This window comes from Phocoena sinus, chromosome 14, assembly GCF_008692025.1.
Source record: "Phocoena sinus isolate mPhoSin1 chromosome 14, mPhoSin1.pri, whole genome shotgun sequence".
Lineage (NCBI taxonomy): Eukaryota > Metazoa > Chordata > Mammalia > Artiodactyla > Phocoenidae > Phocoena > Phocoena sinus.
The window spans coordinates 22,163,459-22,235,547 of NC_045776.1; the positions used below are offsets into that span (position 1 = coordinate 22,163,459).

Here is a 72,089-nt window from a genome sequence, read left to right on the forward strand (position 1 = left end):
TTTTTAGATGGGCAAAAAAAAGTGCTAAATAGATGGGATGAATTGGGAGATTGGGATTGACATATATACACTAATATGTATAAAATAGATAACTAATAAGAACCTGCTGTATAAAAAAATAAATAAAATTCAAAAAAGTGTCAAATGGATAGTTTAGAAAATGTAATATCAACCAGAGTTAGGTAACATTTATATAGAATAAGGAAGTCATAGAACACAAATAAAGAAATTTATGCCTGAAGTTGAGGATAGTAATTATTTCCTAGAGGTTCTCTAGAAAAGAGTCTATCAAAGAAGAGTCTTTGCCTAAGATAAGGATCTTCAGAAGTCTAGCTCTCTTTCCCCCATATGCTCTGGCACAGTATGAGTATAAAGGACTTTATTCCTGTGCTATCAAGAGGGTGCTAATGATGGTTTTTTATTCCTCCCCTGCTTAGGGAAAACTAGCCAACTATTTATAATACTCAGGTACTTTATATGAATAAATCTATAGTGAAAGAAGATATTACCATGTTATTCAATCATTTGAAAATTATCTTCTCGAAACTTATCAAAGTCCAGAGTGCTATGAGTTATATATTTCAACACTAACACTTAGGAGCGTCTGTCCAGGATGGGGATGTATACTAATTGCCTTTGTTAACAGTTCTGTGTTTATGTGCTGCAGCAGGATGGAAGGAGGCATGAGACAGGGCCTACTCAAGAACACGGGGACCAGAAGAGCTATTCCAGTCACAGCATGGGAGTGCTGACAATCACATGGTGACGTGCAACCAAGATGTCTGATTAGGCTTCCTTGTGAGGAGAAAGACGTTTTAGTATGAAAATGAAGACCCTCTCTCTCTGATCCTCGCGGTCTCCTCCTTCCTATCCAGCCCCCCAAATCCGTAAATATTCCATTTTAAATATAGAGGGACAGAAATTGAGTCTGGTATTAGCTTCAACTCCATTATCTTGCTATAATTAAAGTTATATCTAATCTATCTAGTGATGTCAATTGCTTTCTGTGATCAACAAATGGAACATGGGGTTTCCTTTCTTGGTAGCAATCAAGCAGCCACGTATGGAACCAGTTATGGCTTCCAGCTCATTCTCCATTGGTGAATTCTTCCCTTGCATCTGGTTATGCCATTCTCTTTCTGCCACCTGGAAATAGTGAAGAGAATGGCTCCATCTCTCACTAGTGGATCATTAGTGCCCTTATTTTGTTGGTATAGTACTTTGGGATGCAAGATGCCTCCTTACGTACATTCAAGTTATGACTACTAATTGTCCAATTGATTTGCTATATTGTACATGGATAAAGATAATAGGTTCGCCTTGTTTGTCAAAATACCCCCGTAAGCACAGTTACACTGCAATGTCTGCGCAAAGGTGGTCCACATGCATCCTCAGGTAATTGTCACCAGAGAACGCTCCATATGCTAATGAGTTCTTTCTATCACTGAGAGACAAACATCCCTGCAAGACTTCTCTAAGGCACATTTATATATCAAGCTAACAATAGGCCCGGCCTCATCACAAGATGAGCTGGAATGCTCCAAGTGCTACATCATCATTTGCAGCTCATTTGCGGCATTAACATTTTGCTGTTATCATTTGTTTCCCTGTTTCGCATGCTGTGCGAAATAATAGATGTGCTGTGCCCTCAGGGTGCCTCCCACCCGCACACTCAGAGTATGTATGCCTCCAACACTGAGCCACAGATTACATGAAGGAAGGTACAGATTACAGCTGTAACTTCATTACAAGTATCTGCTGAGGTAGGTGCAGTAACGAGGTGTGAGCAGAGAGGACAGAGTGACCTCATGATGATGTGCTCTCACCTCTTTGGCTCTGGGTCCACAGCAGCGGCTAAGGTGCAGGTAAGAGGCATCTGATTCAGTACATTTCAGCGGGGAACTTCTCGCTGTCTGGTCACACAGGATATAGAATTTTATGTTAAACTGATAACAGTGTATTAGTCTCTCTGTATACCAGCTTATAGCACAATGACGCCAATTGAGTATGCCATTTGTGGTGGCCAGAGAGAACTAATTAGCTAAAAAGTAATATATAAATGATGATAATATCAGTGACAACCCCGTCTGTGTTTTGATAAAGCATTTGAACTGTGCACATCACTTGTATGAGCTGACGTCATCGGGTCTCCTGGCAATGCTGGATGACTGACTAGGCTGGCTTTGCATATGATTGTTTACATCTGTACTGAACTCCCTCTCTGTGTCAGACACTCCCCTAGGCACTCTGAGTATTAAAAATTCCTACCAAGAAGACTAAGCCTGGTAACTCTTCCGCTATGCCATGCTGCAGCAGAAGTTAAAGACCCCCAATCAACTTTGACTGTGATATCTGGGAAATGAATTGGTCACCTCCAGCTTAATGGTCTGTTCCTCTCTCCCTGCCCTGAAACAGACTCAGTAGCACCCAATATAGCCCCAGTAACGTATAGCTTAAGACTGTTGCTGATCACCCGATATGTCTGGATCATGTTCATTTCACCAGACTGTGGGCTTCTAGACAAAAACTAGCCTACAAGTCTTTTCAGCACTTTCCGTGCATGGCATAGTGTTGCATATACATCTTGTGTGCGTATTTTGACCAATGTTTTCCAAACATGGCTGTGAAACCAAATCACTAGGTGAACTGGTTAAAAGATAACAGTTTTCCAGGACACATTCCATATACTCTGAATCAGACTCAGGGATGAGAGCCTGGAATCTCTATTGCTTGTAAACATCACAAGTGATTATTGAGACACTGGGCTATGGCTAGAGAACCACTGATACCTGGATAAACATTTCCCATCTCTCGCATTCCATCATAAAATTCCTGACCCGTGTTCTATTTGTAGCTAATAATTTATTCATCAAAGCTTTGATAAAGTGAAAATGGATCATTATATTAGTCATAATCATAACCACCATCTTTTTACATATGGGTACAGATTTGTATTCATTGGGTTTATCCTGTTCCCTGGTCCTGGGCCCAGATGACAAGGGCTTGGCAAACTGATCTAATTAATTTCTTACAGTCCTTTTGGACTCTGCCCCAGTTGTACAAACACAGCTTTTGCAGGCAGGAACAAACACCAGCTAGTTACACCAAAATCTTGTGCGGTGCTAGTCTGCTCAGAAATTGTGGCAGCAGCTGGCATCTTAATTAACTTGCTTCATTGCTTTGGGAACGTTCCTCACAGGAAATGTTGAGGCAGAAAAAATTGCATGGGCAGAGTCTTCTCAATACTTGGTTTTACTTGGCATCACTGGTGAGTAGTACTGGGTGAAAGCCCATGTCAGGTCCTCCGTGAAGCCTGGCCACTTGAGCCCCCAGTATCTGCCTCCCTCTGTATAATTCTGTAAAGCAGACTCTCAGTACCACCCATTATGGACCCAATAATGCATTGCTTCTTACTGTTGCTGTTTGTTCTATGTGTTTGGAACATGTTCCTTTCATTAGTTTGTGGATTTCTAGACACAAGGACTAGCCTAGAAGTCTTTTAAATTATCTCAGTGCACAGGCAAATTATCATGATTTAAGCATGATTTCATTGCTTATATTTACTACTGCTCATTTATTTTATTAAAAGTGAACTCTTCTTTACCAATAACTTGAAATGTCCAGAAGGCCTCATTTGAAATGTACTCTATCTTTATGTTCAATCAACAGGAATTTCTGGTTATTAAGCAAGAGTTTGGGGGTATAATTGTTAATTTTGCTACCTGATATTCAAGATTTGGGGTGTGAATATTACATATTCCATACCCCTTAGTCTATATGTAAATGTAACCCCAGTTCAAATTTCCTGCCTGAGAAATGTTGATATAATTTATATCTGTTTGATAACGTTAAGCTCAACTAAAATATAGCTTTTTCTTTTTTTCTTTTTCTTGTTTTAAAGAGCAGTGCTGCTCACAGTGTGATCTCTGAACAAGCAGCACCTGGGAACCTGTTAGAAATGCAAATTCTCCAGCCCTACCCATACCTACTGAGTCAGATGTCCAGGTGAGTCTGCTGCACTCAAAGTGGACCATTGGCTCTAGAGAATAACTATTGTATCTTTGTCCATACTGAACACTATACTAAACATTTTGAGGTCAATTCCATTTTTAAATTGTCATATTAGTTGATGCTAAATGGTAATTTCTTTTTGGCCTGAAAATTGAATTCATCATCTAATTCCTGAGAATGGATTGGACCACCAACCTGCCAAGGGCCAATATGTCTGAACATAGAGCCTTCATTCATAAATCATTTAAATCATGAAACAGGAAACTCAACCGGAAGTAAAATTGTTCTCTCTCACAAAATGCATAGGATGGATTTTAAAAGATAATTCCAGCTGGATAACGTACCCACTGAAAAAAAGTTCAACTTACCAATATTCACACATACTTTCTCAAGAGTTCCAGAGATTTTCAGAGCTTTGCAGTGATTCACTCATTCACTCTAAATTCACACCTTTTTTCATTTGTTCTTCTCAGAGATGTATCAACTCAATGAAAAGGTAAAATGAGGTAAGCTCAAAATTGTCAGAAAGATGAGTTTATCTGGGAATAGCAATGGAATTGCAATTCAGGACATGCCAACTGTAGCAAGCTACAGGCAGGTCCGTTGAGGGTTTGGAATAGGCTGTATTTATGGGCAGGGCAGGTAGAGAGTAGAGAGTTTAGTCTGTTAACATCAAAACAAATAGAGACCAGCTTTGAAAATTCCCTGAGCAGACAAAAACAGTCTGCTACATACAATGTTCAATTCAGCTTATTTTCTGGGACCAACCCAACCTGGGTCATTCCTTGTGCATGCCTCTGGAAACCATAAGTGAAATTTCCCAAGGTTGAAATGAGGCAACCCTTGACTAGCTTCCTATTGTCTAAGAAAATTCCAATATTATCAGTTTTCTGTAAGTCAGTCTCTCAGTCCTTGAGTTTTGTTCTCCTGAGGGCACGTGCAAGAAATTTTCTATTCATATCCTCTGGTTCTATTTTAGACTAAAATTCTTTCACAGATGCAATGTGAGGCATAACGATAGCATGAATGAGCTCCTAACAAACATTCTAGAAATTGCACATCCAAAGGAGTGTCCGCACCTTCACCCTTTCAAATGGCTGCTTTGGAAGTCTGTTCCTACGTCCCCAGTGTTAAAATTGCAGCTGTCTGAGACCTAGTTTAGAAGAGGCCCTTCACCACCCCAAACACATTAGTTTAAATGTGTTTAAACTAATGGACCAGTGGACCAGTTCTTATATTTGAGGGGCAACTTACTTTTTTAAAAAATGACCATTTGATTATAATAATCCAAGCACGTTGAATAAGGTTAATGATGAAAGCCAGGTGACAGCACTCCAGCATTAGAGATTTTCTTGTTCTAAATGTGACTGGTTCTGTCTTGTATTTTGAAATCTGGATCTGAAGGTCATTCTGACGTCAGTTGGGCCAGGCCTAACTGTTAATGGTGACCCTTGGGTTTCTAAGTTTGGGTACGCTGGTGAAAATACACATGTATTTATTCTTTTAACAAGTCTTTGCTGAGCTTCTACACTGAACTTGATGCTGAGCTACAAGAGCAATCAGGATAGACACAGTACCTCTCCTGATAGAGCTTCTGTTATTTTAAGTAACACCTTTATCATTCTAATCTTCAGGTAGCCTGAGACTGCTGACATATTTTAGTGATTAATGGTGAAACTGTAATTGTGCAATTGTTGTCATCCCTCTTTAAGTTTCAAAAAAATGGTTATACCGCAGCCCCTTTTGCATCCAGTCATTACATACAGGTAGATTCAAGCAAATTGTCATTCTCAGCCTAGATGTCAAAGTAGTGAACAAGGATAGCAAGGTCCTTGCACACCCAGGTATCGTGCTAAACAATATTATGCTTAGCTTCCTAAATTGAAGCATAATCAAAAGGGATAAATATAAACAACACCAATATTATCTAAATGCATTGGATATTTTAATTAATTTAATCCTCACGATAACCCAAGGAGATGTGTGCTATTATGATCCTATTTTACAGATGGGGAAAGTGAGACATAGAGAGATGGGGAAGCTTGAGCTGAGGTCACATAACTAGACGGGGCAGAGCCAGGCTTCAAAACCAAGAAGTCTGACTCCAAAGTCAGTGCTCCTACCGATTACTCTCTATTTCCTTAATGAAATGACAATTAATGTAGTATGAACATAAATAAAACATTCATAACTAAAAGAGCTTGTATTACTGTATGTGCAATTAAACTAGGAAAAATCCCTCCTCACTCAGGGGACTGGCATCAGCGCTTGACCTTCTATGGGCCAAGGAGACCTAGGTCTGTCTACACCTTTGATTTTATTACCCCCTTCCCACTGATGGGTTCTCTTCAACGGCTTTAAAATGTAACTCCCATGTTCCTGAATCCTTGTTTTCCTGGTAAATTAGCTGTCACACCTTGGAGCCCCCTGTCTCTGTTTGAATTTGTTTTCTTGTTTGGGATCTTTAAAGCAAGTCTTCTGCTTACTCTACTTTCCACTTGATACTACCCACCTCATACACTATCCGGGACTGTGCCCTTTTCTTTCATTCTACTACTTTTTCCATTTGAATTCAGTGTATCAGGAGCTATATTTTCACCTCTCAGATAATCTCAACCTTCTGAAAGAAGAGGCTTGCTCACTGGGAGTCGTATTAGTAAGATCAGCCTCCTAAGAAACAAATTCTCAATGTCTATTGTCTCTGAATCCGGGAAACAGGAAAAGCGGGTTTCTTCACAAATGATCTCAAATTCCTAATCAAGAGCAAACAGAGATAGCACAATAACCTCAACCTTTTCTAGCCTATTAATATTCATGAATTCAATCCAATGCAATATTTTATCATATTATATGTGCAATTGTACAATATCACCATGGGAACTATCTTGCAGAGATCTTCATGGCTCGCTCCTTTATTTTCATCAGCTCTCTGTTCAGATGTTACTTATTCAGAGAAGACTTCCTTGTATAAAAATAAGGCACACCCCTCTCGAGTGACTGTCTAGACTCCCTCATCCTGTTTCTTTTTTTTTTTCATAGAATCTCTCACCGTTTGAATGTTTTTGTTTATTTATCACATGTCTTCAGCTCCTTGCAGACAGGGAATTTGTCCGTTTCATTTAGTTCTCCAGTGTCTAGAAAAATGCTTGGAACAATCGTTGGTCAATAGACATTTATTTTAAAATAAAGAAGATACTGCTCTAATTGTCAAGAAGGTTAAAAATCTCAACAAAATTAAGCTTTAAAACATATTTGCTGAGTGTTTATGTTCCTAACATTCATTTGCTGAGCATTTAAGAGGTAGAAATATGAAAAATTTATTTATACCTTAAGTCAATTTATACTAATTTATTTATCAATTAAACCACTTGAGTAATATATAAGTATTACAGGTGTTCCGAAATGGGATTAACATTGGTCAAGAATCCTTTCTTGTACTTTCTATGTAGCTAGTGAGATGCCCTCTCTTATTCAGAACCATTGGATTAAAAAAAAGAGGCGACTATACTTCTAAGGTCTGTATTCTATGAAATGTGATTCCAAACTTTGTGCTGAATTTCCTGCCCTCCAGTAAAGATAGCTTTAGAGAACATGTACTCTAACATTTAAAAAGTTCTTGAGCCAAAGGGCACTCACTCTTTAAAGCAACTCTGTGATGGGAGTAGCAACTCCTACATAGGGAACATGACACAGTAACAGACGCTGATGTTAAAGGTGAGAGACCTCAGATCTTATTCCAACTCTTTAGATGCTCAGACATACCAAATCCACAGCTCTTTAATAGCCCGTACCTGTGTGTGTGTGTGTGTGTGTGTGTGTCTCTCTGTCTGTCTGCTTCTCCCTCTCTCTTCCTCTCCCCTTTCTCATACACATACACACGATGATTATTAAAATAATTTGAGTTATATACTCAATAGCATGTGACTTATCCAGCCTATTAAAGAGTGGCTAAATTAGGTCCTCTGCAAGAGACAGAGACAATGCAATTTTGGATTAGAATTCTACATGCTGAAAATATATCATCTATTCCTTGTTTTGGTCTACCATCACTCTCTTTCAAGAACAAATTCAAGCTCCACAATTCAGTACTTTGCTGTACTCAGAATTCAGCGCCAAAGTATATAACATTGGCTTCTTCTTGAATTGTTTCTTTGTTAAATCAGAATACCTGTACAACAATTATGTGGATAAAGGGGGATTAATATAGCATCATTGACCTTAGAGTAGATGGTGGACCACAGAAATCACTAGCTCAGCATCCTCATTTTACAGAGAAGTTGAGGAACAAAGAGGTCCAGTGACTTGCTCACAGATCACTAAGCTAGAAAATGACAGACAGGATCATGACCTAAGTCATTAGCTATCTAAGGATGAGGTTTTGGTTTTAACCACAAAAGAATACTCAATCAAATGTGCTTAGGAATAATTTGACAAAGTAATTTCATATAAATTCACAGCATAATCATAACTCAGTTTGTTATAAACTAGATACTGTAGTTAAGCCTTAGAAAATGATTCGAAAGTCAGGAAGAACATTATTCCCACCATAACAAATAGAAAAAACCATTTAATCTGTAAAGTTACAAAAATTTTTTGAGTACGTCAGGGAGCTTGAGTTGTAGCGCAGGCAGTTAGCCAAAATATTATAAAGTCAAGCACTGGTTTATCTGTGGCAGAGCATAAGAGGAAGATGGGGCCACCATACAAGTGGACACAAAGAATTTGGCTCAAATTTTTAATGAATTGCTAGATGCTGAATGTGAAAAAGCATGAAGGTATAGAAACCCTGGTTGCAGGGAGCCACAAACACAACATGAACTGTCCATCTCAGGCTTTTCTTCCCAGGCCTCCATGAAGGCTCATGCAAAAGACTGAAGGCAATGTGGGAAAATCTTAGCCTCACTGTGAGCCTCAAGGAGGGGAAAGTCAGAAAAGCCCTGCTTGTATACTTTTCCCTTCAGAAAAAAGCGCTTTAAGCTGCTGGGGAAAGGCACCAAAGACTATGGCCCCAGGGCACAGTTGAAGATCCCTTGCAGCTGCCTGTGAAGAACAGAATGTATTGGAGACAAGTGAGAAACCATCCTGGGTTCAGATCATGGGTGGCCTACTTCTTGGGGAGAGGCAGGATCACTGAGACAAACATATTCCTAAGACTCGCACACTGGGCCTGATTGAGTCTGAGGCTGCACCAAGATTACCAGGAGGATTCCTTGCCCTAACTACCAGGCTATCAAGTACAAAGTAACAACCAACAGCACTCTGCTGGCAGAGGAAGGTCAGGAGCATAGACAGAGAGATTTTTTTGAGGAAGAAAGTGTATAGGGGAGGCCAAATTTGATGATCAGGAGGAACGCTGAGGAAAAACCTCCAGCAAACCAAACTCTATCCTAAGTAAAAAGTATTAAGAAACTTGAAGTCAATGTGCATGGAGGGTAAGAATAACAACAACAAAATCCAAATCCAGCTCAATTACTGACTAAATTGAGTCAACATCCTACCATAGTAGCGTAGCAGAAAAAGAGATGTGCCCAATAGAGGACATATATATTCTTACCTCCATCTCTATTCTTATACACAATATCTAACATTTGCTCAAAAAAAATAAGACATACAAAAAGCAAGTGCAAACAGCCCACTATCAAAAGGAAATAAAATAAAAAGAATCAGAATCACAAATGATCGTATGTTGAACTATTAAACATGGAATTAAAAAACAATTATTACCATAGTTAAATATAATTAATACGTTAGGGGGAAAAGTGGATATCGTGCATGAGGAAATGGGAAACTTTAACGGAAACAGAAACTATAATAAAGAGCACAATGAGGAAGATGGCGGAAGAGTAAGACGTGGAGATCACCTTCCTCCCCACAGATACACCAGAAATACATCTACACGTGGAACAACTCCTACAGAACACCTACTGAACGCTGGCAGAAGACCTCAGACCTCCCAAAAGGCAAGAAACCCGCCCCCACCCCCGCCACGTACCTGGGTAGGACAAAAGAAAAAAGAATAAACAGAGACAAAAGAATAGGGACGGGTCCTGCACCAGCGGGAGGGAGCCGTGAAGGAGGACATGTTTCCACACACTAGGAAGCCCCTTCACGGGCAGAGACTGTGGGTGGCAGAGGGGGGAAGCTTCGAAGCCATGGAGGAGAGCGCAGCAACAGGGGTGCGGAGGGCAAAGCGGAGAGATTCCCGCACAGAGGATTGGCGCCGACAGGTACTCACCATCCCGAGAGGCTCATCTGCTCGCCCGCCAGGGTGGCGGGGCTGGGAGCTGAGGCTTGGCTTCCGTCAGACCGCAGGGAGAGGACTGGGGTTGGCGGCATGAACACGGCCTGAAGGGGTTAGTGCGCCACAGCTAGCCGGGAGGGAGTCTGGGGAAAAGTCTGGAGCTGCCGAAGAGGCAGGAGACTTTTTCTTCCCTCTTTGTTTCCTGGTGCGCGAGGAGAGGGGATTAAGCGCGCTGCTTAAAGGAGCTCCAGAGACGGGCGCGAGCCGCGGCTAAAAGCGCGGACCCCAGAGATGGGCATGAGATGCTAAGTCCGCTGCTGCCGCCACCAAGAAGCCTGTGTGCGAGCACAGATCACTATCCAAACCTCCCTTCCAGGGAACCTGTGCAGCCCGCCACTGCCAAGGTCCCAGGACCCAGGGACAACTTCCCCGGTAGAACGCACGGCGCGCCTCAGGCTGCTGCGATGTCACGCCGGCCAATGCCGCCACAGGCCCGCCCCGCACTACGTGCCCCTCCCTTCCCGTGGCCTGAGTGAGCCAGAGTCCCTGAAGCAGCTGCGCCTTTAACCCCATCCTGTCTGATTGAAGAACAGACGCCTCCAGCGACCTACACGCAGAGGCAGGGCCAAATCCAAAGCTGAGGCCCTGGGAGCTGTGAGAACAAAGAGAAAGGGAAATCTCTCCCAGCAGCCTCAGGAGCAGCGGCTTAAAGCTCCACAATCAACTTGATGTGCCTGCATCTGTGGAATACCTGAATAGACAACGAATCATCCCACATTGAGGAGCCGTGTGGATGAAAGGCTCTTGGTGCTGCAGCCAGGAGTCAGTGCTGTGCCTCTGAGGTGGGGGAGCCAACTTCAGAACACTGGTCCACAAGAGACCTCCCAGCTCCACGTAATATCAAACGGCGAAAATATCCCAGATATCTCCATCTCAACACCAGCAGCCAGCTTCACTCAACGACCAGCAAGCTACAGTGCTGGACACCCTATGCCAAACAACTAGCAAGACAGGAACACAACCCCACCTAATTAGCAGAGAGGCTGCCTAAAATCATAATAAGTCCACAGACACCCCAAAACACACCAACAGACGTGGACTTGCCCACCAGAAAGACAAGATCCAGCCTCATCCACCAGAACACAGGCACTAGTCCCCTCCACCAGGAAGCCTACACAACCCACTGAACCAACCTTAGCTACCGGGGACAGACACCAAAAACAACAGTAACTACGAACCTGCAGCCTGCCAAAAGGAGACCCCAAGCACAGTAAGATAAGCAAAATGAGAAGACAGAAAAACACACAGCAGTTGAAAGAGCAAGATAAAAACCCACCAGACCTAACAAATGAAGAGGAAATAGGCGTTGTACCTGAAAAAGAATTCAGAGTAATGATAGTAAAGATGATCCAAAATCTTGGAAATAGAATAGACAAAATGCAAGAAACATTTAACAAGGACCTAGAAGAACTAAAGATGAAACAAGCAAAGATGAACAACACAATAAATGAAATTAAAAATACTCCAGATGGGATCAATAGCAGAATAACTGAGGCAGAAGAACAGATAAGTGACCTGGAAGATAAAATAGTAGAAATAAATACTGCAGAGCAGAATAAAGAAAAAAGAATGAAAAGAACTGAGGACAGTCTCAGAGACCGCTGGGACAACATTAAACACACCAATATTCGAATTATAGGGGTTCCAGAAGAAGAAGAGAAAAAGAAAGGGACTGAGAAAATATTTGAAGAGATTATAGTTGAAAACTTCCCTAATATGGGAAAGGAAATAGTTAATCAAGTCCAGGAAGCAAAGAGAGTCCCATACAATAAATCCAAGGAGAAATATGCCAAGACACATATTAATCAAACTGTCAAAAATTAAATACAAAGAAAATATATTAAAACCAGCAAGGGAAAAACAACACACAAGGGAATCCCCATAAGGTTAACAGCTGATCTTTCAGTAGAAACTCTGCAACCCAGAAGGGACTGGCAGAACATATTTAAAGTGATGAAGGAGAAAAACCTGCAACCAAGATTACTCTACCCAGCAAGGATCTCATTCAGATTTGATGGAGAAATTAAAACCTTTAGAGACAAGCAAAAGCTGAGAGAGTTCAGCACCACCAAACCAGCTTTACAACAAATACTAAAGGAACCTCTCTAGGCAAGAAACACAAGAGGAGGAAAAGACCTACAATAACGAACCCAAAACAATTAAGAAAATGGGAATAGGAGCATACATATCGATAATTACCTTAAATGTAAATGGACTAAATGCTCCCACCAAAAGACACAGATTGGCTGAATGGATACAAAAACAAGACCCTTATATATGCTGTCTACAAGAGACCCACTTCAGAACTAGAGACACATACAGACTGAAAGTAAGGGGATGGAAAAAGATATTCCATGCAAATGGAAACCAAAAGAAAGCTGGAGTAGCAATTCTCATATCAGACAAAATAGACTTTAAAATAAGGACTATTAAAAGGGACAAAGACGGACACTACATAATGATCAAGGGATCGATCCAAGAAGAAGATATAACAATTGTAAATATTTATGCACCCAACATAGGAGCACCTCAATACATAAGGCAAATACTAACAACCATAAAAGGGGAGATCAACAGTAACACATTCATAGTAGGGGACTTTAACACCCCACTTTCACCCATGGACAGATCATCCAAAATGAAAATAAATAAGGAAACACAAGCTTTAAATGATACATTAAACAAGATGGACTTAATTGATATTTATAGGACACTCCATCCAAAAACAACAGAATACACATTTTTCTCAAGTGCTCATGGAACATTCTCCAGGATAGATCATATCTTGGGTCACAAATCAAGCCTTGGTAAATTTAAGAAAACTGAAATTGTATCAAGTATCTTTTCCGACCACAACGCCATGAGACTAGATATCAATTACAGGAAAAGATCTGTAAAAAATACAAACACATGGAGGCTAAACAATACACTACTTAATAATGAAGTGATCACTGAAGAAATCAAAGAGGAAATAAAAAAATACCTAGAAACAAATGACAATGGAGACACAACGACCCAAAACCTGTGGGATGCAGCAAAAGCAGTTCTAAGGGGGAAGTTTATAGCAATACAAGCCCACCTTAAGAAGCAGGAAACATCTCGAATAAACAACCTAACCTTGCACCTCAAGCAATTAGAGAAAGAAGAACAAAAAAACCCCAAAGCTAGCAGAAGGAAAGAAATCATAAAAATCAGATCAGAAATAAATGAAAAAGAAATGAAGGAAACAATAGCAAAGATCAATAAAACTAAAAGCTGGTTCTTTGAGAAGATAAAATAGATAAACCACTAGCCAGACTCATCAAGAAAAAAAGGGAGAAGACTCAAATCAATAGAATTAGAAATGAAAAAGGAGAAGTAACAACTGACACTGCCGAAATAAAAAAAATCATGAGAGATTACTACAAGCAACTCTATGCCAATAAAATGGACAATCTGGAAGAAATGGACAAATTCTTAGAAATGCACAACCTGCCAAGACTGAATCAGGAAGAAATAGAAAATATGAACAGACCAATCACAAGCACTGAAATTGAAACTGTGATTAAAAACCTTCCAACAAACAAAAGCCCAAGACCAGATGGCTTCACAGGTGAATTCTATCAAACGTTTAGAGAAGAGCTAACACCCATCCTTCTCAAACTCTTCCAAAATATAGCAGAGGGAGGAACACTCCCAAATTCCTTCTACGAAGCCACCATCACCTTGATACCAAAACCAGACAAGGATGTCACAAAGAAAGAAAACTACAGGCCAATATCACTGATGAACATAGATGCAAAAATCCTCAACAAAATACTAGCAAACAGAATCCAACAGCACATTAAAAGGATCATACACCATGATCAAGTGGGGTTTATTCCAGGAATGCAAGGATTCTTCAATATACGCAAATCTATCAATGTGATAAACCATATTAACAAATTGAAGGAGAAAAACCATATGATCATCTCAATAGATGCAGAGAAAGCTTTCGACAAAATTCAACACCCATTTATGATAAAAACCCTCCAGAAAGTAGGCATAGAGGGAACTTTCCTAAACATAATAAAAGCCATATATGACAAGCCCACAGCAAACATCATCCTCAATGGTGAAAAACTGAAAGCATTTCCACTAAGATCAGGAACAAGACAAGGTTGCCCACTCTCACCACTCTTATTCAACATAGTTTTGGAAGTTTTAGCCACAGCAATCAGAGAAGAAAAGGAAATAAAAGGAATCCAAATCGGAAAAGAAGAAGTAAAGCTGTCACTGTTTGCAGATGACATGATACTATACATAGAGAATCCTAAAGATGCTACCAGAAAACTACTAGAGCTAATCAATGAATTTGGTAAAGTAGCAGGATACAAAATTAATGCACAGAAATCTCTGGCATTCCTATATACTAATGATGAAAAATCTGAAAGTGAAATCAAGAAAACACTCCCATTTACCATTGCAACAAAAAGAATAAAATATCTAGGAATAAACCTACCTAAGGATACGAAAGACCTGTATGCAGAAAATTATAAGACACTGATGAAAGAAATTAAAGATGATACAAATAGATGGAGAGATATACCATGTTCTTGGATGGGAAGAATCAACATTGTGAAAATGACTCTACTACCCAAAGCAATCTACAGATTCAATGCAATCCCTATCAAACTACCACTGGCATTTTTCACAGAACTAGAACAAAAAATTTCGCAATTTGTATGGAAACACAAAAGACCCCGAATAGCCAAAGCAATCTTGAGAACGAAAAAAGGAGCTGGAGGAATCAGGCTCCCTGACTTCAGACTATATTACAAAGCAACAGTAATCAAGACAGTATGGTACTGGCACAAAAACAGAAAGATAGATCAGTGGAACAGGATAGAAAGCCCAGAGATAAACCCACGCACATATGGACACCTTATCTTTGATAAAGGAGGCAGGAATGTACAGTGGAGAAAGGACAGCCTCTTCAATAAATGGTGCTGGGAAAACTGGACAGGTACATGTAAAAGTATGAGATTAGATCACTCCCTAACACCATACACAAAAATAAGCTCAAAATGGATTAAAGACCTAAATGTAAGGCCAGAAACTATCAAACTCTTAGAAGAAAACATAGGAAGAACACTCTATGACATAAATCACAGCAAGATCCTTTCTGACCCACCTCCTAGAGTAATGGAAATAAAAACAAAAATAAACAAATGGGACCTAATGAAACTTCAAAGCTTTTGCACAGCAAAGGAAACCATAACCAAGACCAAAAGACAACCCTCAGAATGGGAGAAAACATTTGCAAATGAAGCAACTGACAAAGGATTAATCTCCAAAATTTACAAGCAGCTCATGCAGCTCAATAACAAAAAAACAAACAACCCCATCCAAAAATGGGCAGAAGACCTAAATAGACATTTCTCCAAAGAAGATATACAGAATGCCAACAAGCACATGAAAGAATGCTCAACATCATTAATCATTAGAGAAATGCAAATCAAAACTACAATGAGATATCATCTCACACCAGTCAGAATGGCCATCATCAAAAAATCTAGAAACAATAAATGCTGGAGAGGGTGTGGAGAAAAGGGGACACTCTTGCACTGCTGGTGGGAATGTGAATTGGTTCAGCCACTGTGGAGAACAGTATGGAGGTTCCTTAAAAAACTACAAATAGAATTACCATATGACCCAGCAATCCCACTACTGGGCATATACCCTGAGAAAACCAAAATTCAAAAAGAGTCATGTACCAAAATGTTCATTGCAGCTCTATTTACAATAGCCAGGACATGGAAACAACCTAAGCGCCCATCATCGGATGAATGGATAAAGAAGATGTGGCACATATACACAATGGAATATTACTCAGCCTTAAAAAGAAATGAAATTGAGCTATTTGTAATGAGATGGATAGACCTAGAGTCTGTCATACAGAGTGAAGTAAGTCAGAGAGAAAAAGACAAATACCGTATGCTAACACATATATATGGAATTTAAGGGAAAAAAATGTCATGAAGAACCTAGGGGTAAGATAGGAATAAAGACGCAGACCTACTGGAGAACGGACTTGAGGGTATGGGGAGGAGGAGGGGTGAGTTTTGACAGGGCGAGAGAGAGTCATGGACATATACACACTAACAAACGTAGTAAGGTAGATAGCTGGGGGGAAGCAGCCGCAAGGCACAGGGATATTAGCTCGGTGCTTTGTGACAGCCTGGAAGGGTGGGATGGGGAGAGTGGGAGGGAGGGAGACGCAAGAGGGAAGACATATGGGAACATATGTATATGTATAGCTGATTCACTTTGTTATAAAGCAGAAACTAACACACCATTGTAAAGCAATTATACCCCAATAAAGATGTTTAATAAAAAAAAAAAAAAAAATAACTAAAAGTTAGGCCAACCATAGAGAAAGGAGTTATTCATTATTTTGTCAAATACTTAACAGAGAGATATGCATAGAATGAGTTAAATTATCCATAGCTACAAAGATATTGCATAGATATTGACTATACTGCTCCAAAACAATATTTCTAGGCTTTATCTAGTCTTCATTGCCTTTAACTATACCTGTTAGTATAAATCAACTATACTCTGATAAAAATTAATTAAAATATTTAAAAAAAAAAAAAAAAAAAAAGAAACAGGAAACATCTCGAATAAACAACCTAGCCTTGCACCTAAAGCAATTAGAGAAAGAAGAACAAAAAAACCCCAAAGGTAGCAGAAGGAAAGAAATCATAAAGATCAGATCAGAAATAAATGAAAAAGAAATGAAGGAAACGATAGCAAAGACCAATAAAACTAAAAGCTGGTTCTTTGAGAAGATAAACAAAACTGATAAACCATTAGCCAGACTCATCAAGAAAAAATGGCAGAAGACTCAAATCAATAGAATTAGAAATGAAAAAGGAGAAGTAACAACTGACACTGCAGAAATAAAAAAAATCATGAGAGATTACTACAAGCAACTCTATGCCAATAAAATGGACAATCTGGAAGAAATGGACAAATTCTTAGAAATGCACAACCTGCCAAGACTGAATCAGGAAGAAATAGAAAATATGAACAGACCAATCACAAGCACTGAAATTGAAACTGTGATTAAAAACCTTCCAACAAACAAAAGCCCAGGACCAGATGGCTTCACAGGTGAATTCTATCAAACGTTTAGAGAAGAGCTAACACCCATCCTTCTCAAACTCTTCCAAAATATAGCAGAGGGAGGAACACTCCCAAATTCCTTCTACGAAGCCACCATCACCTTGATACCAAAACCAGACAAGGATGTCACAAAGAAAGAAAACTACAGGCCAATATCACTGATGAACATAGATGCAAAAATCCTCAACAAAATACTAGCAAACAGCACATTAAACGGATCATACACCATGATCAAGTGGGGTTTATTCCAGGAATGCAAGGATTCTTCAATATACGCAAATCAATCAACGTGATACACCATATTAACAAATTGAAGGAGAAAAACCACATGTTCATCTCAATAGATGCAGAGAAAGCTCTTGACAAAATTCAACACCCATTTACGATAAAAAGCCCTGCAGAAAGTAGGCATAGAGGGAACTTTCCTCAACATAATAAAGGCCATATATGACAAACCCACAGCCAACATTGTCCTGAATGATGAAAAACTGAAAGCATTTCCACTAAGATCAGGAATAAGACAACGTTGCACACTCTCACCACTCTTATTCAACACAGTTTTGGAAGTTTTAGCCACAGCAGTCAGAGAAGAAAAGGAAATAAAGGGAATCCCAATCCCACCTAGAGGGGTGGGATATGGAGGGTGGGAGGGAGGGAGACGCAAGAGGGAAGAGATATGGGAACATATGTATATGTATAACTGATTCACTTTGTTATAAAGCAGAAACTAACACACCATTGTATTGCAATTATACTCCAATAAAGATGTAAAAGAAAGAAGCAAGAAAAGAGTAAAATGAGAATGCTAGGCATAAAAAAACATGGTAATAAATATTAAGAAGATTGCCACAGGCTCATCAGTGAACTCAAAACCAAGGAGAGAATCAGTGAACTTGACGATAGGTGAATAGAAACTGCAAACTCTAAAAGAGCAAACAGAGTAGGGGAAAAATCCAGAACACAGTATCTAAGTGCTGAGGGGCAATACCAAACACAAGTGTAATTCCAAGAGAAGAGAAAGAAAATGAAGAAATACTTGAAGGAATCATAGCTAAACATTTTCTAGAATCTCAGAGAACCACAAATGAGATAAATATCAAACAGGAAAAAGCTTAAAATGCTTCCTATTCCAAGTACTAAAAATCAAAGGTAACATTTTTGGAGGCAGCCAGAATTTCAAGCATGAAAGAAATATAAAAATTATAGCAGACTTGTCAAAAATTACACACTTTACAAGACAATGGCATAACTTCTTTATGGTGAGGAAAGAATTCCAAACTCAGTGAAAATATCTTTAAAAAATGAATAAACTCATTTTAGACAGAAATTTTTTTAAAGAGTTTATTACCTGGAGATCTGCATTACAGAGACAGGGATCTGTTAAAAAATAATAAAATTATTGTAAATATCTCAAAAGCAGGTAAATATAAAGGACCCATTTTTCTCATTTTTAATCATTCTAAAGATAATTAACTATGGCAAAAAATAATAGCAATGTATTTTGGGTATATGGAGTATATAAAAATGAAATGTATGATAAAAAAAGCAAAAATTAAGAAAGTGAGCAATTGGAAGTAAAATAACTTATAATATTATTTGAAGATAGGCTGTAAATAATAAAAACATATGTGGTATAGTTCCTTAGAAAACTAAAAATATAATTACCATATGAACCAGCAATCCCACTACTGGAAATATACCCAGAGAAAACCATAATTCAAAAAGACATAGGCACCCCAGTGTTCACTGCAGCACTATTTACAATAGCCAGGTCATGGAAGCAACCTAAATGCCCATTGACGAATGGGTAAAGAAGATGTGGTACATATATACAATGGAATATTACTCAGCCATAAAAAGGAACGAAATTGGGTCATTTGTAGAGACATGGATAGATCTAGAGACTGTCATACAGAGAGAAGTAAGTCAGAAAGAGAAAAACAAATAACATATATTAACACATATATGTGGAACCTAGAAAAATGGTACAGATGAACCAGTTTGCAGGGCATAAATAGAGACTCTGATGTAGAGAACAAATGTATGGACACCAACGGGGAAAAGTGGCGGGGGGCGGGGCATGGTGGTGGGATGAGTTGGGAGATTGGGATTAACATATATACACTAATATGTATAAAATGGATAACTAATAAGAACCTGCTCTATAAAAAATAAATTAAATTAAATTAAAAAAACATATGCAGTATACTCCAGGAAAATCACTAAAAGTTTTCCAACAGGTTTAATTAATGGGATAGTATCAAAGATAAGAGAATTATAAAAAATAATCAGTTAATCCATAAGCAGGCAGAAAAAGAGAAAAAGGAACAGCAAAGTCAGGTGGAACAAATAGAAAACAAACTGCAAGATGATCTATCATCTATATCAATAAATGCTGAAATATAGTTAAAAGACAGATTTTTTTCAGAATGAATAAAAATGCTGGCCCCAACTACAGACTGTCTACAAATAACATAAAGATATAAGATATAAATACATGTATAGTTTGTTAATAAAAACATAGAAATACATACACATATGTATACACATACATCAGAGTGTACACCATATTAACTCTATGTGAAACACATACAACAAGTAAATTCTATTGTCTGTATTAATTTCAAAGTGGATTTGTGAAACATACCTATGCTTGGAAGCCCAGAACAAATGTAACTTCTGTGACTCCTTCCCTATACTCACTAATTAGATTTTCTCTCTCCCTTGTCTGTCCTCTCACAATACCCAATTTGAAACTTTGTCATAGCTCTCACGACCGCTTTGTGGGAGGATGAGGGTCCAGAACTAAGTCTAGCCAATGAATTGTGAGCTGAAATAAGGCATGTGCCCCTTCTGGCTCTGAGCACTCAATTGCTAAGGCAAGTGAAAAGCCCTTTCCTTTCCCCTGGCACAGAAATAACCAATATTCAAGATGATCACAGCTCCATCCACCTGGATTTCAGAAAGCAATGTGGGGAAGAAACCAGTGACCCAAAATGGGTAAGTGGCATGAAAAAGAAATGTTTTTTTGTTTAAACCAAAAATCAGCAAACTATAACCCATGGGCCAAGTCAGGTCAGTTGCATGCTTTTGTAAATAAAATTTTGTTGGAACACGGCCATGTCCATTTATATGTTGTGTATGAGTGCTTTCGTGCTACATGGGCAGAGTTGAATAGTTCTGATGGGATTGTATGGCCTGCAAAACAGGCAATATTTACTAGCTTTACAGCAGAGCAAGGATTAGGGTGAGGCACGTAGGGTGCAAAATTTAAGGAGGCGCTCACTATCAGGGTCATGCAAGTACTAACTCTGCTCTTGTACTTGGTAAATGGAATTGTCAATTTCAAAGCAATATTTAGATTCAGAAATGAATAATGAATTGTACATACCATGTTTAAATTTTGTACACATAAGAACAAATCATATGGCAAAAATATTATATTTTAATTTCAATACACAATTCACTATGACTTATACCAGGATTTTCACTATGAATTAAAGCAATATCTAAGCCCACAGAGTAATGTAAAAATCAGTATTACGCTTCACGCACATTATATCTAAACTACCTTAAAACAACTTTAAATTAGAAATTATCCAAAACTGTAAAGTGTTCCTTTTCCCATCATGTTTAACTGTCAAGGATATTGTGTTAATCCTTGACTACTTCTAAAACTACAGATTAGAACATGAAGAGAAGTAAGAAAATGGACACTTGGGACTCCTGGAAAACGATGGTTCATTATTCAAGAATTTATTGCATTCATGCTGAAAGATTTGACAAACTAATGTCTTTTACTTACCACCTCTGCTCAAAATCCTTCCTGCATGCCAAAACAGAATCTATGACACCAGCCACGTCACAACCAATAAACCTTCAACTATTCCTTCGTAGTAACCTTTTGTTTTGAAGATACTGTGGAAGAGACGAGGAGAAAATTTTCCGCTGGGCTTGAACAGTGATAGTCAACGAATAGCTGTTTAGAATTATGGGTGTTGCTAGATCTTGAATGATAGCAGTAACAAAGTATTTAAAAATTTTTTTATTTCGTGGTTATTTGTGGAGCTCTCTTAAGTACAGGGGCCTGGGCATGTGCCCCTTTTGCCTGAGTTTAAGGATGTACTGGAAGAAGGGTGTGGTGTGAGCCCAGAACACTGAGTCTCACCAGTAGGAAAGGCTGGGCACCCACCAAGTAGCCAGAAGGAGCTGGACCCCTAGACAAGGACCCAAAGTCAGACAACACTGTTCAACAGACCTTGTCTCAGAAGGGTCTGGAAGTGGCCCTCGTGTAACCGGATGGACAGCCTCACTCACCATTCCAGACCTAGCTCTCTCCTGGGTTCATGTGCTCACGTGCAGTGGTGTCCTTCAAGACTCCACAGTGGAATGTAAATTGGTGCAGCCACTATAGGGAACAGTATGCAGGTTCTTTAAGAAACTAAAAATAGAGCTACCATATGATCCAGCAATCCCACTCCTAGGCATATATCTGGTAAAGATGAAAACTAATTCACAAAGATACATGCACCCCAATGTTCATAGTAGCACTATTTATAACAGCCAAGACATGGAAACAACATAAGTATCCACTGACAGATGAATGGATAAAGATGATGTGGTATGTATACATACACACACACACACACACACACACACACACACACACACACACACACACACACACACTGGGATATTACTCAGTCATTAAAAAAATGAAATGAAATAATGCCATTTGCAGCAACATGGATAGACCTAGAGATCATCATACCAAGTGAAATAAGTCAGAGACAAATATCATGACATTACTTATATGTGGAATCTAAAAAAATGATAAAAATTAACTTAGTTACAAAACAGAAACTGACTCATAGACATAAAGAACAAACCAAAGGGGAAAGGGGAAGAGGGATAAATTAGAAGTTTGGGATTAACAGATACACACTACTATATATAAAATAGATAAACAACAAGGTCCTCCTGTATAGCACAGGGAGCTATATTTGACATCTTGTCATAACCTATAATGGCAAAGAATCTGAAAAAGTGTATAATATTTATATGAATCATTTTGCTGTGTTAGTTTCAAGTGTACAGCATTGTAAACCAACTGTATTTCAATTTAAAAAAAGACTGCACAATGGAAAGCCCTCTCTGGCTCTGCTTTCTGCCCTTGTTCCTAAGTCTGACTACGCTCCTCCTTTCGCCCTGCTTCTGAAAAGGGGAGACATAGTTTCATTCATTCATTCATTCATTCATTCACTCATTCAATTTACTTGTTTTAGACAACAAGGACTTTTTTACTCTGTGCCTTTCATGTGGAAGGCTTAGATGAAGGTATTGAAAGGGAAAGGACATGGACAAATGTCATTTCTCTCTCCAGGGAGGACGAAGAGGAAGGAATGGGGAACAGACATTTCCTGAGCATATATTTTGCTGCTGCGTTGTGCTGTTTTAGTTGAATCCTCAGAGCAGCCCTGTCATCTCTACGTAAGGGAAATGAGAATCAGAGAGGTCAACACAGTTAATAAATACTAAGTCTTATGGCTGGACTTGAGATTTCTGACTCAAAGGTTATTTTTATTACATCATGTTTAACGTTTATTAAAAGAAAAAAAGGACACATATGCAAATACTGTAATAAAAATCTACCTGTGACTGTTGCGGGGTTTAGGAAAGAAAAAGGCATGTCTGCCTCACGGCAAATAATGAGAACAATCTGGGACCAAGCACTGGGTCTTAGTTCACCTTCTTAAGTGGGGAGCAAAGCGTCATTCCACATGTGATGTAGAAATGAATTCAATGCCAAAGGGCCAAAAGAAAAAGTAAATGGGCAGGAAGAAACACTGGAGACAGAAAGAGCTCTGGGGCTTGACGTCTTGGGGCTCAGCAAACAGAGAATGGACGATCATACAGAAGAAAATACCCCAGCTGGGCCCCAGGAGACAAACTATGTAGGTCAATGTCTCTCTCCACTCTCGTTCTGTGGTTTCAGTGGTGGAAAATCTGCAAAAGGCCCTTATTATATCCCTCCTTGCTTTTGGATGGAAGAAATCTCTTCAGGGACACGTCAGTTTATAAACAAGACCTCCCGTACTGAAAGAGCATAGAGCAGGGGGCTTATCCTGCTGAGCAACAGTTGATGAAGCCGATTGCCAGGAGGGTGACCTGGGGAGCCATGGGCAGGGTTAATTACAGAACAGTCAACTGTGTGCTTCTGTCAATCACCTGGGCAAGTTTGGAGAGCAGTTGTCTGGAGGTACGGGCAGGCAATCCCACTGTGAGCCGCGCTCCCAGGCCAGGCAGAATGCAGCCTTTGATCTAGAATTCTAGACAAGAGAACCGACTTCCCTGTCCAGCCACCCTTTGGGTCAGCTGGCTAGGGAAGCCACATTGCAGCTGGCTTCGGCCTCAGTTTTGGAATCCCGTGCTCAGTGTCATCTTTCTGCCCCTCCTTCCATTTTTCTGTCCTGTATTTTAGTTAAGTGTACACAGTTCAGGAGCCCCTACTATCTATTGAATCTATGGGGGAGAAGAAGTACAAATTCTGTGTCCTCTTCTCTATTTCCCTGTGTGAAGCCTAGCACGTGGCACATGGTAGACATTGAAGAATCGATTACTGAATGAATGAACTGCAATGTAGCCATCCTATTTTTCATAAAACTCAAGTCTTGTGGTACTTTCAAGGGTTACATTGTGGGGACGGGTGATACCTCATTATTTCAAAACGAAGAAAACAGTGGATAAAAACCCTGCTATCAATGCTGTGCTCAAACATAAAGACGAATTTCCCCAAAACTCAATAGCTTCCTCTCCCCTCTTCCTCTCAGAACAGGCTCCTTTGTCTAGTCCTCTATTATATGGGACTGCATGTGCATCTCATTATTTTCCAGGCCTTATCTGCCCAGGTCCCAATCCTGAGTCCAGGGGTAGCCAGGTAAAGACAGTACCCAGTGTGGTACTCAACGGTAAATGGGTTCAAGACTCCAGGTATCCATGACTGGAACAAAGTAGAGGGAGACAAAGTTCCAGCTGGGAACAAAATGTTGAATCTAATTCAAAGGCAACATGTAGACCTAGAAAAAAGAGGAGAGAGTTGGCATCTGAGAGTGTCAAGTGCAGATCGAGCTGTATGCTAAGAACAAGTGAAATAGAGCAGTTCTAGAATTTTGCCATGGTCAGTGAGGATGAACCAGGCTAGCCTCTGTTCAGAGCACACCTAGCAGATTTGAGGATGCTGATTAGGAATTTAGACCCAGATGAGTAGCATCTTTAAATCTGCCTGTGGTAGAGGCCTAGCTGACACTCACTCACTCTGCTCTTTTCTGCCCTGCTCCCAAACTATGCTGGAACCTCCGAATTGCCCCTTCAACTCCTGTGCTTAAAATGTTCACTGAGCACTTGCTAAATTCTGATACTCTCTTGCACTGGGAACACAGCAATGACCATGGCAGATGCAGTCTCTGATCTCTCAGATTCCATGGGATCGATGAACACTTTGTGCTCTTCTCACAGGCCTAAAGCATTGACCCAGCATGACATCACTCCATAAAGCTGTCTGTACACATTTTATTCCCAGAGTTTCCCATCCAACATTGGAGCCGGAATCTGACTCCCCGGTTCCCCTTCCATGAACTCAGCCCCTTCACTCTTTAAGGTTTTCCTGCCAACCAATCCTGTAAAATGCAACAGTTATTATTCTTGGCTTATAAAACACCCTTCTTTAGATGATATTTTATTGGAGTTTTACCTCTATATTAGATGCCTGTTTGGGACTTTATCATATGCCCTTCACTCCTTCAGACAGCTCCACCTTCTCCGTTGGAAGTTTTGGAAGGTCAAATTTTGTTCTCCTTCAAGGAGTCCAAGTACAAACCCTGGTGTCTCAGGGGGTAGTGTGTCCTCCCCTTCCCACCCTGTCCATTACTCCCTCCCCTCTCTTCTCCTCTCTGCTGGGTAGACCAGCTGAGCTCCTTTCTTCCAGACTCCACCCAGCTCGAGTAAATGAACAAAAATCAAAGTAGGTCATCTCTCAATGGTTTATAAGCCAAGTTACCGAGAGCTTCCAAAAGACTCCACTATTTTCTACTCCTCTGGGGAACATGTAAGGTCCTTTATTTCTTGAAACACATCTGGTGTTTGCACCTTCCCTGTCAGTTTCTCTGTGGGGCCTGAAGGAGGCAGCTACTCAACAAACCCATTGCTCCAGCGTGACCTCTACCCAGAATCTCCTCCTTGCTGTTCTCAGTCTCTAACCTACTGATGAATCTTTACATCCATGATAATTATTTAAATGCCCATCTCTCATGTTAGACTAAGGATTGTGTTTCTAGGTCTGTAGGGAATTGAATAGTGTCTCTCCCCTACCCCCGACAAAAAATTCCTTCCACATGGAATCTCAGAATGTATCCTTCTTTGGAAATAAAGGCTGTGCAGATATAATTAGTTAAGATGAGGCATCTGGATTAGGTGGACCCTAAATCTAAAGACGGGGGTTTTTATTAAGAGGAAGAAGAGAGTCACTCAGACACAGTAACACAGAAGACACACACACACACACAGGGAAGAATGCCTCATAAAGACAGAGGCAGAGACTGGAAGGACAGAGCTAGAGCCCAGGACCACCAAGGATGGCTAGCAACTGCCAGAAGCTGGGAGAAAGACATCAAACAGATTCTCCCTCAGAGCCTCTAGGAGGAATCAACCCTGTGAACGCCTTGATTGTAGACCTCCAGCCTCCAAGAAATATGAGAGAATACATTTCTGTTGTTTTAAGCCACCCGGTTTGCAGTAACTTGTTACAGTAGCCCTAGGAAATGAATACAATATCTAATTCCTAGTATCTAATAATGCTGGTGGGATCCACCATTTATGAGCAGTGTGACTTTGGACAGATCACATTATCCCCAACGCTAAAACAGGGATGAGAATGATGGCTCTCTTCAGAACTTCTGTGAGCACCAAATGTGGTGAAGTTATTTTAAAAAATGCTTTATGATCTAAAATGGATGCCATAAATATTAGCGGTTGGAATTATACTTATGATTTCAGTTATATTATCAGGAAAGAAGGAGGGAAGGAAGGAGGGAAGTTGAGTGAAAGCAAGGAAATGGAGGGGAATAAAGAAGCCAACTAATTTATTAATTCTAAGGTACAACTGTTTCTGTTAATCCCTTGAATCTTTTTATTATTTTAGAAGTTTATGACTTTCTTAATTCCAGATAATTAATTTTAGTTTCAAGACATTTAGAAAGGGAGCCAACCAAACACTGGAATAGAGTTGACGTTTTAGTGTCAAAGAGATAAAAATTAAGAGCCAAAGTCTACTAAATAATTTCTAGGCGCTAAAATCTTACTCAGCATTTTGCCTGCAACCATCTCATTTAACTCTCACAGCTCTATAATGTATGGACCATATATTCCATTACAAATGAGGAAAACAAAGGCTCCAAGAGGCCTCACCGTCTGCCCAAACTCACACAGTCAACCCATTCTCTCTGACTTCTGAACCTGTGTGCTGAACCCCAACCCAATCCTACTTTGGTCTCACAACCAGAAAAGCCAGGAAATACACCTGCCCCCTGCCAGGATCACTCCCAGCTGTGACACTTATACAACCCATTTTATGGTCTCCCTGTGAGGATTCATGCCCTTCCCCAAACTCCCAAGTTCAATGGCAGGTGCATCGCTGTCTGCTCACTCATGCGTACTTCAAGGCTGTTATTAACCCACTGGAATCTGAGCTGCCACCTCCTACTTGGGCAATTTTCCAACCATTTAGTGGTACAATCATCAGAGACAAGGATGTAAACATTTCCTCCCCGCAGCTTGGGAAGACGGCCAGAGGACTCAACCTTGGTGAGTTCCCCGTGGGAAGCTGCTCCTTGGGTAACTGTAGAATTGGGCTTATCCGGTGACAAATTTGGAGAGGCTGAAATGATTTCTTGCCCCCCGGCCGACTTCCCTATTTTATCAATAGAACCTATATTTAAAGTCGACACAGATTCGGCAATGAAGAGAAGCAAAACACGGTACACATTATAACATGGACGACCTCAAAAACATTATGCCCAATGAAAGAAACCAGACAAAAAAGGCCATGTATTACATAAATCCATTTATACGAAATGCTCCGAAAAGCAAATCTATAGAGACAGAAAGTATATTAGTGGTTGTCTGGGGCTGGGGGTGAAAAATGTAAACCACAAACAGGGACAGGGGATCTTAATGGGTTAATAAAAATGTCCTAAAACTGGATTATGCTGACAGTAGCACAACTTAATATATTTACTAAAAATCTTTGAATCATACACTTAAATGAAGTCAATGTTACGGTATGCAAATTATATCTCAATAAATGTGTCTTTTAAAAAAGTCAACTCAGGCTTTCTAAAATTCCTAAATTGCTTGCTAACTGGAAATTCTAGAAAAACAGCTCAGATGTCAAGCAATAAATATATATTCCAATATCCAAAAGGGGGTTTCTGATTTGGGAAGCCATGCTAATATAACAGAATTTTCTTCCAACTCTGGAAATGGAAAAAGAAGTATTTTCCATTTTACCCCACTGCATGATTCATCTGCTCCCTGACAATAAGACATTGACTTTTCCTTGGAATTGCATGGGAATCTTTGTAGTTGTTTGTAGTTCAAACTCTATCACTCGTTAGGTGAAAACTCTGGATGAGTTATTTTATCCCTCTGGACCTCATACTGTTCATCTGTAGGAGGAGGTTGGTCTACATTGTTAATTCTAAGATTCCTTCCAGTTCAGACACTGTATTATAATATTCACTACATGCCAGACACCATGCTAGGTAACATCTATGCTCATTTATTCTTCTCAACAACCTGAAGGAGGAAGAATTATTAATCCCATCTTACTGATGAAGAGACTGAGCCACGTGGTTGCATTCCTTACCCAAGATTTCACAACTACTAAATGGCAAAGCCAAGATTCAAGCTCTAAACCACAATGCTTCCCAATTCCCTTCCAATCTCAAAACAGAAAATGACACTATATCATTAGATTCCCCAGAGTAGGGGAGACTAAGAATGCTCTCTTTAAAATTTCATATGCCTGTCACATAGGCAAAAAATACAAATAATGCCTCTGAGAAGATACACACACTGCACTAAATACTATACAATGTTTCATAGGCAAATTAGAAGGCAAGTGCAACAGCACCCTAGACCAAGAATCCACAATCTAGGTGTAAAGTTGAAGTCCTACTAAAATGAGGTATCATCTCACACCAGTCAGAATGGCCATCATCAGAAAGTCTATAAATAATAAATGCTGGAGAAGGTGTGGAGAAAAATGAACCCTCCTACGCTGTTGCTGGGAATGTAAATTGGTGCGACAACTATGGAGGTTCCTTAAAAAACTAAAAACAGAGTAACCCTATGATCCAGCAATCCCACTCCTGGGCATATATCCAGAGAAAGCTCTAATTTGAAAAGATATATGCAGCCCAGTGTTCATAGCAGCACTATTTACAATAGCCAGGACATGGAAGCAACCTAAGTGTCCATCGACAGATGAATGGATAAAGAAGATGTCGTACATATATACGATGGAATATTACTCAGCCATAAAAAGGAGTGAAATAATGCCATTTCCAGCAACATGGATGGACCTAGAGATGAAAATACTAAGTGAAGTAAGTCAGACAGAAAAAAACAAATTTCATATGGTATTGCTTATATGTGGAATCTAAAAAAAATAATAATATGGAGCTTCCCTGGTAGTGTAGTGGTGAGGAATCCGCCTGCCAATGCAGGGGACACAGGTTCGAGCTCTGTCTGGGAAGGTCCCACATGCCACAGAGCAACTAAGCCCGTGTACCACAACTACTGAGCCTGCACTCTAGAGCCCATGAGCCACAATTACTGAGCCCACAAGCCACAACTACCAAAGTCCATGCACCTAGAGCCCATGCTCTGTAACAACAGAAGCCACTGCAATGAGAATCCCTGCTCCGCAACAAAAGAGTAGCCCCCACTTGCCACAACTAGAGAAAGCCCGTGCGCAGCAGCAGAGACATAACACAGCCAAAAATATAAAATAAAATAAATTAATTTTAAAAAATGATACAAATTAACTTATTTACAAAATAGAAAAAGACTCACAGACTTACTTAGAAAACAAACTTATGGTTACCCAAGGGGAAAGGGTGGGGAGGGATAAATTAGGAGTTTGGGATTAAAATATACACACTACTGTATATAAAATAGATAGCCAACAAGGACCTACTGTATAGCAAAGGGAACTATATTCAATATTTTATAATAACCTATAAGGGAAAATAATCTGAAAAAAAACCTATATATGTATATGTATGTGTATGACTGAATGACTTTACATCTGAAACTAACACAACATTGTAAATCAACTATATTTCAATAAATTTAAAAAAATAAAGTTGAAGTCCTATGATTAAATATGCACGTGTAAATATGAATATAAACCAATGCACGTATGTATGTAATATATATTTATAGGCATGTATAGCTAAAATTCGGGAATATAAGGCAATAAAGAGTTTTACTTTATTTCCTATAAGGTACAAAAGTTTGTTTGGAAGATACAAAAGGATGGCAAAATGTAAGAATTTTAAAGCTCTTCAGTTGATTTATTATGGACAGCCAGCAGGATTTTTTCACCCGTAATTGTACTGGAAAGGAATGTGGCCTCATAACTGTAGCTATGAAGTCCAAAAGAGGTATTTCTACCTAGTAAATGCGGAGTCACTCTGGTGCCTTACCTAAGGAAATTTCCTCTAGGGATTTTCTAAGAGTATCACAGTTATCACACTGGTAAGATCTCTCATATGCCAGCCCTGCGCCTGCCATGACCACCAATACAATTGTGACCACTCACCACCATCGTCACAACCACTCCACAGTGCTTACCCCACAAACTACTCCAATCCATCTAGTGCCAGTGTCTACTTCTGACCAGAGCACCTGTGTTTCTTTGATGAGAAGTGGTTCTTGCTGCCCTCTACCAGTCCCTGGATTTTTCAGGATAAATCCCAGTGGGCTACTGGGCTTTCAGTCACATGCAGGCTCAGTCCTTGAACCAATCAACATAAGCCAGATCAATCAACCCACTAGTAAGTTGGATCTGGAAATAGTCAAGGAGGTGGTTAGTTATTATGAGCCATTCTGTGCTGGACAGGTCCCGTGGGTACCGGTGAGGACATGATCCTGTGGCTGGCTCATTTCATGAGATGATGTGTCCAGACTGCCCACCTGGCCTTTTTCCTGAGCAATGGGTTCTCTTTATCTTTTAGGAAATTCAGTGATAAGAGGGGCAGCCAGTATTTCGGGCACAGACTCACTCTAGTCTTGACAATTTAAAGACAATCTACTCAGCTTTTCTGCCAATATCCTCTTTGAAGTTTCCACAAGTTTCCTTCCACTAAAAGTTTCCTCTTTTAGTTTCCTCTGAAGCTAAGGTCAGAATCTTTTGATTTGGGGCCAAATTCTCATATCCCTCACTATGTTCTCTACACTAGATCTTCAGACTCTTGAGATCTAACCCTCAAATCGTGAGCCAGGTTTGGCATGATTTGGATTTTACCCTTTCCTAACTGTATGACCTTGGACAAGTTAATTACATACCCTTTGAGACTCCATTTCCTATCAAGTGGAGATCGAACAGGGCTACTGAGAGGAGTAAATAAGAGAATGTGTGTAATGCCCCCCAAGTTCATAATGCATGCTCAATAAAAGCCTATGTCTCTCTTTCTCTGCCCTTTGGATTATACAGAGCCTGAGAGCAAGCAGTGAGTACTCTCTGGTGTGTTTTCCCTTAGTTCCTTATGATAGTCTAAAGAAGAAACGGATAAGTAATAGCAAAAGCATATTTGTTGAAGCAATAAATAGCACAGTGCCATGAAATGCAGCAAACTTAGCCTCTGTGAACCCAAAAGGACAATCTTAATTAAACTCCCAAGACACAAAGCAGCCATGCTGAAAGCTTTTATAAAGACATTTAGCATCCTTGTCCATTACCTGATTGTCATAGTACAGCTGTCGCTCATATTATATACAATGGGGCAGGTGGCACATCAAGAGCCGTAAAATAATTTTTACACTGTTCATAACTGTGGCCTGGTTCCCCGAATCTTCTAGAGATGCTATGGATTGCCTAGTATGTTTTAGTTAATTTGGGGGGGGGGGCTTAAGTTAGCATATATTGATTTATGGTGCTTGCAGTTAAGAAACCTGATCGATACAGGAAATAAGGCCTCAGGGAAAAGGGAAAATACGGCCTCAGGGAAACGATGATGTGTGAATGAGGCAGCTCATGACACTCAGTGCAGAAATTGAAGTTATCTCCTGTGGTCACTTGGAATGGTGTGTCCACTGAAGGCAAGGCTTAGGGAGAACTCCCTGGCCTCTATTTTTTTTTAAATGAAGAACTTCAGAAATTCCGGGATTGTAGAATTGGGGGATATGCTCCTAACAGTATTGGACAACTTAAAGAAATAGCATGACAAGTGCCAAATACTAAGTTCTTGGCTTAAGGCACAGGCCAAAAAAATCAGGAACTCTCTATGGATGTACTAAAATAATTTCTTATCTCTTATAGCTGCAGGGTTAAGATAGCTGAAAAATCACTCAGTGTTTGATCCTGCAGGTCAGTGAAAAATGTCAGATGAATTCATCAGGTCTCTTTAGGGAAGTTAAAATAGTAAGAAAGAAGCAAATATAGAGAATTTGGGATGGGGGAATATGGGAAGATATAGATGGAAAAATACCCTGACACTCCACACCTACCATGACTCCCCTGGCAGGAGACCTTTTCCCCTGCCATTTCAGTGGTTTCTTCCTTGCTTGGAGACCCTGTAATGACCCAGGTTGTAGCATCTGTCTTACAGAAGTGATGCAGTTCTCATCAGGCTCTACTCAAATGCCCCATGAGAGCTCCAAACAACTAGGATGACTCAGAGATATGACAAAAATCAGACCCTGGAGGAAAGGTTTAGTCAAAGAAACTTCTAGAATATTGATAATTTAAAATCTGGAGAACATGTATAGGAATAGGTTCTGAGGACACTAGACAAAGGGGTAGAAAGTTGATTTGAAATAGGGTGAATGCATCGATATTGGTGCAGTTATCAGACACTGGATTCAATGTGTTGGCAAAAACAACCGGGAGTGCCTCTAATTATTTGCTCAGTTGGTTGACCAAAACCTGGATTCAGTAGTAGCCCAGGGTAAATGAAGCTGAGATGCCATAAATTCCTTAACATACAATATACAAAAAGAATGCAGAATCAGAGAGATAGAAACGTTGGAGTGAATTTATTCTGTGTAAGCCACTCATCTCTTATATTCCCTAAGAGGACTCAGAAGACATTTTTTTTCAACAATGCATTGAAAATTACTTTATTGTGGAGATCACAAGAATCTTGGAAATTATTTCCTATATGCCAGAGATGCTGGGAAAAGTCATCACAATTAATGTTGGTGTCTTTATTTCAGAGGAGATGCTAGCACCCAACATAGGAGCACCTCAAAATATAAGGCAAATGCTAACAGCCATAAAAGGGGAAATTGACAGTAACACAATAATAATGGGGGACTTTAACACCCCACTTACACCAATAGGCAGGTCATCCAGACAGAAAATTAATAAGGAAACACGAGCCTTAGATGAGGCAGTAGACCAAATAGACTTAATTGACATTTTTAGGACATTCCATCCGAAAGCAGCAGAATACACTTTCTTCTCAAGTGCACATGGAACATTCTCCAGGATAGATGACATCTTGGGTTACAAATTAAGCCTCGGTAGATTTAAGAAAATTGAAATCATATCAAGCATCTTTTCCAACTACAACATTATGAGATTAGAAATCAATTACGGGGAAAAAAAAATCTAAGAAAACACAGAGGAAATGCTAGGATCCCTGTGTGGCGATGGCCAAGTACCATCACTTTTCTTCTAAAGGCAAGATAGGTTGGATAATGTAATGGGTGGCAGACCTGAGAAGTAACCATAGGTTCCATAGGTGATTTCCCACGGAAAAGACAGAAGGTGTACCACGCTTCACTATTTTTCAGGGTTATGTCAGCTATCTGGTTCTGGCCACACTTTAGTTTATGGGGGTCCTGGTCATCTTTCCATCCCTACAGGATATCAGTTTTGTCCAATAAAATGATAAGTTCATGCTGAGACATGCTAAGTAAACTGGAGTTAACAGTTCCTAAGTGACTTGGTACAATACCTACATGCCAGCAGGTAGGAGATGATTCAATAAAAATACAGTGGCCTGACATTTCAGCAGACTCTGGGGGAATGATCTGGTTGATGTCAAGAAATACACCCTAAAGAGAAAGACAAGTAACTCCCTGCCCACTCTACAATTGTAATATGTCTATTTGTATTATGATGGCAAAACTTAACACATCTGGACATGTTTTTCTGACCCATGTACCAGATGACAAAAAAGTTGACAACTTTGTGCTCTGGAACAGTGATTTTCAAACTTTAGCGCACATCAGAATCACCTGGAGAGTTTGCTTAAACAGACTTCTGGTTTAAAATTTTCTGATGCTCCCTACTCATAGGGTTTCTGTTTCAGTAGGTCTGGAGTGTGGCTCAAAAATGTGCATGTCTGAAAGTTTTCATGTGATATTGACACTGCTGGTCCAGGGATCAGAGTTTGGGAACCAATGTCATAAAACAACAAAAAGTTCTTCAGTTTGTTCAGTCTCTAATGTAAGTATCTTTGCTACTTCTGATCTAACACAGGGGTCCCCAACCCCTGGGTCACGGATATGCACTGGTCCATGGCCTGTTAGAAACCAGGCCGCACAGCAGGAGGTGAGTGACAGGCGAGCGAGCAAAGCTTCACCTGTATTTACAGCCACTCCTCATGGCTCACGTTACCACCTGAGCTCCACCTCCTGTCAGATCAGCGGCAGCGTTAGATTCTCATAGGAGTGTGAACCCTACTGTGAACTGCGCCTGTAAGGTATCTAGGTTGCGTGCTCCTTAGGAGAATCTAATGCCTGATGATCTGAGGTGGGGCTGAGGCGGTGCTGGGGAGCGGCTGCAAATACAGATTATCATTAGCAGAGAGATCTGGCTGCACAGAGACCATAATAAATCAGTTGCTTGCCGACTCATATCAGAACCCTATCAGTGAGTGTCAAGTGAAAACAAGCTCAGGGCTCCCACTGATTCTGCATTATGGTGAGTTGTATAATTATTTCATTATATATTACAAGGTAATAATAATAGAAATAAAGTGCACGATAAATGCAATGCACTTGAGTCATCCCGAAATCATTCCCCACCCTGTCCGTGGAGAAATTGTCTTCCATGAAACTGGTCCCTGGTGCCAGAAAGTTTAGGGACTGCTGATCTAACAGATCCAGTGATATTTTTTAAAAAAACTGTGACAAGTTATAATTCTGTATATAACCTGTTGCAAGCCACAATTGGAGAATCAAAAAGGTGGTTCCTAGAGTTTGGAGGTAAAACCATGTCTTCTTCAGCATTTACCATAGTTCTGCCATTGAAAGACAGCTCTTGGACCATGGTAATAACTGTGTACTTGACCAAAATAAACAAGGCCAGACAAGTTAAGTAACTTCATTTAAGTTAATAAGGAATAGAGTCAGGGCTTGATACCAAGCCTATGCCCTCATCAGTACCATCCCCTGCCCCCGCTAGGATTTTGCTAGGGCAAAATGCTGGGGTTGGCTTATACTCATGGTCGTAGTAAGATAACTGGTTCATATAGATATATTTGCCCGTAAAATCTTTTAAACTTTGAATAATTGCAAAGGGTTTATATCCTTGAAGCCAGATAAGAGTTTTAGCTCAGGCTCATGTTTGGGCTTTACTTTCCTTACCTGTAAAATAAAAAAGTCAAATTTAATAATTGCACATGTCCTAGCTCTAAATTTTTGTGAGTATACTTCTCAGGTCTTTCATATATACTATACCCTCACCCAATCAAAAAAATCTTATATTCCCTATCAATATTGCCAATATTTCTAAATGCTATAAAAGCACTTTACATTTCATTCTTGCTGTGTCATATTCAATAAGAGTGACAAACTATAAAATGAAAAAACAAAAGGAGGCTATTTTTCCTGTAGTTTTCAATTGCATTAATTACCTTTCTCTAAAAGCTCCAGTGAGATTTTTCTGTATTTGAGTTTAAGATAATTTATACTTCTTTTCCCATAGACTTCATATTTTAGTGCACTAAATCCATTACATTCTCTAGACTGCCACAAAAGACCTTCCCCACAAAATGAGCTAAACTTAATGCAACAATGACACGTTCTATTGAATGGGCTGTAAATAGTTCCAAAGTATTAACAAGAGCCTCAGATGTCTTGACTCAATAAGACTCAAGACAAATTCAGATGGTGACATTTTCCTGTGTAATTCTTTTATTTCTGTACCCATTTAAGTGATTTCCAGAGCCTGCTAAATGTCATCTAAGTAGGCTTGAGAGACTATTTTGAAGGGATTTTTAAAAATGCAATTATACCTCTATTTGACAACACCATCTGCTGCCAGCATCTCACTTTGTTGGCTTCTGGTTCTGTTAACTCCTTCGTCACTGCAGTTATCTGAGTACTGACACCTCTTTTCAACACAAACCAATGCAACTGTCAAATAGTTAGGGACATATATGCCCTCAGAGGGGTCAACATTATCATGGAGCTCCATAATACCAACTAATAGAAAGCCTAATATTTCTGCATCTAGTATAAGAAGATGCTAAATTAGATACCTGTTATTTAGTAATTATGACATGATTTTACTTCTGCATTATCTCGGGAGGTTGACGTATTAGTTGAAACAGGCCTAAGGGGAATACTATTCATCTCTGCAAGAGAACTACTAATAAAAATTTCTCTATCTTGTGTCTCTGATATTAAGTATAGCAGACTACCACTGTCACCATCACGATGAAGAGAGTAAATTCTCACTTCACAAAGGAGAAACAGGACCCAAAGTTCTGTTAGCCCCAAATATCTCTCCAGGACAAGGGATTTCTGAGTCTTCATCCAATCATAGGGGAGGTGCTAGGGCTTAGAAATCAGAATGCTAAATAGCACAGACCTGTGCTGGAGGCATTGTCTCTTACGTAGTCCTTGTTAACAACTTCACATTCTTTAAGTAAAAATATTTGTGAAATACCATAATTCCTCATGGACAGTTTCAGGAATGAAGATTACCTTTTAGAGAAAGTTTGAGGTTATACACTGCGAGATGAATATTGAGACAACATGACTTTGGGACTTAGTAGCAGGCTTAATTCCACAAGAAACTAACTCACATGCTTTGAAAAGCTGTAGATAGAAGTATGGCTTCACCAGGGGAGTTTAAGCTGCTCTAAAATGGATCTCAGACCCTAAGGCACCTTAACTTGTTGTATATAACCAAGTAACTGCCTTGGCACAAATGATGGGCCAAGTCTACATCACTGAGAAGATCACATATCACTTATTTAAACAAAAGAAGCACAACAGAAGTATCCTAAGAGATGAGAGAACTCTGAAAAGTAGCTTAATTATTGGAAATTTGCAAAGTACTACTAAGGGCTCTCAAATTATGGAGAAAGAAACATCAACAACTAGGACTCTGTAATATTAGAAAAATTCATCATCACAAAGCTGGTGAAAGCTCCAAATTATCCAGTTGGACCTCATTGGTGAGTCAGACACAAACAGGGGCCCCCCCAGATAGAAAACACTGACATTCCTTCTTCAGGATTACACAGCAATGACTTACACTGGCCATTTAAGGTCTAAGAAGGAGCAGCGAGAACTGAAAAAGTCCTGAAGTGCCCAAATCAAACGTTTGCATTTTCTTCAGATCTCCAAAAGACTTCAGCTAACTGGGTGTTCTCACTCATGCTGTTTTTAAAAAACAGAAACAAAAACAAAACTCTCTTCTTGTCTTCTTTCAACATGGCTAAACCTCTAGCCTATATTCTGTCTGAACCAATAGAGGATCACGGCCACCTAATTTTCTCTCACCGAAAGCTTATGTAAAAGTATAACCCAATAAGATGTGACCTCGAGGTATAGTCAGCCTGTCTCTCTGTGTCTCTGTCTCCCTCATAGTCCCTGGGAGTCTCCTCCAACAGCATGAAGTGAATAAGGGCCTTGGAGCCAGTCAGTTTAAATCCAACTCACAGCATATGATTGATTGCATGACCTTAATTTTTTTAGCCTATTTTCTCAACTGTAATATTCAACAGGGGCACCACTATGAGCCTTGATTAGATTTTGTTTTCTAAAAAAAAAATCTGAAACTTTTTTGGGAGGGGACAATCGGAGAATTTGAATATGGACTGGATGTTAGATGGTGTTGAGACATTATTGTTAATTTCCTTAAGGTACGATAATGGTAATGTAACTAGTTGGGGTAATGTCCCTATATTTAGGACATGTATCAGACATATTTAGGGATAAAGTACCATAATGTCTGTAATATATTTTTAAATGATTCATCAAAAGAATAAATGGCACGTGGGTGGGGAAGAGGGAGAGATGGAGGAAATGGAGGAGAAGAGAGAGAGAAAAACAAAATGTTAATTATTGATGTTAACAATTGTTAAAACTACTCTAGTGGGGTACACAAGGTAACAATTATGAAAACTGCACTAATCCTTCCCAAGAAGTATCATGTCTTCAAGATTATGTTCTATGCCATAGGCTAGGAAACCTACCACCCACATTCTGCACACCACACACTACTGACATTGTACTCCAAATGTGTAACCTATAGAAAGATATGTATTACTGCTACGAGTCTAGACCCGGGCATACTGAGACCTCATAGGCAAAAATGTTATATGTGGACTTGATCTCCTTACAGAGATCTAAATTTATTTGTTAAAATAGTGCAGAACTTCATCTTTTCTAACAACTTCTGGATGTTCAGTCTATTCAACATAGCCTAATACACAACTTATTAAAAAAATTTTAATAGCTATAATTTCTACCTAAATAGATTCCTTTAAAATGTATAATCTGTTTCAGAAAATGGAGGGAACTTAGAGGATGACAGGGATTTGTATACAGTATACCCCCCTTAGATATATCACAATATGTTCAGTTTCAATAATACAATATAGGTATTTCAGCATTTCATGAATAATGCATTCTTTGACCTTTTAGACTACTACATAATTGCATATCTAGAAGATATTTTGATGTATCCTGAGATCCTGAACAAAATATTGCTCATCTTTGCTTGGTATTGGCCTGTCCCCAAGAATGACGACTCTACAGCTAGCTTGAGAGATGTGTATTTGATCTAATGCAGATAGAATACTGAGACACTTCATCTTCTTTCAAGATTTCTAGATGAATTCACAAAATGTCAACACCATCTTCAGTTGACATCCCTCTCTTCCCCTCTTAGGGACGTTCAATCCTTCGTGAGAGTTTTCAGGACATAACTATTGCTTTACTGTATATTTTTCCAACTTCACCACAATTGTAACTAACTTGTTTAAAACGAAGCACATCATTGATCTAAAGAATAAGGTCTTCAAACACCTTAAATGCCAATTTATGACAGCGACACTTGTAATATTCTATATATACAGTTATACTTTACCATGTATATTTATACTACACTGTCTATACTTCTATAGAGTGGGAATCATGTCACCCCAATGAGGCAAAGACTCTTAAGCACCATGGTCCGGTGGTATTCTGGTAAACTAGTACCGCTCAAAAGAAAACAAAAAATAAGCTTATATTTATAGATAGTATTTGTCAATTTTGTGGTGCACATACTTTCCGTTACCAACTGTTTAATCACCAGAAGGCAAAATTCCTGAATATTTAACAATTGCCTTTCCCAAGGTGATACAAGATAGGTCTAGTAACCAACTAATCCTGACCTTATTGCTCATATGATTTTCATCAATACACAATCAAACCATAAAATTTAGAATGTTCTCATTAAATATCAAAACCATATTTTATATATGTCTACAACACCCAGGAAGACTCAGGCACCTCAATCTATATTCATTCAATCCTTTGTTCATTCTGTCACTTAACAAATATTTACTGAGTCTTTGGATCCCAATATAATTAGCATTAGTAACCAAAACAGAATCTCTGTGTATCATAAGAAAATCTGTGATAGATACAGGATTTTTTTTACTTTTCCCTGAGAAGTTCCATATGTGAAAGTTAAATACTTAAGTAGCCTCAGACTCAGTTTTACCATATGTAAAATTAAATATATTAGGACTAATTACAGAAAGATAAAATGGACTAGAAGAGTACATATCTTCGAAATATGGCCACAGCATACCCCATGCCACATGCTGTTCTATAGTGTGATCATTCCACTCAAGATCACATCATCAATATGTAAAGCCTTTGTCCCCTCCTCTTGTTTCTGAGCAGAGCTGAGAGCTGCATAAGCCAACAGAATATAGTGGAAGTGACACTGTACAGTAGCCTCTGCTTGGGTTTTTATTACTTCACTTTTCTTCATGTTCATCATCATAGCTTTTTGACCATAAAAGAGACTTAATGGTTATACTGATAAGTAGCCAAAAGATATAAAAATCCTTTCTGTGAGACTCCAAGTAAGTAGCTGTTAAGTATTGAAATGACTCCACTTTTAAGGGACTGTTTGCCACCTGACCCTAAAAGATTATAGGCTAGTTTGAGAGTGCTTGTCCTTTGAGGTCTAGAGCATCATGGGACAAGATGGCACATGCCATGTTAACCATCATATCCCTAGGGTTTAGCATTATTCCTGGCACTTAGTAAGCACTTAGGAAATATTTTTGGTGAATAAACAAGTGAGAACAACATAGACCCAGGAAGTAGATTCCAATAGTATAGACCTACACTGCCCAAGATAAGAATAATGCTTTTTTTCATTATAACTCACTTTGTAGGAGCTCTCCTTGGTGCTGAAAACTACATCTTGCCGGCAGTACTGATAACTATCATTATCAGTAGGGGCTTAGGGGTACATGGAAGAGATCCCTGCCTCCAAACACGAGTGGAAGTGTAGAATTCTTATTGTAGGGAGGTTTTGCGCCGTTGTCAATCCAACCACCTAATGCAATTGTGGATGCGTAAGGGAGGGAGACTGACTAAACAATGAGACCTTTCTCCTCACCCAGAGACAAAGAGAGGCTAGAAACTGGGTAAAAGCAGTATAATCTTCAAGCAAGGAAGACCAACATCCAGAAACAGAATATTTCATTTCTAGTGTAAACACCATTGACTAGAAGACCATTATGTGTGCCTAAATTTGAACGTTATGGTTACCCTTTCCTTTCCTCAACAAAAGTACTCTGATGCCATACTCAGGACCTTGAATAACATGCATCTAGCATTAAGGTATTTTCCTTATATTCTTTGGTAATATGTCTTCAATCATAAAAGGAGAAAAATCTCTGATCGCTCACAAAAGAGTCGTGACCATATTTAGCCAACACAATTCTTCTGCCTGAAATATAAAAAAGTTCCTGCTGTGCTTGTTTAATACAAACTAATTCAAAGAAAAAAGAAATAATAACATATCTTTTATAGGGACCTGATTTTTTCTACTTATATAATTTAAATCACCCTAAGCTACAATCATATCCTAGGACTTACACCTCCATCCCCAAGCTTATGACTCCACCAACTTTACCACAAGTCTTCCAAAGTTGAAAATTATGTGCTGAGTTTTTTCATACTCTGAAAGTATCTTAGAACTTCAAGCACTGAGATCGTAAGGACTGTATGAAACACTAGTAAAGGAGGAGAACAGATATCAAAGGAAAAACAACACAAGAAAAACAACACAGGAAAAACAACAAGACTCTAAGAAATAAAGGGATTAAGGACACCAACAAGAATAGAAAGAGCAACCACTCAATGAACACACACTATGTGCAGGCTTTTGCCCAGGACTCTGTATACATTACTGCATGTATCCTCAGAACAAATCTACAAAGTAATCTTATACCTATCTACAAATAAAGAAACTGAGCAATAGAGAAATCAAATAATGTGGCCCTTTTCCACTTATCTAGTGAAAAGGGGAATAAGTTTTAGAACCAGGCACTCTGATTTTAAATTCTGTGCCTTTCACCAGGAAGCCTTGCCATAATGAATCAATATGAAATTCAAATTTCCAAGACAGACAGCCAACAGTTTTCTATCACTTTTTCCTTTTTGATTTATCCAAGTAGAATTTAATTCCAAAATTAATGGTTCTTGTTTCACACATCTGATCTATTTCTCTAGGCACACTAATTGGTTTGAAAGCAGGTCAGGATTGTTCTGTGCCCACATTAGTGTCTAGAACTATACACATATGGCCCCTGATGCGTGCTCAAATATTGATTCAATTAAATTCTTAACCAGGTTTGAGTCTAAGCATTTTTTCATTCTGATTTTTAGAACAAGGATTCACTCGGAATTTTAAATTTAACATTGCAGATCTGGGGAAGACCTGAGAGAATAGCCAGTTACAAAAAGAAGACATGATTTGCTCAAGGTCACAGAGCCAGTTACTCTCAGAGCTAGGAAAATCAGTGGGGGAATCAGGCCACTTTGGTAGGAGATGAACAATTTCTCCCCCTGCAGAGAGTGAGAGGAGGGTTGGGAGAGCATCGGGGCAAAGAAGTAAGCAAGAAAATAAGTGGTTACAACTGGGAGCAACTGAGGACAGACGAAATGGGGGCCCGGAGGGAATGTCTGATAGTTGGTATGTCCCTGTCATGGAAGCAGTAAAGTAGCACAAGGAGCCCTGGTGGGAGGCAGCTGGCACACGTTTTTCCTGAACTGTAGCTTCAATGATCACTGCCGTTCTTGTCAGAATGGTCTAGTGTATTCAGAAAGCAGCAGTCCTCAGATTTCTAGTGGGGGAAGAGGTATGTCCTAAGTTGAACTGATACAGATGGCTGAGAGAGAAACCTTGGAGGGTCAGACTAGAAGATTTCCACATGGATTCAGCAGCAGGGACTGGGGGGAAGGGAACTACTGTGTGGATGTCACAGATGAGCAGAAACCAACTTACCACAGATAAGAATGTTCTGGCAACTGCAATATCCATCACCAGAAAGGACTGCCTTAAAGAAGAGCGGAGTAACCCCCAGCCACTTGCAGCATCCAAGCAGAGGCTAGATGTCAGGGATGGGCTGAAACAAATTTAAATACCAAATTTAAATTTAGGCTTATTTTAACTTTTATATTCTTTACAAATCCACAGATTCTAATATTTTAAATTAGCTTATAATTCACAGTGCATCTCAAAGTTATCCAGGGGAATGCCACCCCACTCTCTTGAATTCAAGGCAAAGTTCTGCTCTAGAATCACCTGAGACCATAGCCTAGAAATAATAACATCTCATATTTGTGTATAGCACTTTAAGAGTTTATGAAGCTCTTTCATTTCTAGGACTTTATATGACCCCACACATACACACAGAGAGAACCCTAAGGAAAGTAAAGCAAAGGCAGTACTGTCATTTCCCATTAGGTCCAAGGAAATGGGGGTCATTCAATTACCTAATGGGTTATTAAATTTCCACTACATGGTAAGCACCTTTCTAGGCACTGGGGATACAGAGGTGGAAAAACAGTCCTAGACTCTATCTCATGAAGCTCACATTTTTAAGAGAGATACAGGCAATGAAAAGTAAATCAATATATATTATATTCTGAAGTGATAAATGCTATAGATAGCAATGATTTAGGGTAAGCGTAGGTGAAGATTAAGGGTATGAGAGGTGCTACTTTATAAAGTGCTGTGAGGGAAGACCCGAGACTTTTAGGAGACGATGGAGCAAGACTTGAGGCTGCCTTTAAAAAAAAGACATTATAGGTCCTGAAATAAGGGCATTTGGGGCATTTTCAAAGAACAGAAAAGAAGTGAGTATGGTTGGACTGAAGTGAACAAAGCAGGGAAAGCTAGGAGACTAATCAGGTCGTGCAAGGCACTGCAGATCATTTAATAAACTTTGGCTTTTGCTCTCACTAAGGCGAAAAGCCATTGAACGTTCTGAGCATAGAAGCACATAACCTAACAGCTTAAAGGGATAACTCAGATTTCTATGCAGATTAGAGGCTGGGGGATGAACAAGGATAGGAAGAGTGTGAACTGCTACAGGCTATTGCAAAAACTCTGGCAAGAAGAATGATGTTTTGGAAAAGGCCAGTAGTGGTACGGATGGTAGGAAGTGATTGGATTTAGGATTTATTTTGAAGGTAGAATAATGGAATGAATGCTGGATGAATGAACATTATAATACAAGCCTTTCCATTTTAATCTAAATGGCATAATGCAATCATTGACCTTGGGCAAGTCATTTAACTCGGCATCATCTTCATCAGTTTAAAATCCAGACGCTTTTAACACTTGCAAACTCAGTACAGTACTCTTTCCAGTTTAACACGTTTAAGTGCTAGCTCTGGAGCCTCTTCTTGTACAGTATAAGGATGAGGGCACTGGCGATATCTTACTACACAAGACCTGCTTCTTAGACGTGTACAAACCCCTGCCTGTTTAGAAAGATGGTAACACCTCCCACCGTGGCACATATATGCAGTTAGTCACACAACTACACAGAGCTCCCTACGTGTTCTTGGCATTGAGGTTGCCTGCTTTTGTCTAAATGTGTATCTGTAATACTCACAGGATCCCTGGGAGGTAAACTGGCTCATGGAGAGACCGAGGCAATGAGACGTAAATGGCTGGCCTTCAGTCACTGAGATCTCAGTGGGATATGGTTTTGGTCTCATTTTCAGTACAATCCTTTCTTAGTCATTGAGCAGTGCTTTTCCTAAAATGCTCCAAAAAATATTCATGGAGAGAGCCAGATGCAAAGTGACATTTTGGAGGTTTAAGAGTAAGAGAGACAATTTACATGTTCCATAAAATGAGGGGGCAGTGGACTCGCCTTGCTGGTGGCAATTTGCTTTCTATGCAATTAGAAATTGTTTTTGTTCCTGCAAGTGAGATTTACAGTCTGTACTTCTGAACATAGTTTCAAAAAATTATGCAGGCCCCAGTGCAACTTAGAGCCCATGTTAGAAAACTGGCAGACGGAGGTTTTCACTGGGTGGTTGACTGCGTCTTCTATCCCCTTCTATGAAGGCCACTCAGGAGAATATACTCTCAGCAAAACCTTTATCCAAACTACAAAATAAACTGAAACTTGTGTTCAATTCCTTCCCTCTCATCTGCCCTTTTTTGTGTCTCATTTTCACCTCCTGTCTTCTTTCAAGACTCCTGGTTTGCTGTACCCCCAGAATAAATGACCCCAAAACGCATCCATTCACAAAAAGTCTTTCCTACTTTTTGACTGTTAAAATTGGACTCTGGACAGAGTGATTCTAAATCTAAAAGAATATATCTTAAGTGGTGCGTGTAATGTCCTGTGACCTTATTTGGAAATAAGGTCTTTGCAGATGTAAATAGTTAAGGATTTTGAGACAAAACCATCCTAGATTTAGGGTGGGCCCTGAATCCAGTGACTGGTGCCTTAGAGGAAGAGAAGAAGACAGAGAAGAAGGTCATGTGAAGGTGGAGGCAGAGACTGAGTGACGCTGTTGTAAGTCACAGAACACCAAAGGCCATCAGAAGGTAGAAAAGACAAGAAAGTCCCCTGGAGCCTCCAGAGGAAGTATGCCCCGAATGACATCTGATTTCCAAATTCTATCCTCCAGAACTAGGAAAGAACAAATGTGTTTTAAGCTACCAAGATTGTGGTAATTTGTTATGGGAACCCTAGGAAACCAATATGGTGGATTTGAACCATCATGACACTTGCACAGGGAGAAAGTTATGGGCAGGTGGCCTTCACCCAGCCCATCAAGTCACATCATGGTGTACAGAACTACCCATATGCCTACATTCAGGGACTCCCAGAAATCTCTAGTTAATAGTATAGTTTCTGTTGGCTGACTGCCTGGATTGAACCCCAGCCCATCACTCCCTAAATGTGGGGCTCTGGGCAAATAACATCTGTACTCCTTAGTTTTCCATCTATAAAATGGAGCTTAAGACTATACCTTCCTCAAAAAGCCCTTGTGAAGATGAAGTGAGATTGCATGTTAAACTCTCAGAACAGTGACTAACACATACTAAGGGCTCAAAAATATCAGCTAATTTTTATTAAAAGAGGCTAGGCACGAGCCACTATGGAGAACAGTATGGAGGTTCCTTAAAAGAACTAAAAATAGAGTTACCATATGATCCAGCAACCCTACCCCTGGGCATATACCCAGAGAAAACTCTAAATCAAAAAGATACATGCACCCTAATGTATATAGCAGCACTATTTACAATAGCCAAGACATGGAAACAACCTAAATGTCCATCGACAGATAAATGGATAAAAAGATGTGGTACATATATACAATGGAATATTACTCAGCCATAAAAAAGAATGAAATAATGCCATTTCCAGCAACACAGATGGACCTAGAGATGAAAATACTAAGTGAAGTAAGTCAGACAGAAAAAGACAAATTTCATATGAAATTGCTTATATGTGGAATCTAAACAAATCTAAACTTACTTACAAAACAGAAACAGACTCACAGACACAGAAAACAAATTTGTGGTTACCAACAGAGAAATGGGGGAGGGATAAATTAGGAGTTTGGGATTAATGGATACACACCACCACAAATAAAATAAATGAACTAAATGTATGTATAAAATAAATGAAATAAATATATAGCACAGAGAACTATATTCAATATCTTTTAATAACCTACAATGGAAAATAATCTGAAAAAGAATATATATATATATGTGTGTGTGTGCATATATTTGTGTGTGTGTAACTAAATCACTACGTTGTACACCGGAAACACAACATTGTAAATCAACTATACTTCAATGGAAAAAAAAAAAGAGAGAGAGGCAGTTGCCCCCAGTCTCCGCAGTCGCTTTAGGCGTCAGCTCTATTGCAGGCGCCTCTGACTGAGCTTCTCCTGGTGTACTGACAGACAGACGGACGGACGGACTGACGCGAGGCCGCGCTCCCACCGGCCTCCTCCGACCGCCCAGCGGCCAGCGAACACCACGGGCAACGCTGCCGAGCCCCAGCCCGAAGGCAAGCAGCCTGGCGAAGACTTTCAAGATTTTTCTCCCTGTTGTAGGACTTATGGTTAAAGTTCCTGTGAGGTTGTATTTGTCCTGTAAATTACTGCTTTTCCAAAGCCTCCTGTTAATGTCCCCTGATGACGGTGGCTTTTACGCGACCATTGTCGCGGGGGCGAGGCTGCGTGCGGTGTTGGCGGTGTTTGTGTTCATCGCGTGGAAGGAGGGGATGCCTGACTGCCGGGAAGAGAAAAACGAGGAGCGCAGCCCTTGCTTCCAAGCTGCAGGCGTGGCCGGGAAGCCCTGAAAGAGGTTTTCTTTTTTTTCTTGTCTGTGTTTAAAAAAAAAAAAAGTGTGGGTTTTTTGTTTGGGGGGATTTTTTCTGTTTAAGTGGGGTGGACAGTGGCGGGGAGGGAAATTAACTATTTATTGCAGCTTATACTTTGGTAAAAATGCGGGGCGGGGTGGAGGGCTGACATTTTTCTCGACTGCCTGTTACGTGCCAAGTGCTTTTCGTTCTGGACAAAATGCTTTTGACTGAGATCATGTTTGACCCATGCAAATATTAGTGTCAAAATAGAAGCTAGGATAAAGTAACACTAATTAGTAGGTTTAGAATTTACTTCACATTAAAATACGTGTCCTGAGGTAATTTTCATGGCTTGGCTCAGGCAACAGTTTTAAGAGTACACCTTCATTGATGCTACTCACAGAGGTGTGGACATGCTGTTGCTGCTTTCTACCTCTGCCTACTACGTAGCCTATTATGACGATGAAGTTGACAAAGTAAACCAGTATCAACGACTAGGTCCAGAAGACCTGGAAAAAACTGAAATAGGTCCTGAACCCACTCTTTTCGGTAAGGCAAAGTTCTCCTGCATGCGACTGCACTACAGATCTAAAGAAGCAAGCGGCTATTTCCACACCCTGAGAGCTGTAGTGCACAATCCAGTAGAGGACGGAAAAGATACCCTTCAACATCTTTTCTGCAGATACTGCAGAGATGCTGCAGATCACCAAGCAAGCCATGGGATCAGATGTACCTATAACAGAGAGAAAGCTTGAGAGGAGGAGCAGTAAACCTCATGAAAACATCATTGGCATCAGATCTCAAAACCAAGGCTCTTTGGCCCAGGGGAAAATAAATTTAATGAGCAAATTTTCATCTCTAAATCAAAAAGTGAAACAGACCAAATCCAATATAAATATTGGCAATCTACGAAAGCTAGGGAACTTTACAAAACCTGAAATGAAAGTTAACTCTCTAAAACCAAACTTAAAGTAAATCTTTGGGAGTCTTGAAATCATGGAAAACACTAGTATGATGGATAAGAAAGCCCAGGCAGTCAGATGGGGAAATGTCTTCAGATAATGACTCATACCACTCTGATGAATTCCTTACTCTGATGAATTCCAAGTCTGATGAAGACAGGCAGCTAGCTAACTCTCTAGAGAATGCAGGGCCAGTAGACTATGTGCTTCCTAGCTGTGGTAGTATTGCTTCAATACCTCGATTAGGCAGTCGATCCCAGTCTATGAGCGACACTGATATTAGCATTCATGTTCCTTCAGTGGTTATTATTGCTCATGAAAGTGGTCCTGGAAAAGGCTATGAGTCTCCTCTGAAGAAAAGTCCTTCGGCTGACAACATAAACAACACTGACTGGCTTTGCCAAGCCCATGGATATTTATTGCCACAGATTTGTCCAAGATGCACAAAACAAAATGAGCCAGCTGTCAGAAACCAGGTCTGTTTCTCAGGCTAGTGAGGGAGGAAATCACATGACCAATCAAGTTTCTAACGAAGACACTCAATTTGAATCAATGGAACAGATACCTTCTCTACCGTCTCAATTAGATGTGTCTTTTGCTGCAACAGGCCCACAGCTTTTGTCAGTTGAACCAGTGCATTCAGTTGTATCTCAAAAGACCCCCGGCTCCGAATCTGGCACACTTGAACTTGAGAGAGGGCTTCATGTAACTCCTTCTCCTTTAGAGAGCTGTAGCAGCAGAGCAGTCTCTCCCTTTGCAAAGATTTGAAGTTCCATGGTCCAGGTTGCTACTATTACCCAAGCTGGATTAACCCAGGGGATAAGCTTTGCCATGGCAAGGGTTCAGAAGAGCCCTGCAGAACCTGAAGTAGTTAATGAAGTCCAGCAGAATGAACTTAAAAATATGTTTACTCAATGCAGACACACATAATTCAGATTTAGTTTTTAGCCACTCAGAATCCTGTCGCTTTTATTTAATCCAAAAAAAAAAGGAGGTGTCATGTAACCTGTACTGTCTTTGAATCTAGGGATCACAAATTCTGTTTATTTGGAAAGGCTTTAAAAGGAGACTGAACCTGAGGAGATTTCCAAATTTGAGAGCTAGGACAATGGAAGTGCATCATTCTAGAATGTGTAGACCTGAGTAGCTTATACACTACAGAGCAGTTTGTCTCTTTAAAAGTAATTCAGGAATAGATTACTTTGGGACATAATAACCTGAACCTATTTTGGAGTTGTGTGGGTGGGTAGAATGTATGAAGCAGACACAAAGGGTGGACGTGGATCCATTTAGGTGATCGGCATTTTTCATAATTTGTTTTTGTTCTGTTTGTCAGTTCATTTCAAGGTAAATACTTAGTTTTTAGTGACTTCAAAGTGTTACTAGTATGGAGAAGCATTTTCATATAAAAACTATTGGTTTAGTTTTTGATGGCTTAACCATTCCCTATAAAGAGCTAACTGAGGGCTAATGGTGCTACAGTCAAGAAATGAATGCCCATTTAATCCTAATTTTCCCCACATTCTACTTAAATTTAAAATACTGCTACCTTGTACACCTCAAAGTCCAGGAGCATTAAGACTTGTCAGTCATAAAACCTGAGATGTCAGATGTGAATACCAGCACCTATTAATTTTGCCCTCTTTTCAGAAATGTTAAGAATGTATATATATCGGATACCGGTAATGCTTGAAAGAAGTCTTTCAAGTTGTCATTTTTTGCAGGGGGCAGTCCATGACATCCTGTGTAGACAAGCACAACTGTTGAAAATTTAGTCTGAAGCACAACTGTGCTAAAACTTTAGGTTTTATGACTGTAACCTTGATCACGTGGAACCAGGGCCTTGTCTGTAAGCCTATATACAGTAAGAAAGTCGCACACCTTATTCCAAACAAGTATTGGTTTGTCTGATATCTTTCGAGTCTTACTCTGTTGAAGTGATTCTCAGCTAAACACTGTCTGTTGTAACTTTGATATTTCCACTTTTGTTATTTATTAGTGGTATCTTTTTTTGAAGTGTCAGATGTTGTGACTATTTAAAATAAAATATCATTGTAATTTAAAAAGAAAAAAAACAGAAAGAAACTAGGCAGTAATATTTCAACTACTAGTTTCCTTTCTGCATTCACCTTATTTGGAGTGAAACATTATTATAGAAATGTACTCTTTTCTTTCTTGAATAGATCTTTATTGGAGTATAATTGCTTCACAGTACTGTGTTAGTTTCTGTTGTACAACAAAGTGAATCAGCCACATGCATACATATGTCCCCATATGCCCTCCCTCTTGCATCTCCCTCCCACCCTCCCTATCCCACCCTTTGAGATCATCACAAAACACCAAACTGATCTCCCTGTGCTATGCTGCTGCTTCCCACTAGCTATTTTACATTCGGTAGTGTATATATGTCGATGCTACTCTCACTTCGCCCCAGCTTCCCCCTCCCACTCCATGTCCTCAAGTACATTCTCAATGTCTACGTCTTTATTCCTGCCCTGCAACTAGGTTCATCAGTACCATTTTTTTTTTTAGATTCCATATATACGTATTAGCATACGGTATTTGTTTTTCTCTTTCTGACTTCACTCTGCATGACAGACTCTAGGTCCATCCACCTCACTACAAATACTTCAACCTCGTTTCCTTTTATGGCTGAGTAATATTCCATTGTACATATGTGCCACATCTCCTTTATCCATTCATCTGTCACTGGACACTTAGGTTGCTTCCATGTCCTGGCTATTGTAAATAATGCTGCTATGAACACTGGGGTCCATGTATCTTTTCAAATTAGTGTTTTTCTCTCTTTTCAGATATACACCCAGGGGTGGAATTGGCGGTCATATGGTAGTTCTTTTAGTTTCTTAGAAACCTCCATACTGTTTTCCATAGTGGCTGCACTAATCTACATTTCCACCGTGAGTGCAGGAGGGTTCCTTTCCTCCCAGGTGTGATATTCTTTATAGTCAGTGCCTTCACATACATTATTTCATTACACTCCCTTAACAACCTTATAGGTCACACAGAGAAGAAAAATTGTCTTCTTTTAAAGATGAAGAAACTGGGAATCAGAGATATAAGTTCTCACCAAGATCACACAGCTGTGGCACAGGGAAGAATAAAATCCAGGTTTCCCGGCTCCATTCTACACCTGTTTGCATAATGTTTATATATAGACAAGGGGACTCACTGAATCAATGCAGGAATCCTTAAAGGATTGTCAGAGTTCTCAAGACATAGTCCTCGGTTACTGTAATTTGTCTCATTTTTTTGGCTTAGACCACAAAGGTACCCACTAAATCACTTGTCACCTTGCAAAGGGGAGGACAAGGAAGAGTAGCCACTTCCTCTCTGACCCTCACCTTCTAACACCAATCACTCTGTTAGACTAGTTATGTTGTCACCTTGTGTGCTTCAAAGAGTGAGAGAAACACACTCCTTCACCAAGGTCTTGGGTAAAGGCAGTATGGGGGTCTATCACAAAGGAATACATCAGAGGTAAGTAAGACCCCAAAGACAGATGGTCAGAGAAGGACCCTGTTTTGAGGGAGGGCCAGGAGAGGGTAAATGCCACAGTAGAACCTCAGTGTTCTCTCTGATCTGTGAACAGCCCTGTTGGGGAAAGTTCCAAAGTAAATTATAGACCTTCTCTCCCCATCCCCAGGGCCATGAGCATAAGTTCTCTAAATATTAAATTTTTATATTTAATTCTATTAGTTACTACCTATATTTGTGTGTATGTAAATATTTAATATCTTCTTACAGAGGTAGCACCCAAGAAACAGAGAGGTTAAGTACCTTGTTCAGGTGCATTCAGCATATTCAGTGGTATAGCAATAAGGACTTCTGTGCCTAGCAACATTATTTATTATAAGTTGTTTATATTATTATACTGTCTCCCCAGTGATCTTGCAGGGTCTTTAATGCCAGGGTCTGGATCGTATGCATCTGTCCCATACTGCCTTGCGAGTTATTAGACAAAGAAGAGATCTCAGTGGAGTTAGAATAACTAGGCTCCAATTGTGTCCATGGGCCAAGCAGGTCCCCCTGTGGACCTTCACTTCATCATCTCCAAAGTGATTAGACTCAGTTCATGGGACCTCTTCCAGCTCCAACATTCAATGATCCTATTATGCCCTGTCCCTCCATTCCTCCCCGATTGCAGAGCACAGCAAGAAATAAGCTTCCTTCCAAATAACGACTTGGGGCACCTCCACCCCTGTCCGCGCAGCCCCAGCACAGTGCTCCGGTAGACCAGGAGACGGTTTAGGCCCCTGCCTCCCCCTCGCTGCTCCCTCTTCCCCGCCCCCCCTGCACTTTCCCCCTACACACCTGTCTCCAGACCTTGGCTTCCTGGGTCACAGTGGGAAACTCCCACCTACCAGCTGCGTTGGTTTTATTCTTGAGAAAAGAGAACAGCTGGGTGATTTAAAGATGGAACTTACGACCCACTTAACTAGTCAACTCTAGTTGTCAAGCCCTGAAGCTGCATTTAAGGACTGGAGCTGTGGATGTGACATGAAAGCCAAGAGGCCCAGATGCTTTGTTCCCAACCCTCCCCTGCCAGCAGGAGGGACTGCATACTTTATGAGATTTTTTCCAAAGAGCTTCTGCTGGGTTGCTTTGGTCTTTTTCTTTTCTTTTTAAAAGGTATTTACTAGTGTATGGTCTTTTAAGCCTTTTGGCTTAGGGAAGAAAGAGGGTCAGCACATTAACAAATTAGACATGTTCCCCCTGGCCAGGCCATCGAAAGCTAATTTTTACTTGGACCCATCTTTAGCTCCTGACAGTATCTAAATGATGGAAAGCTTTGTTCAAATTCATAAAATATTTTACAGAGGAGTAAAACAGATCTTACAGACCCGTTTCTCATTAAAAAGTCAATGCCGGGAACATCTGATGCTATAGAACTGTCTGATTCAACTTGGCAGGTCAAGCCTGACTAATCCTATCTTCTGACGGGTGAATTTATTTCGCCTGAAAATGATTTTCTCACAAGCTGACAGATTATATACTCTAAACTTATACTTTTATAAGACATTACTAGAATGTTGATCAAACCTAATTCATCAACTAAACAAAATGCAGGGAAAAAATCTACACTGCAAATTAATACTTAGAAGCCATAAGCAAGGAATTCTAAGTCCTATTAGAAATTGCATGGTGTCCTCAGCCAAAGAGCAGAGTCAGAAAGAACACTTGGAAGAAAACCTTTTTCAAGTTTACATAGTCTGAGTCCATAGCTATTATAGTTGGAAAACATGAGAACCTACTTTTTCAAACTTTCCTTAGAATCAGTAAATTAAGACAAATACTACTATATGACATAAAGACCACTGGACCCAGAATCAGAACTGGGCTCTATGTTTAGTTCTGCCTCTTACTCATTTTGGAATACTAGGGGGAAAAAACACTTCCCCTGTCTGGACCCCAGTGACTTCATCTATTAGTGTAGGTTTCAAACTTGTCTTTCTATTGCATCCAACAGTTTTATTCTTTGGCTCTCAATTTAAGTGTTAATTACAGAGACAAACTTCTAATGTGGGCCCTAAATATTTAGGCCTCTTTTCCAAGGTCAAATCCACACTCACCTTGTTAACCCTCACTTCATCTTTAGAAATGCCTGAAACGGTCTCTCATTTTAGAGTGCTGCTTTCAGAAATGTATCTTTAGCTAATGTGTCTTTTTAGCTATTTTTATGTGTAATTCTTAGTGTTTTTTCTGGGTAAACTGTTATCCTAATACCCAAAACACGACTTCCCATGTGTTCTCCAAATGTCCCCATTTTTCTTTCTGGGCAGAGCTAAGATTACGTGTCTCTGCCACCTTTTTTCTTTTTTTTTTTTTTTTAACATTTTTATTGGAGTATAATTGTTTTACAATGGTGTATTAGTTTCTGCTATATAACAGAGTGAATCAGCTATATATATACATATATCACCATTTCTCCTCCCTCTTGCGTCTCCTTCCCACACTCCTTATCCCACCCCTCTAGGTGGTCACAAAGCACCGAGCTGATCTCCCTGTGCCATGCGGCTGCTTCCCACTAGCTATCTATTTTACATTTGGTAGTGTATATATATCCATGCCACTCTCTCACTTTGTCCCAGCTTACGTTCTCCCCTCCCTGTGTCCTGAAGTCCATTCTCTATATCTGCGTCTTTATTCCTGACCTGCCCCTAAGTTCATCATAACCAATTATTTTTCTTTTAGATTCCATATATATGTGTTAGCATATGGTATTTGTTTTTCTCTTTCTGACTTACTTCACTCTATATGACAGACTCTAGGTCCATCCACCTCACTACAAATAGCTCAATTTCGTTTCTTTTTATGGCTGAGTAACATTCCATTGTATATATGTGCCACATCTTCTTTATCCATTCATCTTTTGTTGGGCACTTGGGTTGCTTCCATGTCCTGGCTATTGTAAATAGAGCTGAAATGAATATTATGATACATGACTCTTTTTGAATTATGGTTTTCTCAGGGTATATGTCCAGTAGTGGGATTGCTGGGTCGTATGCTAGTTCTATTTTTAGAATTTTAAGGACCTCATACTGTTCTCCATAGTGGCTGTATCAATTTACATTCCCACCAACAGTGCAAGAGGGGTCCCTTTTCTCCACACCCTCTCCAGCATTTATTGTTTGTACATATTTTGATGATGGCCATTCTGACTGTCGTGAGGTGATATCTCATTGTAGTTGTGATTTGCATTTCTCTAATGATTAGTGATGTTAAGCATCCTTTCATGTGTTTGTTGGCAATCTGTATATCTTGTTTGGAGAAATGTCTATTTAGGTTTTCTGCCCATTTTTGGATTGGGTTGCTTGTTTTGTTGATATTGAGCTGCATGAGCTGCTTGTATGTTTTGGAGATTAATCCTTTGTCAGTTGCTTCATTTACAAATATTTTCTCCCATTCTGAGGGTTCTCTTTCATCTTGTTTATGGTTTCCTTTGCTGTGCAAAACTTTTAAGTTTCCTTCGGTCCCATATGTTTATTTTTGTTCTTATTTACATTTCTCTAGTAAATGGGTCATATAGGATCTTGCTGTAATTTATGTCACAGAGTGTTCTGCCTGTTTTCCTCTAAAAGTTTGATAGTGTCTGGCCTTATATTTAGGTCTTTAATCCATTCTGAGTTTATTTTTCTGTACAGTATTAGGGAGTGTTCTAATTTCATTCTTTTACATGGACCTGTCCAGTTTTCCCAGCACGACTTATTGAAGAGACTGTCTTTTCTCCATTGTATATTCTTGCCCCCTTTATCAAAGATAAGGTGACCATACATGTGTGGGTTTATCTCTGGGCTTTCTATCCTGTTCCACTGATCTATATGTCTGTCTTTGTGCCAGTACCATACTGTTTTGATTACTCTAGGTTTGTAATATAGTCTGAAATCCAGGAGCCCGATTCCTCCAGCTCCGTTTTTCTTTCTCAGGAATGCTTTGGCTATTCTGGGTCTTTTGTGTTTCCATACAAATCGTGACATTTTTTGTTCTAGTTCTGTCAAAAATGCCAGTGGTAGTTTGATAGGGATTGCATGGAATCTGTAGATTGCTTTGGGTAGTATAGTCATTTTCACAATGTTGATTCTTCCGATCCAAGAACATGGTATATCTCTCTATCTTTTGGATCACCTTTAATTTCTTTCATCACTGTCTTATAATTTTCTGCATACAGGTCTCTTGTCTTCTTAGGTAGGTTTTTTCCTAGATATCCTCTTTGTTGCAGTTGTTAATGGGAGTGTTTTCTTAATTTCACTTTCAGATTTTTCATCATTAGTGTATAGGAATGCAAGAGATTTCTGTGCATTAATTTTGTATCCTGCTACTATACCAAATTCATTGATTAGCTCTACTAGTTTTCTGGTAGCATCTTTAGGATCTTCTCTGTAAAGTATCCTGTCATCTGCAAACAGTGACAGTTTTAATTCTTCTTTTCTGATTTGGATTCCTTTATTTCTTTTTCTTCTCTGATTGCTGTGGCTAAAACTTCCAAAACTATGTTGAATAATAGTGGTGAGAGTGGGCAACCTTGTCTTGTTCCAGATCTTAGTGGAAATGGTTTCAGTTTTTCACCATTGAGAATGATGCTCGCTGTGGGTTTTTCATATATGGCCTTTGTTATGTTGAGGTAAGTTCCCTCTAGGCCTACTTTCTGCATGGTTTTTATCATAAATGGGTGTTGAATTTTATGAAAAGATTTTTCTGCATCTACTGAGATGATCATATAGTTTTTTATCCATCAGTTTGTTAATATGATGTATCACATAGATTGATTTGCATATATTGAAGAATCCTTGCATTCCTGGGATAAACCCCACTTGATCATGGTGTATGATCCCTTTAATGTGCTGTTGGATTCTGTTTGCTAGTATTTTGTTGAGGATTTTTGCATCTATGTTCATCAGTGATATTAGCCTGTAGTTTTCTTTCTTTGTTACATCTTTGTCTGGTTCTGGTATCAGGGTGATGGTGGCCTCATAGAATGAGTATGGGAGTGTTCCTCACTCTGCTGTATTTTGGAAGTTTGAGGATAGGTGTTAGCTCTTCTCTAAATGTTTGACAGAATTCACCTGTGAGGCCATCTGGTCCTGGAGTTTTGTTTGTTGGAAGATTTTTAATAACAGTTTCAATTTCAGTGCATTCAAATTTCAGTGCTTGTGATTGGTCTGTTTATATTTTCTATTTCTTCCTGGTCCAGTCTCGGAAGATTCTGCTTTTCTAAGAATCTGTCCATTTCTTCCAGGTTGTCCATTTTATTGGCATAGAGTTGCTTGTAGTAATCTCTCATGATCCTTTTTATTTCTGCAGTGTGAGTTGTTACTCCCCTTTTTCATTTCGAATTCTATTGATTTCAGTCTTCTTCCTTTTTTTCTTGATGAGTCTGGCTAACAGTTTATCAATTTATCTTCTCAAAGAACCAGCTTTTAGTTTTATTTATCTTTGCTATAATTTCCTTCATTTCTTTTTAATTTATTTCTGATCTGATCGTTATGATTTCTTTCCTCTGCTAACTTTGGGTTTTCTTGTTCATCTTTCTCTAATTGCTTTAGGTGTAAGATTAGGTTGTTTATTTGAGATGTTTCTTGTTTCTTGAGGTAGAATTGTATTGCTATAAACTTCCCTCTTACAACTGCTTTTGCTTCATCCCATAGATTTTGGGTCGTCGTGTTTTCATTGTCATTTGTTTCTAGGAACTTTTTGATTTTCTCTTTGATTTCTTCAGTGATCACTTCGCTATTAAGTAGTGTATTGTTTAGCCTCCATGTGTTTGTAGTTTTTACAGATATTTTCCTATAATTGATATCTAGTCTCATAGCATTGTGGTCGGAAAAGATACTTGATACAATTTCAATTTTCTTAAATTTACCAAGGCTTGATTTGTGACCCAAGATACAGTCTATCCTGGAGAATGTGACATGAGCACTTGTGAAGAAAGTTTATTCTGTTGTTGTTGGATGGAATGCCATACAAATATCAATTAAGTCCATCCTGTTTAATGTATCATTTAAAGCTTGTGTTTCCTTATTTATTTTCATTTTTGATGATCTGTCCATTGGTGAAATGGGGTGTTAAAGTCCCCTGCTATGATTGTGTTACTGTCGATTTCCCTTCTTATGGTTGTTAGTATTTGTATTATCTATTGAGGTGCTCCTATGTTGGGTGCATAAATACTTACAATTGTTGTATCTTCTTCTTGGATTGATCTCTTGATCATTATGCAGCGTCCTTCTATGTCTCTTGAAATAGTCTTTATTTTAAAGTCTGTTTTGTCTGTAATGTGAATTGCTACTCCAGCTTTCTTTTGATTTCCATTTGCATGGAATATCTTTATCCATCCCCTCACTTTCAGTCTGTATGTGTCCCTAGGTCTGAAATGGGTCCCTTTTACACAGCATATATATGGGTCTTGTTTTTGTATCCATTTAGCCAGTCTATGTCTTTTGGTTGGAGCACTTAATCCATTTACCTTTAAGGTAGTTATTGATGTGTATGTCCCTGTTATCAATTTCTTAATTGTTTGGGGTTTTTATTGTAGGTCTTTTCCTTCTCTTGTGTTTCCTGCCTAGAGAAGTTCCTTTAGCATTTGTTGTAAAGCTGGTTTGGTGGTGCTGAATTCTCTTAGCTTTTGCTTGTCTGTAACCGTTTTAATATCTCTGTCAAATCTGAATGAGATTCTTGCTGTGTAGAGTAATCTTGGTTGTAGGTTTTTCCCTTTCATCACTTTAAATATGTCCTGCCACTCCCTTCTGGCTTACAGAGTGTCTGCTGAAAGATCAGCCATTAACATTATGGGGATTCCCTTGTATGTTATTTGTTTCTTTTCCCTTGCTGCTTTTAATATTTTTTCTTTGTATTTAATTTTTGATAGTTTGATTAATATGTGTCTTGGCGTGTTTCTCCTTGTATTTATCCTGTATGGGACTCTCTGTGCTTACTGGACTTGATTGACTATTTCCTTTCCCATATTAGGGAAGTTTGCAACTATAATCTTTTCAAATATTTTCTCAGTCCCTTTTTTTTTCTCTTTTTCTTCTGGGACCCCCATAATTCGAATGTTGGTGCATTTAAGGCTGTCCCATAGGTCTCTGAGACTGTCCTCAATTCTTTTCGTTCTTTTTTCTTTATTCTGCTCTGTGGTAGTTATTTCCACTATTTTATCTTCCAGGTCACTTATCCGTTCTTCTGCCTCTGTTACTGATTCCTTCTAGAGAATTTTTAATTTCATTTATTATGTTGTTCATCATTATTTGTTTGCTCTTTAGTTCTTCTAGGTACTTGTTAAACGTTTCTTGCATTTTCACCATTCTATTTCCAAGATTTTGGATCATCTTTCCTATCATTACTCTGAATGCTTTTTCAGATAGGTAGCCTATTTCCTCTTTATTTGTTTAGTCTGGTGGGTTTTTAACTTTGCTCCTTCATGTGCTGTGTATTTCTCTGTCTTCTCATTTTGCTTAACTTACTATGTTTGGGATCTTTTCACAGGCTGCAGGTGTGTAGTTTCCATTGTTTTTGGTGTCTGCCTCCAGTGGGTAAGGTGGGTTCAGTGGATTGTGCAGGCTTCCTGGTGCAGATGACTGGTGCCTGTGTTCTGGTGGATGAGGCTGGATCTTGCCTTTCTGGTGCGCAGGACTGCATCCGGTGGTGTGTTTTTGGGTGCCTGTGAACTTATTATGATTTTAGGCAGCCTCTCTGCTAATGGGTGGGGTTGTGTCCTGTCTTGCTAGTTGTTTGGCATAGGGTGTCCAGCGCTGTAGCTTGCTGGTCATTGAGTGGAGCTGGGTCTTAGCGTGGAAATGGAGATCTCTGAGAGGGCTTTTGCTGTTTGGTATTACATGGGGCCGGGAGGTCTCCGGTGGACCAATGTCCTGAACTCAGTTCTTGCACCTCAGAGGCTTAGGCCTGACACCTGGTTGGAGCACCAAGACCCTGTCAACCACTCGGCTCAGAAGAATAGGGATAGGAAGGAAGGAAGGAAGGAAGGAAGAAACTAAACTAAAATAAAATAATTAAGATAAAAAGTATTAAAAATAAAAAAATTATAAAGTATTAAAAAGAAAAGAAAGAGGGGAGCAACCAAACCAAAAAACAAATCCACCAATGGTAACAAGCGCTAAAAGCTATAATAAAAAAAAACAAAAAAGGTACAGAGAGAACCCTAGGTCAAATGGTAAAAGCAAAGCTATACAGACAAAATCACACAAAGAAGCATACAAATACACACACAAAAGAGAAAAAGGAAAACATATATATATATTAGAAAAAACAGAGGGGAGCAACCAAATCAATAAACAAATCTACCAATGATAATAATGTCTAAGCACTAAACTAAAATAAACATAAAACCAGAAACATATTAGATGCAGAAAGCAAATCCCGAGTCTACAGTTGCTCCCAAAGTGCACTGTCTCAATATTGGGACGATCCGTTGTCTCTTCATGTATTCCACAGGTGCAGGCACATCAAGTTGATTGTGGAGCTTTAATCCGCTGCTCCTGAGGCTGCTGGGAGAGATTTCCCTTTCTCTTCTTTGTTCGCACAGCTCCTGGTGTTCAGTTTTGTATTTGGCCCCGCCTCTGTGTGTAGGTCGCCTGGGGGCGTCTGTTCTTCGCTCAGACAGGATGGGGTTAAAGGAGCAGCTGCTTCGGGGGCTCTGGCTCACTCAGGCCGGGGGGAGGGAGGGGTATGGAGTGCAGGGCAAGCCTGCGGCGGCAGAGGCCGGCGTGACGTTGCACCAGCCTGAGGCGCGCCATGCGTTCTCCCAGGGAAGTTGCTCCTGGATCGTAGGACCCTGGCAGTGGTGGGCTGCACAGGCTCCCGGGAGGGGAGGTGTGGATAGTGACCTGTGCTTGCACACAGGCTTCTTGATGGCTGCAGCAGCAGCCTTAGCATTTTATGCCCGTCTCTAGTGTCTGCGCTGATAGCTGTGGCTCGTGCCTATCTCTGGAGCTCGTGTAGGCGGTGCTCTGAATCCCTTCTCACGCATCCCGAAACAATGGTCCCTTTCCTCTTAGGCAGTTCCAGACTTTTTCCTGGACTCTCTCCCGGCTAGCTGTGGTGCAGTATTCCCCTTCAGGCTGTGTTCACACAGCCGACCCCAGTCCTTTCCCTGGGATCTGACCTCCAAAGCCCAAGCCTCAGCTCCCAGCCCCCACCCGCCCCAGAGGGTGAGCAGACAAGCCTCTCGGGTTAGTGAGTGCCGGTCGGCCCCGATCCTCTGTGCGGGAATCTCACCGCTTTGCCCTCCGCTCCCCTGTTGCTGTGCTCTCCTCCACGGCTCCGAAGCTCCTCCCTCCCATCACCCCCGTGTCCGCCAGTGAAGGGGCTTCTAGTGTGTGGAAACATTTCCTCCTTCACAGCTCCCTGCCACTGGTGCAGGTCCCATCCCTATTCTTTTGTCTCTGTTTTTACTCCCCAGGTACATGGGGAGTTTCTTGTCTGGGGAAGTCTGAGGTCTTCTGCCAGCATTCAGTAGGTGTTCTGTTGGAGTTGTTCCACATGTAGATGTATTTCTGATGTATTTGTGGAGAGGAAGGTGATCTCAACGTCTTACTCCTCTGCCACCTTGAAGGTCCCTCTCTGTCTCCTTGAAATAGGCATGATCTTAAAACATGCTTTAGCCAGTGAAATGTGACCAGTGATGACAGAGCTAGTCTATAACTTTCTACATTATTTTCCCCTCTGGCACAGATACTGACAATATTGTTGACAGTGGCTGCTCTAATACCTTGAGTTTGGGAGTAGACAAATCAGAACCGAACCTAGTCAACCAACAATCAACATAGTCCATGAGTATGAAGTAAATATTTGGCTGGTTAAACCGCTGAGACGTGACTAACAGAACTCCACTATGATAAGGACTATCATTACGGCAGGCTGGTTAGAAGGAGTAAAGGACTAGGCAAGAAATGTATATTCTAATTATCTGAAACAGAGTACTGTGTTATTAAGGGATTATGTTATGATATTGCTTTGTAAGTGTTTGCCCAACAGCAACAAGGATGAAGGCTCTGGGTTTTGCAAAATCAAGTACCTGAGAGAGATCAGGCTTGAGTCCAGAAAGGATGACAATTAGGGAGACATCAAACAGTAAAACCATAGTAGCTCAGTAACAAGAAAAAATTTAGGTACAAAAAGAACTGATTCTAAGGTGCTCAAAAGGCAAATTACAAAGGGAGGCCCAGAATGAATGCTGAGAACAAAGAAATCCCACCGTGGGTTTGTTTCACTGTTCCATTCCACCCATGTGCAGCTTTGCCATGCCTCAGTAAAGTGATCATAATTTTTGGTTCCTTTCTGTCACCTGTAACCCACTGGGCAGTCTTAGGAAGCAGTCATGCATAAAACTAGCTAGAAGGGGGCAAGTCAAGCTCATCAGAAGATATGTTCTTGATTACTAACCTAAATATTTCTTATCCTTACTTTGTGTTTCATAACAATGCAATAGCATTAATTTTCCCTCACCAGTGTAAACATCATTAATTTCTAAGTTAAGCAAAGAAACACCATTAATTCCTAAAGTCAAAACAGAGGAATCAACAAGACGTAGAGGCACTGCTTTCCTTACCAAAGTCAGCACCAAGGACAGTGCAATGAAGGATATGGGCTGCTTCTGTCAGCAGCTTCCAAGTCACCACCCTTCAGTATCTGTGGCCTACTTTGTATTTACCAAGCTATGGATCCTTGTGAACTATAACCAGGGTTATGATTCAGTTTGTGAGAGGGAAAAACTTGGGGCAGGTGTGTAAGTGATATTCCTGCATCAGACACATGAAATTAGTACCAAGTTCCCTGGCCTGCAAAATGAGGCCATATGATCTAAATTTTAGATTTCCCCACCTGCTTCCCATGCAACACTGAAGGTGTAACTTTCCATTACTGCCATGCATTTTCAGTTCCTAAAGAACTGTTCTATGAACCAGAGAATAAGGACACTGCTAGGACTGTGGGTCTCAAAGTTGGCTTCATATTAGAATTATCTGGGGAGCTTTTAAAACCCCTGCCTTCCAGTCACACCCAAGGTCAATTACTTCAGCATTTATGGGAGTGTGATCCAGGCCATCAGTATTGCATTGCTTATATTATATAAGCCTCATCTGCCAAGTGATTACGGTTTTAAAAATCTAGTTCTGGGTCTTTTCCCTAGAGATTTTGCTTTAATCAGTGCAGGGAGCAGCCTAAGTATCAAGATTTTCTAAAAGCTCCACCGGATGACTCTAATATACAACCATTTTTGAGAACCACTGCTATGGAAGACAGAGACAAAGAAAAGTTGAAAGTGTTACCTCTCTAACCCTTGCTTCTGAAGGTGAGGGATAAAAGGCCCTTGAAGTGGTTACAAAAGCAGAGTGTTTGAATTAACTCATTGGATAAATTTATTAATTCCAAGCATTTACCAGGATATAAGTATGGGCCAAACACTAGTCCCAGGAGATACAAAATACTTTTAAAAACCAAATTCCTGGAGCTCAGAATCTAGCTCAAGTATTATAATAATGTTTAATAAGTGTGATAGAAGGGGTAAATGATAGTTATCATAATGAAACACTGCCTCTACCTGAGAGGAGAGTCAGGATAAGTTTAACCCAAGCATAAGATACTTAGATCTCTAGAAGAATCAGGAGCAAACCAGTTAGAGTATGGCACTCCAAGCTGTAGGAACAGAGCGTGCAAAGTCACTGGAGTATAACTTGGCCGAGGCAGTTTTGTTTCCAAGTAGAAAACCTGATTCAAAAGTAGCTTGAGAAAGAAAGGAAATATATGGGGAAGGAGGAATATAGGATTGAATCATGAAACCCAAAGAAAAGAAGAACTTCAATTGTCTCCTGTCTCTGTTTGTCCAAACCAAAGTATTTTCTCTATTATTCTTGCATTGGCTCAACTTGGCTATCCCAAAAGGGTAGTTTGCTCCTGACTTGACATGTTCTCACTTCTAGCAATCAGCTCAAACCAGCTGGTATCTTTGAATCTCAGGTCCAAGTTCCTGGGAAAGAGGAAATGACTGGTCCAACTTAGGTCAGGTGCCTGCCGTTGGTCCAATCAGCTATAGCCAGGGTCATATAGTACAAACATGGCTGTCAAGGCCTTAACCCACTTGGGAGAAATGAGGATACAATTCTTAATGAGTTGGGCATTTGGTGGGCTAAGGAAACACCCCAAAATTTGTCTGACAAGATGTGAGGCAGTAAGTCCAGATTAGGAAACTAAAAGCACTGCAGAAAGACCAGAGGATGGATTGCACAGTGGAAGACAAAATTAAAGAGGAGTTGACCTCAACCAAGTATTGCTAAATTAAAGCTGGGAACATCAAGGATCACACATCATGACCAAGTGGGTTTTATCCTGGTAATGTAAGACTGATTCAAAATTCTTTTTTAAAAAATTCACTAAATGTAATTCATCATATTATCACACTAAAGAAGAAAACCATGTGATCATTTCAGTAGATGGAGACAAATGTTCTGACAAAATTCAATAAACATTCACGATTTAAAAAAAATAATCTCTAACTAGGGATTAAAGGAAACAATCAACTTTATACAAGTAATATACAAACTTTATACAACTTTATACAAGTAATATACAAAAAGAATCTACAGCTAACATCATATTTAATAGTGAAAGCCTGAATGCTTTTCCCCTGAAATGGGAAACAAAGCAAGGATGCCTTCCTTCCACTCCTATTCAGCATCACATTGGAGGTTGCAGTCAGTGCAATAAGAGGTAAGAAAAAGAAATTAAAAACATACATATTAGAAAAGAAATAAACCCATCTCTATTAATAGACAACACAATTATCAATACGGAAAAATCGCAAGAAATCTGCTAAAAACTATAAAACTGAATTTGCAAAGTTGCAGGATTTCATTACATAAAATTCAATTGTATTTCTATCTGTTGGCAATAACTAATTAGAAACTGAAAATTTAAGAATACAATACCATTTACTAAAGCATAAAAAATACACAATTCTTAGGAATAAATGTAACAGAAATATGTGTAATGTTTGTATTCTGAAAACTCCAAAACATTGTTGAGAGAAATCAAAGAAGATCTAAATACCGTGTTCATAGATTAGAATACCTACTATTGTTAACATGAGAATTCTTCTCAAATTGGTCTCTACATTAAAAGCAATACCAATCAAAATTCTAGTAGGCAGAGTTGTAGAAATTGACAGATTCCAAAATTTATATGAAGGAGAACTAGAATAGCCAAAACTGTTTCCAAAAAAAAAAAAAAAAAGGAAAGTTGAAAAACATCAACTGCCTGATTATGAAGACTTTTTTCAAACTACCATAATCAAGAGAGTGTATTATTGGTGAAAGGACAAATACCCGAACGCATGGAACAGGATAGAGAGTCTAGAAATACAACTGTGTGTGTGTGTGTGTGTGTGTGTGTGTGAAACTGATTTTTGCAAAGGTGTAGTCTCTTCAATGAATTCTGCTGAAATAATTGAAATTTGTAGACAAAAAGGAAAACAACACATGCATTGTACCTTGTACAAATGTTAACTCAAAATGGATCAGAGATCTAAAAGTAAAACCTAAAACTATAATACTGCTAGACTAAAATACAGGAGAAAGTATTTGTACCCTTGGATTGGGCAAAGACTTCCTAGATATAACATCAAAAGCATTATCCATAAAACAAAAATATTAACTTTGATTTCATCAAAGCTAAAAATTACTGTTATTTGAGAGATGCTGTTAGGAAAATGAAAAGTCAACCTACAGACTGGGAGACAATATTTGTAAAACACATATCTGTTAAAAGATTATATCCAATACCCATAAAGAGCTCTCACAACTCAATGACAAAACTTATTATTTTTTTAAAATGGGTAAACAATTTGAATAGATACTTCAAAGAAGAGATGATGGATAGAAAAATAACCACATAAAAATGCTCAGTGTCACTACTCATTAGAGAAATGCAAGTTAAAACCACAATGAGATACCATTATTTACCTATTAGAATGGCTAAACGTTTAAATGTCAGGTAATTCCAACTGCTGCTGTGGATATGGAGCAACTAGAACTTCATACACTGCTGGTGGGGATGTAAAATAGCACAGCCACTTTGGAACAGTTTGTCATTTACTTAGAAAGTTAAACTAACCATATGACTCAGCAACCCCACTCTTAGATATTTATCCAGAAGAAATAAAAATATAGGTCAATACCCACACTTTATTTGTAATCACCCAAAACTGGAAACAACCAGCCCATATTAGTTTTCTATTGCCGTTACAACAAATATGACAAGTTGACACAAATTTAATGGCTTTTAAAAATGCACATCTGTTATCTCAGTTTCTGCGGGTCTGGAGTCCATGCATGGCTTAGCTGCTTAGGTTCTTGCAAGGCTGCAATCTCACTTCAAGGCTTGACTGGGGAAAAATTTGCTTCCCAGCTCACTTACACTGCGGCACCCCAGCTTTTTGCTGCCTGTTAGCTGGAGGCTGTCTGTAGCTCCCAGAGGCCACTCTCAGCTCTTTGTCATGTGGACTTCCTTAGTATGACTGCTTACTTTCTCAAGCCAGCAAAGGGACTTTCTAAAGTGAGTTTTCTAAGATAATCTTATATAAGGTAACATAATCAGGTCAGTGACATTGCACTACCTTTGCCATATTCTATGGGTTAAAAAGAAGTCACAGGTCCCACCTGCACTTATGGGGAGGAGATTAATCAAAGGCATGAACACAGGAGGCAGGGACCGTGGGGACCACCTCAGAGTCTATCCACCACACCATGCGTCCACCAGCTAGAGAACGGGTCAGCACACTGTGGCATATGTACACATGTACTCATGAAGTGTGAAATATACTCCTCAGCAAGAAAAAGGAATAAAGTAACGCGTGCACGACGTGGGCAGCTCTGAAATGCATCACACCAAACGACAGCGGCTGAAGTCAAAAGACTACCCGCTGAATCATCCCATTTATGTGAGGTTATAGAAAAGGCAGTACAAGAGCAGACCAAAAGATCAGGGGCTCGAGGTGTGGGGAGGGGATTGACTACAAAGAGGCATGGGGGAACTTTTCTGAGTAATGGGAATGTTCTCTACCTTGATTACGGTGGGTAGTTAAACAAATGTACACATCCTTCAAAACACATGGAACTATGCAACTAAAGGGTGAATTTTACTGCATATAGATTAGACCACAATAAACCTGACTTTAAAAAAACAAAGGGACAGAGTGATAGAGAAGCTGGCAACAGACAGAAAATGTCCCTTTGATCTGGTTCCCAGTGCATAGTGCCCTGGGAGAAATTTCCAGAAGGCCAATAATAATGTGTTAGTACTATTCTAAAAAGTTTACTAACAGGAGAACTGCTTATTTTAGGTAAGATTCAAATGCTTTCATTATTAAAAGCACATTATATATGGACAGTATGACATTGCCTAAAATGAAAGGGTTGATGCTCTGATGAGCCCAACTATTAAAATGAAAGTCAATTAGACCACCAAGAAACAAAACTATTCAGAATTAACTTCATCACACAAGTTACGACAGAGGCAGACAGAAAAGAGCCTCAACTCAAGTCATCTGCATGGCATCCTATCCCTGTATGCAGGGTTAAAAACCCCAACTCTGCCTGGTACATTTCCCTACCAGGAGGGACAGGAAAAAAACTGGGGTGGAGGCGTTATGTTCCTGGACTCCGATCATCCCTCTGATCAAATGTCTGTTAATAACGCCCTGAATTTGCAAGCAATGTTGAGAATTTACCTATTCTATCAGCTACAAAACAAACTGAGACACATCAGAGAGAGGAATTTTTTTTTTTTTTTAACATCTTTATTGGGGTATAATTGCTTTACAATGGTGTGTTAGTTTCTGCTTTATAACAAAGTGAATCAGCTATACATATACATATGCTCCCATGTGTCTTCCCTCTTGCGTCTCCCTCCCTCCCACTCTCCCCATCTCACCCCTCCAGGCTGTCCCAAAGCCCCGAGCTAAAATCCCTGTGCCTCGCGGCTGCTTCCCCCTAGCTATCTACCTTACTACATTTGTTAGTGTGTATATGTCCATGACTCTCTCTCGCCCTGTCAAAACTCACCCTTCCCCCTCCCCATATCCTCAAGTCCGTTCTCCAGTAGGTCTGCGCCTCTATTCCTGTCTTATCCCTAGGTTCTTCATGACATTTTTTTTCCCTTAAATTCCATATATATGTGTTAGCATACGGTATTTGTCTTTTTCTTTCTGACTTACTTCACTCTGTATGACAGACTCTAGGTCTATCCATCTCATTACAAATAACTCAATTTCATTTCTTTTTAAGGCTGAGTAATATTCCATTGTGTATATGTGCCACATCTTCTTTATCCATTCGTCCGATGATGGGCGCTTAGGTTGTTTCCATCTCCGGGCTATTGTAAATAGAGCTGCAATGAACATTTTGGTACATGACTCTTTTTGAATTTTGGTTTCAGAGAGAGGAATTTTGACTTACTCCGAAAAAGCAATGATGGCCGTCAAAGGCGTATAAACATGGGGATGGCAGAAAAAAGATTTGTGTTTTAGGAAAGATGACACTTCAAACAGGATGGATGCTGGCCTTCAGGGGGCAGCACTAGAAGCAAGGAGGGCAGTTACATGACTCCAGAAAAGATAAACAAAGGTTGCTGCAATAGGAGGAGAAAGGAAGGGATTTTTGCAGCATTACTTGGGAAGTAGAGTTAAGAGACGATAGTGAAAGAGAGATGATGAAAGCTTATGCACATGGCTTGAGTAACTTCATAGATTCTAGAGGAATAAAAGGGAATGAGGGAGTGAGAAATTCATGTTGGAGGCTCTGAGTGTGAGGTGCATTCGATGAAAGTTTCCGGTAGGCAGGCAGATATGGTCTGGAGTCCAGGTAAAAAGACTGGGTTAAAGAAAGCTTGGTGCTAATGTACAAGGGCAAGTGGAGACTATGGGAGACCACCTATCATAAAGGGCACAAGCTATACTGAATAGATTAGGTAGTGAATGTAGAATAAGGAAATGGAAGTAATTGTGAACAAAGGAAAAGGGCTCTGCTAAAAGCCTTCTTCATCATTTCACTGAACATTGGCAGATTTTTTTTTTCCCTCTTGATTTTTTTGATTCAAGAAAACACAGAAGCACTGAGGAAAAGAGGAGAACATATGATAAGAAAGTGCTGTTCATATCCAAGTGGAGACAGAAATTACTCCAACTGGGAGAAGGTAGAAGAACGATCCAATAAGAAGAGATCAAAGGTCCTCATTCAGAGAGCCACAGCACAGGGCCAAGAGGACCTCCGTTAACAGGTCAGAGTCACACCTTTGCCTGGTGGCTGTAAGAATGCTAACGTAACACTCAAGTTAACTAAAACCTGGAAGTCATCTAAATGTCTCTAAGTCGATTAAAGTTTGCTGTTGGTTCTCTTTCTTTTATAACCTTGTGGTACTTGCAAGTGAGGGCACTGCTCATTTACTGGTGAGGAAAATGACAGTCTTTGCAGAAATTTTCCAGCTGGCCTCAGCCCCCTGTGCCAGAAGGGGACTTGGTCAACCATCCAGTTCATCCCTCTGTCTCCAAGGGAAAACAGCATGGCTACCAAGGCACGTACAACACAAGTCAATGGTCAGAAAAACTGCTGTGAAATGTTGCGTGGTGGGTAAAGCACTAATCTGATAACCTTGAGGAGGTCCTGGGTGGTCAGCACAAGTCTGCCACTGGCTGGGCGAGCTTGAACAAGTCACTGACCTTCTCTGGCCTCAGATTCCACATCCACTAGGAAGAGGCTTGGCTGGTTTTGATAATAACTAGCTTTTTTCTGGATCTAAAATTTAATTACTTGAATTATTTTTAGTTGCTTGCCTTATGGGTTTTAATATCTCCACCTTTAAGATGACTGAAGCAGAGGAGATCTAAATTCCCAGCCTCTCTCTCTCTCTCTCTCTCTCTCTCTATCTATCTATATATATGCCAAAATAGCTTAAGGGCGTCGTTTGGGAAACTTTCATGATATCTAAGCTAATAAACCAGGGTGGAATCAAAAAGTAGGAAGTAGTGACCCATGCATATTTTACAATGAGAACAGCCAAGAGAACTTTGCATTATCAGTGATTCATTAGGAAAAACTGGTTCCTAGCTGGCCCATTTTGTGGTATTCATATTTGTTAATTATACATATCATGTCCACTTAACAATAATGTTGCAGGCACGGGACACTGTGATGGAGTATTTCTGGTAACTGAATAGTTGTATATAACAGTTCCCTGTGTATTAGAATAAAATTAACACCAGACGAAACACAGAGATACTATGAGAATACAGAAGATTAGGATTCTGACACAAGCCTTCTGAAAAAAAGATTGATTTAGCGATAAATATTTATTGAGTGTTAAAGATACACATATATCTTTGTGGTAGGTATTACAGGGTTTCAAGTTTTTAGCTTGTTTGATCTCGAATGGACATTTTAATACATTTTGACTTTTCAAATTGGGACCATTCCCATGCCTACCATGGAAGGTAAATTCTGTTCCATTATCAAGAAGTACCATGAGCAGTAAGGATCCCCTTACACTTAGATGACTCTTTGATAATATGTTAGACATTCTTATTCAAAATACTGTTTTTTTTTAAACTCAGCCATTCAATTTCTATTTATTCCTGTTTCCTTTTTTTTCTATAAGCATATATAAGTTTTAGATGACTGTAATAAAAATATAGAAAAAACCTGCATTCTTTCCAAAAGGACTTCATGTTTCAAAATGCGCTTTATCAGCAAAACAAAATAAAAACAAGCACTTCGAATTTCCCCTTGAATACTTTCTCCTTGAGCTAACGGTTTGTGCCTGTGCTTCCTTTTGGGGTGGCTTCATTCTTCAGGGCTGTGGTGACATTTGCTTTTCATGCAGTGGGCAAGTCTCACTTGCTAACTGTCTGGTTTTGCTGCCTCCCATCAAAGCCCTGCAGGCCGACACCCATAAAAGTTATAACCGCAGTTAAGTAATTAGACGGATGCCACTGCCCAGGCTCCTGGCATCACCCCAGCGACAGTCTTCTTAGCAACTGCCTGAACTTTCTGAAATGTTTGAAAATTGCTCCTCGGCCTGGCCTCACTGGTGACTCCCCAAGTAGAAGGTATTGCTCTGAGCTTTGTGGTGACGCTTATCCCTCGGAGGCCTACTCCCCACGCCCAATCAGGTTTGACCCCTTGTCAGCCCAGCCTCACTGTCCAAGGCTGCCCAGGGCTCTCAGCGGCCTCCACCAACCAAGGCTGCAACCTCCCCTCCCAAACGAGAAGGCAATTTCGTGCATGGATAAATATTTGGGGAGTAGGACTTTCTCTAAAGAGCTGTACAAGATTCTAAACTGCTCTTTTTAATGTTTGAATCCTTAGCACACACCTGAATAAACACTGGTGTAACAGCTTAAAAAACACAAGAACCAAAGACCTCTCCTTCAACAGAACATTGCTCACTCCTTATGCAACTATTTGAAACTCTCAATGAGTAAATAAAATCTTCTGGTCTTTAAACCCCCATTTCTTGGCATTTAGATGATTACAACTCTACTTTGGGGAAAGCATAAATGTTAACAAGTCTTTTCTAGAGTTAGTTCTAATAAATGGTGTCATAGAAGGAGGATCAGACTTGGACTCTGAAAGACCCAGGTGTGATTCCCATTCCTACTTCTTGCCAGTTGTACGTATGGGTGAGGCTCAATTCATCTCTCTGGTACTTGGTTTACCTAGCTCTAAAATGGGGACAGGGCTGCTGTAGAAATTAAGATAATGCCAGAAGCATAGTAAAACCTGATACATATGCCAAGTCAGAAAAAACATTTCCTGACCAGCCCAGTTGCAAGGGAGCTGTGTAGCCCTAGTCTCCTGCCACTCTTCCCCTCTCCCTCTCCTTTGGAACTCTCTCTGGGGCCTCACAGGTCGAGCATCACTTTGTGTGTGTGTGTTTCTCTTCTTCCACTACATTATGATCAGTTTGATCTTCTTTGTTGTTGTTCACTTCCCATAGCGCCAAGTGCAATCCTTGCACCCAACAGGCATTCAATAAATAGTAATTGGCTGATTGATTAAACTTGAATTTTAACATCTTCTCAGCACCTTCCTCAACTAGAGAAACACTTAAGTAAACACTAAAGCCATTTACCCAGCAAACATGAGTTTTTAGGAAAACTGCTTCTGTACAAAGAGCGTTGACTCTGGAAAGGAAAACACTTGGGTTGACATTCTGGTTTTGTCACATACTGAGTGATCTTTGCAAAGTTACTCAAACTGAGTCTTAGTTTCTTCATCTTAAATGTAGGCAATAACACCTATTTCACCAATTGCTGTAAGGATTAAATAGAATAACCTATTGGAAAGTGTCTGGTACATCACTGATGTTAAAAATTGTGAGAGTCTATGAAAAATATCATAAATAAATAATATGTAAATACCAAAAAGAAATTGCTTCTAATCTCTCATGGGTAAAACAATTTTAATTAAAGTAAGACATATTACTGATATCCACACATCCACGTCAAAAGTGCCTACAGCTCGCAATAGATAGCGGATTGAAGGTGGGTAGGCAGACTACATTGGATATGCCTACCAACTATACAAGCCAGCAAGAACACTGACTACTGTCAACAAGTGTTTCCTTTGGGGGGAGAAGCTTAGGAACCTGAAAAATCATGTGGCAATCAAGACTCAATGTCTGCAGAGTAATCTTTAACCCTAAAGAATTCCAAAGAATGGAATTTCTGAATTGAGAAGGAAAGAAAATGGAGGA

General features: G+C 39.7%; 1 pseudogene; it reads left to right on the forward strand.

Annotated features, from left to right (window-relative positions):
* The first annotated feature begins 1,808 nt into the window (after positions 1-1,808).
* Positions 1,809-48,746, forward strand: LOC116764981 (annotated as a pseudogene).
* The last annotated feature ends 23,343 nt before the right edge of the window (positions 48,747-72,089 follow it).